At 45.3% G+C, this 72089-nt stretch overlaps 2 pseudogenes; one reads left to right on the plus strand and one right to left on the minus strand.

Moving 5' to 3' along the window:
- Positions 1-12105: 12105 nt before the first annotated feature.
- On the plus strand, positions 12106-12973 carry LOC123454052 (annotated as a pseudogene).
- Positions 12974-46166: 33193 nt separating this feature from the next.
- LOC101614898 lies at positions 46167-47027 on the minus strand (annotated as a pseudogene).
- Positions 47028-72089: the final 25062 nt, after the last annotated feature.

The following is a 72089-nucleotide window of genomic DNA, read 5'->3' on the forward strand; positions in this document are numbered from 1 at the left end:
ACAGTGATGCCATTCCCTGTGAGTAGACATGGCCTGGATGCTCCATAGAACAAGTGTGATGCCATACACTGTGAGGAGAAATAGCCTGGGTCCTCCCCAGAACCACTGTGAAACTATCCACTGTGAGGAGACACAGCTTGGGTCCTCACTAGTACAACTGTGATGACATCTACTGTGAGAAGACAAATCTTTGGCTTTACTGAAACCACTGATGCCATCTATTGTGAGGAACCATGGCCAGTGCATTCACAAGAGTCTCTGCAATGCCATGTAGTCTGAGGAGACAGGGTCTGGCCTCTCACTATAACCATGGTGATAGCAAGTTCTGTAAGGAGACAGGGAATGTGCTCCAACTAGAACCACTGTGATGCTGTCCATGGCAGGGAGATATGGCCTAGGGTCTCACTAGAACCACTGTGAACTTATGAACTCTGTGGAGAAAGTACCGGAATTGTCACTAGAACCACTATGATGCCATTCACTGTGAGCTTACAGAGCCAGGCGTGTCAGTAGAACCACTGTGATGCCATTCACTGTGAGGAGACATGGCCTGGGCTCTCGAAAGAACCATTATGATGTGCACTGTGAGGAGACAGGGCCAGGCTTGTCACTTGAACCACTGTGATGCCATGCACCTCAGAGGAGACACACCATGGGCTCTCACCAGACAGAGCTGGGCTTGTTACTGGGACCATTGTGATGTCATCTACTATGAGGACACATGGCCTGGGCTCTCACTAGAACCACTGTGATACCATGAACTGTAAGGAGACAGGGCTGGGCCTGACACTAGAAGAACTGTAATGTCATGCACTGAGAGGAGACACACTGTGGGCTCTCATTAGAAACAATGTGATACCATGCACTGTGGTATCAGTCCAACTGGAGCTGTAACTAGAACTGTTGTGAATGCTATCCATTGTGAGGAGACATGGCCTGGGTTCTCAATAAAGCCATTGTGATGTAATTCACTCTGAGAACGCATTGCCTGGGGCCTCTCTAGATCCACTGTCATGTCATCACTGTGAGGAGACCCTGACTGGGCTCTCACTAATACCACTTTGAAGCAATGCACTATGAGGAGACATGGCCCAGCCTCTCACTAGACCAACTGTAATGTCATCAACTGTGAGGAGACATGGCCTGGGCTCTCACTAGAGCCACTGTGATTCTATCCATAGTGAGGCTACACTGCCTGGACTCTCTCTAGAACCACTGTGATGCCATACACTGTGAGAAAAGATGGCCTGGGTTCTCACAAGAACCACTCTGCTGCTTTACGTTTTGTGGTGATACAGCCCATGTACTCACTGCAACCACTGCGATGTTATCCACTTTGTGGAGACATGGCCTTGGGATGGGCATGGGATCACAGTGGTTTTAGTTAGATCCCAGGCTGTGTCTCCTCCCAGTGAATGGCATCACAGCAGTTGTATTGACAGGCCTGGCCTTGTCTCCTAACAGTGCATGGCTTCATGGTATTTCTTTTGGGAGCCCAGGTTGTGTCTCCTCACAGTTGATGGCAACAGACTGGCTCTAGTACAGCCCAGGCTGTGTCTCCTCATACTGAATGTCATCACAGTGGTTCTTCTGACAGGCCTGGCCCTGTCTCCTTACAGTGGATAGTTTCACAGTGGTTCTAGAGAGAACACAGTCTGTGTCTCCTCACAGTGAATGGCATCACAGTGGTTGTAGTGACAGACCCAGTCCTTTCTCCTCACATTACATGGGATCACAGTGGTTCTAATAAAAGCCAAAGAAGTTTCTCCTCACACTAAATCACATGACAGTGGCACTAGTGAGGACACAGGCTGCGTCTCCTCACAGTGCATGGCACCACACTGGAACTAGTGAAAGTCCCGGTCATGTCTTCTCACAGTGAATGGCATCACAGTGGCTGCAGTGACAGGCCCATCCCTGTCTCCTCACAGTGCATGGCATCACAGTGGTTCTAGTTGGTACCCAGGTCCTGTCTACTTATACAAGTTGCTATCACATTGATTGTAGTGTGAGGCTAGCCCTGTCTCCTCAGAGTACATGGCATCACAGTGGCTCTTGTGAATGCTCAGGCCATGTCTTCTCACAACAGATGGTATCACAGTGGTCCTAGTGAAAGCCTAAGATGTGTCTCCTCACATTAGATCACATCACAGTGGTACTAGTGAGGACACAGGCTGTGTCTTCACAGTGGATAGTTTCACAGTGGTTCTATGGAGGACCAATGCTGTGTCTCCTTACAGTACATGGCATCATACTGGTTCTAGTGAGAGTCTAGGCCATGTCTCCTCATAGTGAATGGCATCACAGTGTTTCTAGTGAAGGACCAGGCCATGTCTGCACACAGTGCATGGCATCAGAGTGGTTTTTGTAACAGTCCCTGCTCTGTCTCCTCACAGTATATGGCATCACAGTGGTTCTAGTGAGAGCCCAAGATGTGCTCCTTAAATGGATGGCATCACAGTGGTACCAGTGAGACACAGTCTGGTTCTCTGCAAAGTGGATAGTTTCACAGTGGATCTATGGACAACCAAGATTATGAATACTCACAGTGGATGGTATCAGAGTGGTTTTAGTGAGAGCCCAGGCTGTGTGTCCTCACAGTAGATGGCATCACAGTGGTTTTAGTGAGAGCTCAGGCCATGTCTCCTCACAGTGGATAGCAACACTACTACTGTGAGCCTAGGCCATGTCTCCTCACCCTGGCTGACATCACAGTGGTTGAGTTGGGTGTGACCTGTATCTCCTCAATGTGGATCACATCAAGGTTGTTGTAGTGCAAGCCCAGGCCATGTCTCCTCACAGTGACTGGCACCACAGTGGTTCTTGTTGGGCCAAGGCCATGTCTCTTTATTGCAGATGCTATCACATAGTGGTTATAGTGAGAGGCCCAGATCTGTCTCCTGAGTGCATGGCATCACAGTGGCTCTAGTGAATGGCCTTTCATTGTCTCCTCTGAATATATGGCATCATAGGGGTCCTAGGGGGACCCCAATATGCATCTCTTTACAGCGGATATCATCACAGTGGTACTAGTGAGGACTCAGGCTGTGTGTTCTCACAGTGGATAGTTTCAGAGTGGTTCTATGGAGGACCCAGGCTCTGTCTCCTCCCAGAGAATGGCTACACAGTGTTTCTAGTGATAGACAGCCCATGTATCCTCACAGTGGATGGCATCACAGTGTTTCTAATGACAGGCCCAAACCTGATACCTCACAGTGCATGTCATCACAGTAGTTCTAGGGAGAGCCAAAATGTGCTTCCTCACAGTGGATAGCATCCCAGTGGTACTGGAGTGGTCCCAGCCTTTGTCACTTCACAGTGCATAGTTTACAGTGTTTCTAGGGAGTACCATGGCTGTGTCTCCTCACAGTGGATTGCATCAGAGTGGTTCTACTGAGAGAACAATTCTACTTCCTTGCAGTGAAAGGTATCACAGTGGTTCTTGTGAGAGCCCAGGCCGTGTCTTCTCACAGTGGATTTCATTACAATAGTTCTAGTGTGAGCCCAAGATGTCCCTCCTCACAGTGGATGGCATCACAGTGGTAATATAGAGGACTCCAGCTGTGGCTCCTCACAGCGGATAATATCACAGTGGTTCTAGGTAGGATTCAGGCTGTGTTTCCTCACAGTGCATGGCATCACACTGGTTCTAGTGAGAGCACAAGCCATGTCTGCTCACAGTGAATAGCATGACAGTGGTTCTACTGAAGATTTAGTCCATGCTTCCTCACTGTGGATGACATCACAGTGGTTGCAGTGAGAGCCAGGGCATTATCTCCTCAAAGTGGAACACATCACAGTGGTCCTACTAAGAACCCAGGCTGTGTCTCCTCACAGTGGATGACATCACAGTAGTTCTAGTGAGAGGCCAGGCCCTGTCTCCTCACAATAACTTGCTTCACAGTGGTATTAATGGGGGCCTAGTCTGTGTCTCCTCGCAGTGATGGTGTAAAACAGTGAATCTAGTGAAGACTAAGGCCATGTCTCCTCATAGTGGAGGACATCACTGGGGTTGCAGTGAGAACCCAGGCTGTATCTCTTCCAAGTAGAATGCATCACAGTGGTTCAAGTGAGAATCCAGGCCATGTCTCCTCACAGTGGACGACATCACAGTGCTTAGTGTCACAGCCCCAGCCCTGTCTCTTCATAGTGGATAGCATCAAAATAGTTCTACTTGCAGGACTGGCCTTGTTTCCTCACATTGCATGGAATCACAGTGGTTCTTTTGAGAGCACAGGCTGTGTTTCATCACAGTGGATGGCATAATAGTGGCTGTATTGAGAGCCAAGGTGTGTCTCCTCACAGTGAATGGCATCACAGTGCTTCTAGTGAGATCCCAGGCTGTGTCTCACACAGTGAATGGCATTTCAGTGCTTGTAGTGACCAGCTGGCCCTTTCATCTGACTGTACATGGGAACACAGTGAGTCTAGTGAAAGCCCAGGGCAAGTCTCCTCACAGTAGATGGCATCACAGTGGTTCTAGATGGAGCCCACACCCATTCTCCTTATAGCACTTGCTATCACATTGGTTATATTGAGAGGCCCGGCCCTGTCTCCTCAGAGTACATGGCATCACAGTGGCTCTCCTGAATGCCAAAGCCATGTCTCCTCACAATACATGGCATCACAGTTGTTCTAGTGAAGGCCAAAGTTGTGTCTCCTCACACTACATCACATTACAGTGGTAGTACTGAGGCCCCAGCCTGGGTTTCCTGAGAGTGGATAGTTTCAGAGTTGTTCTAGTGAAAGCTCAGGCTGTGTCTTTTCACAGTGGAAAGTTTCTCAGTGGCTCTATGGAGGATCCAGGCTGTGGCTCCTCACAGTGCATGGCATCACACTGGTTCTAGTGAGAGTCCAGACTATGTCTCCTCACAGTGAATGGCATCACAGTGGCTCTATTGAGATCCCAGGTCATGTCTCCTCACAGTGCATGGCATTGCAGTGGTTCTAGTGAGATTCCAGGCCATGTCTCCTAACAGAGAATGGCATCACAGTCGTTCTAGTGAGAGTTGAGGCTATGTCTCCTCACAGTGGTGACACACAGTAGTTCCAGTGAGAAGCCAGGCCTGGTCTCCTCACGGTGCATTGCTTTATAGAGGTATTAGTGAGGACCTACTCTGTCTCTTCACAGTGATGCAATGACAGTGGATCTATTCACAACTGAGGCCATGTCTCCTTACAGTGGATGACATCAAAGTGGTTGTAATGAGGGCCCAGGCTGTATCTCCTCCAAGTGGAACGCATCACAGTGGTTCTAGTGAAAACCCTGGCAGTGTCTCCTCAAAGTGGATGGCATCACAGTGCTGACAGTGACAGCCCTGGCCATGACTCCTCACAGTGCATGGTATCACAGTGGTTCTTTTGAGAGCCTAGGGTGTGTCTCAGCCCAGTGAGTGATGTCACAGTGGTTGCAGTGACAGGCCCAGCCCTGACTCCTCACAGTGCATGGGATCACAGTGGTTCTAGTCAGAGCCTGGGCCATGTCTCCTCATAGTGGATGGCATCAAGTGGCTCTACTGCAAGCCCAGGCCAGGTCTGCTCACAGTGGATGGTTCATCACATTGGTTCTAGTTGGAGTTCAGGCCCTGTCTCCTTATCGAAGTTGCTATCACATTGGTCATAATGCGAGGCTTGGCCCAGCCCCCTCAGAGTACATGGCATTCACTGGCTCTCGTAATTGCCCTGGCCATTTCTCCTCACAATAGATGGCATCACAGTATTTCTAATGAAAGCCCAAGATAGGTCTCCTCACACTACATCCCATCACAATGATACTAATGAAGACCCAGGCTGTGTCTCCTCACACTGGCATCACACTGATTCTCGTGAGAGTCCAGCCCATGTTTCTTCATACTGAATGGCATCATAGTGTTTCTAATGAGGAATCAGGCCACGTCTTCACACAGTGCATGGCATCACAGGGGTTCTAGTCACATGACTGGCCCTGTCTCCTCACAGTGCATGCATCACAGTGGTTCTAGTAAGAGCCCAGGCCATGCCTCCTCACAGTGCATGGCATCACAGTGGTTCTAGTGAATGTCCAGGCAATGTCTCCTCACAATGGATTTCATAACAGTGGTTCTAGAGGGGACGCAGGTTATGACTCCTCACAACAGGTGGCATCACAGTGGTTGTAGTGGAAGTCCAAGATGTGTCTCTTCACAGGGCATGTCATCACAGTGGTTCTACTGAGACCCTAGGCCTTGTCTCCTCACAGTGGATGGCATGACAGTGGTTCTACTGACATACCCCGCTCTTTCTCCTCACAGTGCATTGCATCAGAGTGGTACTACACACAACCCAATCCATTTCTCCTCACAGTGAATGGAATGACATTGGTTCTAGCGAACACCAAGGCTTTGTCTTCTCACAGTGGATGACATCAAAGTTGTTGCCATGAGAGCCCAGGCTGGATCTTCTCAAAATAAATCACATCATGGTGGTTCTAGTGAGAACCCAGGCCATGTCTTGTCACAGCGGATGACATTACAGGAGTTTTAGTGAGAGGCTGGGCCCTGTCTCCTCACAGTGCATTGTCTCACAGTGGTATTAGTCAGGGCCTAGTTAGTGTCTCCTCACAGTGATGACATGACAGTGGATCTAGTGAAGACTGAGGCCATGTCACTTCACAGTGGTGGACATCACAGTGGTTGCAGTGAGAGCCCAGGCTGTATCTCCTCCAAGAGGACTGTATCACAGTAGTTCTAGTGAGAACCCAGGCCATGTCTCCTCACAGTACATGGCATCACAGTGCTTATCAGGACAGGCCCTGTCCTGGCTCGTCACAGTGCATGGCATCACAGTGGTTCTTTTGAGAGCACAGGCCATGTCTCCTCACAGTGGATGGCATCACAGAGGCTCTAGTAAGAGGCCAGGCAGTGTCCCCACAAAGTGGATGACATTGCAACAATTCTAGTGCGAGATGGGGCCCTGTCCCATCACAGTGCATTGCTTCACAGTGGTATTAATGAGAGACCCAGTGTCTCCTCACAGTGATGGCATCACACTAGATCTACTGAGGATGCGGGCTATGTCCCTCAGAGTGCATGACATCACAATGGCTCTATTGAGAGCCCAGGCTATGTCTTCTTACAGTGGATGGCATCACAATGGTTCCACTGACAGGCTCGGCCCTGTCTCATCAGAGCACATGGCATTACAGTGTTTCTAGTGAGAGCCCAGGGTGTTTCTCCTCACAGTGAATGGCATCACATTGGTCCTAATCACATACCCATACTGTCTCCTCACAGTGCATGGCATCACAAGTTGTTCTCGTGATAGGCCTGGCCTTGTCTCCACTCAGTGAATGGCATCATAGTGTTACTAGTGAAAGCCAGGCTGTGTCTCCTCACAGCAAATGGGATCACAGTGGTTCTAGTGACAGGCCTGGCCCTGTCTCCTCACAGTGCATGGCATAGTAGTGGTTGTAGTGAGAGCCCATGATCTGCTCCATACAATGGATGGTATCACAGTGGTACATCTGAGGACCCAGGATGTTTCTCCTCTAAGTGGGTAGTTTCACAGCAGGTCTAGGGAGAACCAAGTTTATGTCTATCACAGTGGATGGCATGAGAGTGGTTCTAGTGAGAGCACAGGCCATGTCTACTCCCAGTGGATAGCATCACAGTTGTTATAGTTAGAACGTAGGCTATGTCTCCTAACAGTGAATAGCATCACTGTGGCTCTACTGTGAGCCCAGGCTTAGCCTCCTCACAGTGTTTAGCATCACTGTGTTTCCACTGAGAGGCCCAGCTCTGTCTCCTCACAGTGCATTGCATCACAGTGTTGCTAGAGATAACCCAATCCATGTCTCCTCACAGTGAATGGCATGACAGTGTATCTAGTGAGGAGAAGGCCATGTCTCCTCACAGTGTATGACATCACAGTGGTAGCAGTGGGAGCCCTGGCTGTTTCACCTGAAAGTGGAATGCATCACAGGGCTTCTTTTGAAAACCCAGGCCATTTCTCCTCACAATTAATGGCATCACAGTAGTTCTAGTGAGAGTCTAGGCAATGTCTCGTCAAAGTGGATGATATCACTGTAGTGTTGAGAGGCTGTGCCCTGTCTCCTCACAGTGCACTGCTTTATAGTGGTATTAGTTAGATCCCATTGTCTCCTCACAATGATGGCATTGGTCTAGTGATAACTCAGGTGATGTCTCCAAAGAATGCATGACATCACAGTGGTTCTTTTGAGAGCCCAGGACATCTATCCTCAGAGTGCATGGCATCACAGTGGCTCTAGTGAGATCCCAGATCATGTCTCCTCGCAGTGAATGGCATCAATGTGGTTCTAGTGAGGGCCCAGATGGTGTCTTCTCACAGTGCATGGCATCACAGAGGTTGTAGTGAAAGGCTTGGCCTGTCTCCTTCCCGTGGGTGGCATCCCAGTGGTTCTACTGTCAGCCCAGGCTGTATTCCTCACAGTGGATTGCATCACAGTGGTTCTAGTTGGAGCCCAGCCCCTGTCTCCTTATTGAAGTTACTATCACATTGGTTATAGTGTGAGGCCAGCCCTGTCTCCTCACAGTACATGGCATCACAATGTTTCTAGTGAAGGCCATGTGTCTCCGCACACAGAACTGCATGATGTGGGACTAGTGAGGACCCAGGCTGCATCTCCTAACAGTGGATAGTTACACAGTTGCTCTAGGGAAGACCAAGGCTGTGTCTCCTCACAATGAATGGCATCACAGTATTTCTAGTGAGGGAGCAGGCCATGTGTCCTCACAGTGCATGGCATCACAGTGATTCTAGTGACAGGCCCGGCCCTGTGTCCTCACAGTGTATGGCATCACAATGGCTCTAGTTAGAGCCCAGCCCATATCTCCTCACAATGGATGAAATCTCAGTAGTTCTAGTGAGGGGCAGAGCCTGTCTCATCATAGTGCATTGTTTCATAGTGGTATTAGTTAGGACCTACTCAGTGTCTCCTCACAGTGATGGCATGACAGTAGATCTAGTGAAGACTGAGGACATGTCTCCTCACAATGGAGGACATCACAGTGGTTGCAATGAGAGCCCAGGCTGTACCTCCTCAAAGTGGAAAGCATCACAGTGGTTCTCGTTAGCACCCACGCCTTGTCTTCTCATAGTGAATGCCATCACAGTGGTTCTGGTGAGAGCTCAGGCCATATCTCCTCACAGTAAATAATATGATAGTGGTTCTAATGAAGGCGAAAGCTATGTCTTATCACATTGGATGACATCACAGTGGTTGCAGTGAGTGCCTGGGCTTTATCTTCTCAAAGTGGAATGCATCACTCTTGTTTTAGTGAGAATGCAGGCCATTTCTCTTCACCAAGAATGGCATCACAGTAGCTTTAATGAGAGACTAGGACATGTCACCTCACAGTGGTGACATCACAGTAGTTCTAGTGACAGGCCTGGCCCTGTCTCCTCACAGTGCATAGGATCACACTGTTTCTTGTGAGAACTCAGGCTGTGTCTCCTGACAGTGGATGGCATCACAGTGGTTCTAGTTAGAGCCCACACCCTCTTATAGAACTTGCTATCACATTGGTTATAGAACTCAGGCCGTGTCTCCTCACAATAGATGGCATCACAGTGGTTCTAGTGAAAGCCCAAGATGTGTCTCCACTCACTACATAGCATCACAGTGGTAATAGTGAGGACCCACGCTGTGTTTCCTCACAGTCATAGTTTCAGAGTCGCTCTAGAGAAATCCCAATATTTGTCTCCTCACACTAGATCAAATCACAGTGGTACTACAGAGGACCCAGGCTGTCTCCTCACAATGGATAGTTTCTCAGTGGTTCTATGGAGGACACAGGCTGGTGCTCCTCATAGTCCATGGCTTCACAGTAGTTCTAGTAAGATTTCTGGCCAGGTCTCCTCACAGTGCATGGCATCACAGTGGTTCTTTTGAGAGCACAGGTTGGGTCTCCTCACAGTGAATGGCATCCCAGAGGTTCTAGTGAAAGGCCTGGCCCTGTACTCTCACAGTGCATGACATCACAATGGTTCTAGTGAGAGCCCACAATGTGCTTCATAACATGAATGGCATCATAGTGGTACTAATGAGGACGCAGTCTGTTTCTCCTCTAAGTGTGTAGTTTCACAGTGCTTCTAGGAAGAACCAAGGTTATGTCTACACAGTAGATGGCATGAGAGTGGTTCTAGTGAAGCCCAGGCTGGGCATCACACAGAAGATAGCATCACAGTGGTTTTAGCAGTCATGTCTCTTCACAGTGCATAGCATCACAGTGGTTCTAGTGAGAGCCCAGGTTGTATCTCCTTACATTGAATGGCATCACATGGTTCTAGCGACAGACCAGGCCCTGTCCTTACAGTGCATGTTATCACAGTGGTTCTAGTTGGATCCCAGGCCCAGTACCCTTATTAAAGTTGCTATCACAATGATTATAGTGTGAGGTTCAGCCCTGTCTTCTCAGAGTACATGGCATAACAGTGGCTTTAGTGAAAGCCAAAGATGTGCCTCCTTACACTAGATCACATCACAGTGGTATTAGAGAGGATCCGGGTTGTATCTCCTCACAGTAGATAGTTCCACAGTGGTTCTAGGGAGGACCAATGCTGTGTCTCCTCACAGTGCATGGAATTGTAGGAAAAAAAACCCGCAGGGGGCCCCCACGCTCTGCCCAGATAAGGCGACACCCCAAATCACTCACGAGAAGCGGTCTTGATGCAAACTGCAAGAGGATTTTATTCCAAGCGCGCTGGGGCCCACAGTCGTACACCGCACAGGGGTAGAGGACTACAGAGCCCCGAATGCAGGAACAGGACAGTTTTTATAGGGTTTCTAACAAAGCCTGTGCATTAGACCAATCATTTTCTAATATTAGGAGCCCCGCAGGGTGTTAGCCAGTCAGTTTGTGCCACCCCATAGTTTCTAAGCCAATTAGTTTATGACCTTGGTGGTCAGCATTTGCGTAGGTCCTTGGGTGGGAGTAACAGAGTGTGGTACCAGTCTCCTATGACCTTGGAGGTCAGCCTTTGCGCAATTCCTTAGGTGGGGGTAGCAGAGTATGGTATCAGCCTCCTATGACCTTGGTGGTCTGAGGCAGGCTGTTATAGCTTATGGTGCGAGCTACTAAGGCTAACAGTGTGGGCTATTAAGGCTTATAGTGTAAGGCTTATAGTGCAGGCTATTTACAGAAACCAAATAAGTGGTTCACTTCATTATTCATTTCCCATCCTTGAGGGCTATCTCATGCTCTTTTACCTAGTTTTATATTAGGAGCAGGCTCTGATATAATGAGAAGAGGGATTCTTTACTTGCTTCCAACAGAGAGTAAAGCCTGGAGTTTGAGGTATGCAGGGAGCCCGCTTAAGCTCCCCTTGGAATGTGATAGTATTTCTGAGCTTCTGAATTCTTGGGCCTTTTAGAATCACAGTGTTTCTATTTAAGGAGCAAACCATGTCTCCTTACAGTGCATGGCACATGCCAAGCACTGTGAGAAGACAAGAATGGAGCTATCACTAGAATCACTGTGATGCCATTCACTGTGAGGAGACACATCCTGGGCTCTCACTAGAAACACTCTGATGCCATGCACTGTGAGGAGACACGGACAGGTCTGTGAATAGAAGCACTGTGATCAAGGCACTGAGAGGAAATAGGGACAGCCCTGTCACTAGATCCACTGTGATGCCATTCCCTGTGAGGAGACAGGGCTGGGCCTGTCACTATAACCACTGTGAAGCCATCCACTTGGAGGAGACATGGCCTGGGTCCTCACTAGATGCACTGTAATGCCATTCTCTTTGCGGAAGCACAGACTGGGCTCTGACTAGAAACACTGTGATCCCATGCACTGTGAGGAGACAGGGCCAGGCCTCTCACTAAAAACACTGTGATGCATTGGGGCCTCCACTCTCTCACAAGCTGGGAGCCTGAGCTGCCGGCAGGAAGGCTACTTACTGTCTCCACCCTAGCCGTCCCTGCCACGGGCTATCTCTCCATGAACGCCTCCGGCCCCGCAGCCACTAGCCCATGCTCCAGCGCGGGGATTTAACCCTGAAGACTGGCTTCGCAGGGCGGAGGAAACAGGAAGAGGAGGAGGAAGGAGCCAAGGCCCCGGCCAATGGTCCCCGTCGCTCCCGCCGAGCTTGTGGCTTGCCATGACCTCGCTGACCCAGCGCAGCTCGGGCCTGGTACAGTGGCACATCGAGGCCTCACGCCACGCCACCTACAAGGAGGCAGCAGCGGGGGGGGGGGGGGGGGACGAGGCGCAGAGCCACTGCTACAAGCTGGAGGACGACAAGGGCGACCCCAAGGAGAGGCGGCTCACGCTCATGGAGTAAGTGCTGCTCCTGGGCCTCAAGGACAGAGAAGGTTATACATCATTTTGGAATGACTGTATATCATCTGGATTATGTGGCTGTATGCTAATTGAATTAGCATTGAGAGGAAGGTTACAAATAGAAGCTTGTGGAATGAGAGGGAAAAGTCTTTTAACAAGAAAGGTGATCTGTAAGTCAGATGCTCCAACTGGGGATATTCTACTTGAGGAAGCTCTAAAGCATGTTATTGACACTCAGCCTCCAGGTACAGTCCAGAACTGGATTGAGCTACTTAGTGGTGAGACATGGAATCCCCTAAAACTGCATTATCAATTACGAAATGTAAGGGGATGATTATCTAAGAACCTGGTAGAAAAGGGTGTACTGACAACGGAGAAACAGAACTTCCTTCTCTTTGACATGACGACACATGCTCTGCCCAATAACAACATTAAGCAGCGCCTCATCAAGAAGATGCAAGAAGCTGTTCTTGACAAATGGGTAAATGACCCCCACCACATGGACAAGCGCTTGCTGGCCCTCATTTACCTCGCCCATGCTTCAGATGTTCTGGAAAATGCTTTTGCTCCTCTTCTAGACGAGCAATATGATTTAGCTAGCCACCAAGAGAGTATAGCAACTTCTCGACTTAGACCCAGAAGCAGAGGGTCTGAAGGCCAACACCAATGATGTTCTGTCAGAATGAAATGTTTCCTTTCTCTCCTGTAAGCCAGTAGGTTTTCTTCTACTGACTCCTGGTTTTCTGCAGTTTGTACTTTCCCATACTCTAGTTTGCTTTTGTTTTATGCATGAAATGGTGGTTGACTCTTTTTTGTACGTATGCAGGATTCTGCTGGTACGAGAAGCCTTCCTGTTAGTTTTTAACCAATTGTACTGCCACATTGGCATTTCAATCCCTGTTGCCCTCCTCACTGTTAATCTGGTTTGGGTTTCTGGGATACTTGAACTTTCCGAGTAGCTCCAGTCACCTCACATGCACAGCTTTAAGATGACTCAGCTTGAGTTGCCCACATGTGCATACGTATCGTCTGGCATTCTGCCTGCAGTTTAGATAAGTCACAACAAGGCCTTCAACTCACCAAAGGTAAAAATATGTATCTATTAGGACATTTTATACATAGATCTCAGTTGAGATGTATACTTCGCAAAATTATTTTTAAATTGAAACAGCACATTAAATAATATAAAATGCCCCATGGATATTGCTTCAAATCTATTGTTTTATTACACTTGTTATAATTTTAACTGTTGAATCATAAGGTCCAATTGTTTCACAAAGCCAGTTTGGGATGGGCTGCATTCCAGTTACGTTGCATATAGTTTGAATTACATATAAATTGCCCTTTTCTGGCCCCTGTCTTTAGTATTTTTACAAAATTAGTTTGTACAGTTGGTGCCCCTCACTTGCTTAAGTCATTATTGTTAGATGGCCAAACCGACCTCTTGTCGCTGAAGGAGAGAAAGGGCTGTGTGTTATTGGTTAGTCCAGGTTTTTGAGCTGTGTCACTCACAGTACTTTGCCTTTGCATATCTTTGTGCAGTTTTTTTCCTTCCCGGTCTTAGCTGTTTTCATGATTTCTGTAGGGGAGAGGCTGTGACCAGTACTAATCTTGAGTATAGTTTATTCTTTTTCTATTTTCAGATTGTCTTTCTGAAATGTCATTTATCTTCTACTTCTCTGTTGGGGAAATAAAATCTCAGTCGCAGCAGATGCTGCATGTAAATGGTAGCGGATAATGACTGCAACACGTATGATAAAGACTTCCATGCCACAGAGCTCTGCTGGGCTTTAATTTTTATATACAATTATGATAATCAGCACATTGTAAGACTCCAAGCCTTTGCTTTCTATTTTTATAATTTATTGATGCTTATTGCACCTTTGGTTCCATAATGTAAATACTACACATTGAACAAATAAAATGTCAGATTTTTTATTGCCATAGTTCATGTTAATAGTGGGGCTTTCAGGTGTTTAGAAATATTTTTGGTTAACATTTGATAAAAAATACTAGATGGAGTTTTAACTGTAGAATTAAATTTTAAGGGATTCCCTAATATGTATTCTATCTTTTAATCTGAAGTAATAGATGAAATGATCTTGAAAGTGAAAAAAAACAAACACTGTGATGCCAAGCAGTGTAAGGAGACATAGCCTGGGATTGCACTGTAACCAGTGTGATGCCATGTGCTGTGAGGAAACATGGCCTGAGATCTCACTAGAGCCACTGTACTGTAATGTCATCCACTGTGAGGAGACATGGACTGGGCTCTCAAAAGAAATACTGTGATGCAATGCACTGTGAAGAGACTGGACAGGGCCTGTCACTATTTCCACTGTGACGCCATAAACTGTGAGGAGACAGCCCCAGGCTTCTCACTATAACCAATGTGATGCCATCTGCTATGGGGAGACGTGGCCTGGGTTCTCACTAGAACCATGGTGATGCCATCCACTGTGAAGAGACTCGGACTGGCCTTGCACTAAAAGTACTGAGATGGATCCACTGTTAGCAGACATGGTTTGGGTTCTCACTAGGACGACTGTGATACCATCCACTGTGAAGAGACAGAGCCTGGGTTTTCACTACAACCACTGTGATGCCATCCACTGTAGGAGACAGAGCCACAGCTCTCACTAGAGCCATTGTGATACCATGCACTGTAAGTAGACATGGTCTGTGTCCTCACTAGAACCATTGTAAAACTGTCTAATTTGAGGAGACACAACCTGGATCCTCACTAGTACCTCTGTGATGCCATTCACTGTGAGGAGGCACATCTTGGGCTCTCACTAGAACCACTGTAATGCCATGCACTGTGAGGATACAGGGCTGGACCTGTCACTAGAACCACTGTGATGCCATCCACTATGAGGAGGCATGGCCTGGACTCTCTCTAGAACCACTGTGGTGCCATGCACTGTGAGGAGACATGGCCTGGGCTCTCACTAGAACAACTGTGGCGCGCCATGCACTCTGAATTGACACACACCAGGTCTTCTCTAGAACAACTGTGAAACTATCCACTATGAGGAAACACAGACTGGGTCCTCCCTATAACCAATGTAAGAAGACATTGTCTGTGTCCTCACTAGTACCATATGATGCCATCCAGTGTGAGGAGACATGGGCTGGGTATTCACTAGAGCGTCTGTGATGCCATGCACTCTGAGGAAACAGGGCCATGCCTCTCACTATATCCAATGTGATGCCATCGGCTACGAGGAAACAGAATGGGCTCTCACTAGAACTGCAGTGATGACATTCGTTGTGAGGAGTCATGGCCTGGGCTCACACTAGAACCACTGTGATCCCATCCACTGTGAGCGGACAGGGTCAGGCTAAAGAATTTTTTTGACCACAAACCAGCTCTACAGAAAATACTTGAAGGACTTCTAAATGCCAAAAGTGAAAGCAGCACACACACAGGAGGAAATAGGAAAAAATAACCCATACTCAAATAACAGTTAAAACAAATGAATAAAGGGAAAAACAGGAAAGACTCCAAAATAAGAAGAATGGCAAATGAATGAATGCCTTTCAACAATAACTCTTAGTATCCTGCCATTAGGATTCTGCCATTGTTGCATCAGAAAACTCCTCTCTCAATGAAAGGTAGACACCATCTTAGGGTGAAAGGATGGAAAATGACATTTCAACCAAATTGGCCTCGGAAACAAGAAGGGGTTGCTACCATAACATCTGACAGGATACACTTCAAACCAACATTAATGAGGAATGATAAAGAAGGTCATTTTATACTGATTAAAGGAACACTCCAGGAGGACGAATGTACAACCTTAAACATACATGCACTTAACCTGGGGCTCCCAGTTTCATCAAACAAATATTATTAGACTGAAGGTCACAGATAACATCAAACACAATCATAGTGGGAGACTTCAATACTCCATTCTCATAAATTGACAGGTCATCCCGGCAATAAAAAGAATAGAGAGACAACTAACAGCTATCTACAGAACATTCCATTCAAATGCTGCAGAATATGCTTTTTTTTTTTTCAGCAGCACATGCAACATTCTCTAAAATATACCATATATTAGGACACAAAGCAAATCTCCACCAGTTTAAGAAAATTGAAATAATCTATTATCTGACCACAATGGGATAAGCAACAAGAAGTTACAGAGCATACAGAAATTCATGGAGACTAAACAGTGCACTATTTGAATGGTCAATGGGTCATTGAAGAAATCAAAAAGGAAATCAACTCATTTATAAAATCAAATGATAATGATAATACAACATACCCAAACCTTTGGGACATAATTATGGCTGTCCTAAGTGTAATTTATAGCTCTAAGTGCCTATATTAAGAAATTAGAATGTTTAAAAAAAATTTAATGCTCCTACTTATAGCGTTGGAAAAAGAAGAACAAGGCAAACCAAAAATCAGTAGACCAGTAGAAATCAGAAAGATAAGAGCAAAAATTAATGAAATAGAAACCAAAAAGGAAAAAAAAATCCAATGAATCAATGAAGCAAAAAGTTGGATCATTGAAAGGATAAACCAGATTGATAAACCCTTACCAAATTTGAGCAGAAGAAAGAGAGAAGAAACAAATATTAATAAAATTAGGAATAAAAGGTCACCATTACAATAGATGCCAAAGAAATTCAAACAATTATAAGTTCTTACTTTAAAAATACATATGCATCTAAGTTTGAAAACCTGAAAGAAATGGATGATTTTCTCCATTCATATGACCTACCAAATTAAATCAAAATTAGAGAAACCATTTAAACAGACCTGTATCAAGTACAGAGATCCAAGCAGTTATAAAAAGTTTCACAACTACAAAAAGCCCATTCCCAGGTGGATTCACTGGTGAATATTACCAGACCTTCATTCAAGTTTGCTTCTCAAACTTTTCAGTAAAATAGAAAAGGAAGGAATTGTACCATACTCCTTCTATGAAGCCAGCTTTACTCTCATACCAAAAACAGGCAAAGACAGAACAAGAAATAAAATTACAGACTAATCCCCCTTATGAACATGAATGCAACAATTCTGAACAAAATATTGTCAAACAGAATACAAGAATATAGCAAAAAGATTATTCACCCCAACCAAGTTGTCTTTATCCCATGGATGCAGGGATGGTTTAACATATGCAAATCAATACATATAATTCAGCATATAAATGGTCTGAAGGACAAAAGTCACATGATCATATCAATAGATACAGAAAAGGCATTGCACAAAATCCAACCTCCTTTCATGGTAAAAGCATTACAGAAACTAGGACTAGAAGGAAATATCTCCACATAATAAAAGCTATTTATGACAAACTTCCAGCCAACAAAATACTAAACAGTGAAAAACTAGGACCCTTACCACTAAATTCAGGAACAAAACAAGGGTGTCCACTGTCCCAACTTTTAGTTAATATTGTACTGATATCTTAGCTATAGCAATAAAGCAAGAGACACTCATAAAAGGGATACAAATTAGAAAGGAAGAGAACAAATTATCACTATATGCAGATGATATGATGAGTTGATACGTGGAATACCTTTTCTGTATAAAAGACCGTAAAACTCTGCCAGCAAATGGATAGAGCTGATAAACACATAATTTGGCCTCGATGTCCAATACCTCGCAATGCCTAGCAATACCCACACAAGACCTCATGATAGAAGAAAAAGATTTTCTACAGAGTTTTTTAGTTCATTAACTGTGTTCTTCATTGCTAGTAATTCTGACTGGTTTTTCTTTATTATTTCTATTTCCTTATTTATGTCTTGTATTGCCTTCTTTATTTCATGAAATTGGTGTCCTGCATCTTCTTTGATTCCTTTGATTTCCTCTTTAAGTTCCTCTTTGACTCCTTTTGTTTGTTCTCTGACTTCTTTGAACATATTTACAATCATTCTTTTAAAATCTTTCTCAGGCATTTCCTCTAACTCATTCTCACTGGAGGTCATTTCTGATGCATTAATACTTTTGGGTGGATTTATATCGTCTTGCTTTTTAGTGTTTCTTGTGTTATAATGTATATATTTTTGCATCTTGGATTAAGTTAATGCTTGGATTTTCTAGCTAGCTGGGTATTCTTAGCTGTATCAATTGGTTTGATGTTATATATTTTCGGGGTAGGAGCTTGAGGTGTTAGATGTGGCTCTTAAGACTCTGAGAGTATCTACAAAGGTGCTCCCAGGGGTTGAGTTTCCCTGCTATGGGGGTATTCAAGTAGGCTGAGTGGAATAAAATACAGGTAGATTCTAAAAGTTAACTAAATACTGTATCCATTCAGTCAAAAACAGCCCCAAGTTTGTATGCCAGAGTAGTTATTATAACAACCAGATCCTCTATCAACATAGAGGTTAAGATTTCTGGTCTGCTGAGGGATCCAAGTCAGCTTGTGACCAAGTGAGACCCTTCCCTGGTGCAAACCCAGTTACCTTGGATGAGTTTGGTCTCAGTCAAGTTGCTGCCTGGGTCGTCGGGCTGCTGTTGTGATTTCTGGAGCTGGGCACTGGCTTTTCCTGCAGGGCAAGCCAAGCCTGGCAACTGTGGCCCTGCAGATCAGCTCCCCCACTGGGTCTGTCAGCAGCTGAAGCTTCTGCTGCTGGTTCGGCTGTTGTTGCAGCTCCTGGGCTGCTGCTTGGGCCGCTGTTACCGGTGCCGGAGCCGCTGATGTTGCTGCCGAACTCTGTTCCTGCTTGGGTCCCACTGTCGGCTCAGGTTGGCATGGCCAGGTCCCAGGACTGCTGCTCTGTTTGCAGAGCTGGGCTCAGGCGGTGGGGGAGGGGAGGGAGCAGCAGCTGCTCCGGTTCTCTCGCTGCTCCATGTGTTCTTCTACCTCATGATCTGCTCCTCCGTTGCTCACTGCCGCTCTCCCTTCATGTTTCCTGAGTTGCGGAGAGCGCGGTGTGAGGGGAAGCTCCCACACCTGGCTTTTCTTGCGGCTGGAGCCAAGCCTGGTGGCTTTCTGGTGCGCCCCGCCGCTGCCGTGGTTGGCCGAGCTGCCAGAGCTGCTTTTGCCAGCCTGTGCGGACTCTGGATGCTCTGGATCTCTCCTACTTCTCCACTGCTGCTTCAATTTCCTATACACCTCACTTTTTAGTGAAAGTGTGTATTTAGCTGAGGTTTTTGGTCTTTTTTCGCATCCAGGCTGCTTTGGAGTGGTACCTATGCCGCCATCTTAACCGGAAGTCCCAAGAAAAAGATGACATCAAATTAAAAGAGAGCCTAATGCAGTGAGGGAGTGGATATGACAGCAGAGTTATGAAGGAGAAAGTTGTGGATGGAAGGGAATAGGAGAGAAATACCATGGCTAGTTGTCTGTAAGTATAGAAGTTGTGAATAAAAAAAAAATACATATATTTTTAAAAAAGCACAAAGCGTGCAACTGTGGGAATTAATACAAACAGTATACAGCCCAAATAACTAAGGTTGTCTTGTCCTACTCATTTAATCTTGTCAGCTGGGCTGTAGAGATTGGTGTTCTGAATTGGGATCTTTACTTCTGTTTTCTTAACTTTACAAGGAGGCTGATTAAATTGAAAAGGCCTCTTGTTTGGTCTCTGTGGCTGCTGCTGCTTGGTGCACTAGGCGGGGCATTGCCAAGCTGATGTATAGATCATGTTGATTGGGCAGTTTCTTCCTTTATAGTGGACCTTGGTCTCTCTGGTTTCTCTGCTGTGTAAAGAATAACATACTCATTTACTTTTCAGAAAAAGTGTATTTTGCTGGGGTTTTGCTTAAATCCCTCCATAGTCTGGTTCAGTGTGGCTCCTATGCTGCCATCCTACCCAGAAGTATAAAAAGTGAGGATTATTCTTTTTTAAAAAAGATATTTTTAAAACTTTATTTGCATGTGTATGTGTGGTGTGCATACATATGTGTTTGTGTATTTGTGTGTGTTGAAAGTGTACATGTGTATGTCTGTGTGGAGGCTAGAGGTCAATGTTGGATGTCTCAAAGTCTCAAAGAGGAATATTCTTGAGCCTGTACTTGCAGACTCCAATTTGCTAGAGGTGAGAGAAGGATATGGCTTCTCCTTCTCTTTATGCTCAAGGAGTTCCTTCTCTAGACTGTTTTTTCCTTAAACTCAACATGAGTCCAACCCCAGAAATGTGGGTCCTTTTCCTAGAATAGTTAACTTTCCTAGAAGAGTATTAAACTTGATCCCTTCTGAAGAAATCTGGCCATCACATACGTTCATGTCACTTCTCCCATCAAGAACTTAAAAAAAAAATCCTGTCTGGGTCTCTAGGTGGGATTTTCTATTTCTAGAAATACTCAACTGATGTCCAAAAGCTGGTTTCTTGATTTCCTCCCTCCCTCCCTCCCCCCTCTCTCTCTTTCCCTCCTTCCTATTTCTGTTTTCATTTGCAAAGTTAGGTTACATAATGACTGGTGAAGATGAAGTCTTATGACACAAGGAATATAACTTAATTTGTTTAGAAAGCCTTCTTTATGAACTAAGAAATTTAGAAAAAGAAATGTACCGTTGACTTTCTTGTAGGAGTTCGAATTACCATCTCTAGAAGACATAACCTCGTTGTGTAGTTGAGTGTAGAACGAGGAGATAGTACATGAGCAACTTTCATTTCAGGGTTAGGTCTCCAAGTTAGGTAACATACAAATGGAAGTTCTTTATATTGTATGAAACCACGATGGCAAGCTTCTTTGGTTAGAAATGCCCATTAAAACAATCTAAGCAAATGTATTACAAATGTACTAATTTCTTTCAAATTTATGGCCTTGAGTGTAATAAGTCAAAAATCAATCTTTATTTCTTTCTAACACTAGGAGTTACTCTAAGTTAGTTTCTTATATTTTATTTTATTTTTTTTGACAGAGAGAAAGAGGAAGAGGTGGTTGGCAGAGAGAGAGAATGGGTGCCCCAGGACTTCCAGCCACTGCAAATGAACTCCAGACACATGTGCCACCTTGTGCATATTATGTATTACGTGTGTCTTGGGCACATGGGTCCTTTGGCTTTGCAGGCAAGCATTTAACCACAGAGCCATATCCCTCCAGCCTTGTAAATTATTTTCATTTCTGTTTTAATTTGCTAAGTTAGGTCACATAATGTTTGAGAACACCATATTTTTCTTTGTATGAGAAAAAGAATGTAAGTTACTTTGTTTATAAAGCCCTCTACGAACTAATAGATTCAGAGAAAGAAGTGTACTATTGAGTTTTTTGTAGGAATTTGGATTGTCAACTCTAGAAAACATATTCTAGTTCAGTAAAGAACTAGGAGCTAGTCATAAGTAACTTTCATTCAGGGTTGGGTCTCCAAATTCACTAACTGCCAAAAAAAAAAAAAAAAACCCTGCCAAGGTTCTAAGCCATTTTGGTAAGAAATGCTCATATCACCAAATTTTGCAAACATATACCAAATGTGCTAGTTCTTTCAGAGTTAGAAATTTGAGTGTAACAGGTCTAAAAGTGATTCTTTAGATCTTTCTAACTTTAGGAATTAGGTTTTATGTTAAATTCATTTGTGTGTGTGTTAATTCAGCAAGTCAGGTAACATATTGATTGCCAAACACCATGTTCATTTTTAAAAAATATTACTATTAGTTATGTACGCAGTATGTATATAGCAATATTGGTACCATCATTAGACTCTTCCCTGTCCTCTTCCCTCCTCAAGGACCTTCCTGGAGAAGGGTTAGCCATAACTTATGCACAAAAAGCAAAGCCTCTGTGTGTAATGTCCCAACATGTGGTTTCTAAAATTCTTTTTATTTATTTATTTATTTTTAAATTTTTATTAGCATTTTCCATGAGTATAAAAAAATTCCGTGTTAATTCCCTCCCTCCACTCCCCCACTCTCTCCTTTGAAATTCCATTCTCCATCATATTACCTCCCCATAACAATCATTGTACTTACATATATACAATAGCAACCTTTTAAGTACCCTCTTCCTTTCCTTTCTCTTCCCTTTATGTCTCCTTTTGAACTTACTGGCCTCTGCTACTAAGTATTTTCATTCTCACACAGAAGCCCAGTCATCTGTAGCTAGGATCCACATATGAGAGAGAACATGTGGCGCTTGGCTTTCTGGGCCTGGGTTACCTCACTTAGTATAATCCTTTCCTGGTCCATCCATTTTTCTGCAAATTTCATAACTTCATTTTTCTTTACCGCTGAGTAGAACTCCATTGTGTAAATGTGCCACATCTTCATTATCCACTCATCAATTGAGGGACATCTAGGCTGGTTCCATTAACCAGCTATTATAAATTGAGCAGCAATAAACATGGTTGAGCACATACTTCTAAGGCAATGAGATGCTTTTTAGTGTTTCTTGTGTTATAATGTATATATTTTTGCATCTTGGATTAATTTAATGCTTGGATTTTCTAGCTAGCTGGGTATTCTTAGCTGTATCAATTGGTCTGATATCTTCAGGGTAAGAGCTCAAGGTGTTAGGTGTGGCTTTTAAGACTCTCAGAGTATCTACAAAGGTGTTCATAGGGTTGAGTTTCCCTGCTATGGGAGTATTCAAGTAGGCTGAGTGGAATAAAGTACAAGTAGACACTAAAAATATAACTAAACACTGTACATATTCAATCCAAAACAGCAACGAGTATTTATGTAAGAGTAGGTATTATAACAAGCAGATCCTCTATAAACAAAGAAGTTAAGATTTCTGGTTCGTTGAGGGATCCAAGCCAGCTTGTGACCAAGTGAAATCCTGGTGCAATCCCAGTTACCTTTTAGGATGAATTTAGTCTCAGTTAAGTTGCTGCCTGGGTCGTCCGGCTACTGTTCTGATTTCTGGAGCTGGGCACTGGCTTTTCCAGTGGGGCAAACCAAGCCTGGCAACTGTGACATGGCAGATCGGCACTTCTGCTGCTGAAACCACTACTGCTGCTGCTAAAGCTGCCATTGCTGGATCAATCGCTGCTGCTGCTGCTGTAGCTGCCACTGCAGGATCCACTGTTGCTGCCTCTGAAACTGCCGCTGCTGCTGAAGCTGCTGTTTGTGGCTGCTGTTGCCAGTTCTGGAGCCCCTGATTTTGCTGCCGGACTCTGCGTGGGTCCCATTGTCAGGTCAAGCTGGCGTAGCCGGGTCCTGGAGCTTCTGCTCTTCACTGGAGCTGGGCACAGGCTGTAGGTGAGGGGAGGGAGCCGATGCTGCTCTAGTTTTCTTTGTTCCATGTGTTATTCTACCTTGTGATCTGCTCCTCTGTTGTTCACTGCCGCTCTCCCTTCACATTTCTTGAGCTGCGGAGAGCACTGATGTGAGTGGAAGCTCCCCTCATCTGGCTTTTCTTGCGGCTTGAGCTGAGCCTGGCGGTTTTCTGGTGCATGACCACTGTGGTCAGCGGACCTGCTGGGGCCTCTTTTGCAGGCCTGTGCAGGCTCTGTGTGATCTAGATCTCTTTTACTTATCTGCTGCCGTTTCAGTTTAATATACACGTCAGTTTTTAGTAAAAGTGTGTATTTTGCTGAATTTTTTTGGTCTTTTCCCCCCAGGCTGCTTTGGCCTGTGCCACCATCTCAACCAGAAGTCAGATTTTGTAGAAATTAATTAATTAATGGCAGTGGTGGAGGATGATAAGAAGGATACCAAAGTCTCAATCCTCTGTAAATAGTGCACCATGGAACTTGGATGCTCTATTCCTCATTAAACCATATGTGATCTGTGTCCTTTGCCTAATGCCTCCACAATTGAGGGACAGGATGGAGTACAGTGGGACAGAAACAAGAACCCTCCCGACAATAAACAAGCCACACTAACATACTCCAAACTAGAATTGCTCTCCATGGTCTCCTTCTCTCCGTCCCTTCACCTCCCTATGACTCAGCCTTCTTCATCACCACCTGAAGATCGCAACTGCATCTAAAAGACCCCAGGACCAGGAATATAACAACCAGGGTAACCATAGTAAGAGCTCAGTGATTGAATCAATTGTCCTCAAGCCACCACCACCATCACAGGCGCAACAACACCCAGCGAGTCACTCAAGCTGAAACAGGCAACTCAGGGGGTGTGTGTGTATTTGTGTGTCCCACAAACTCCTGTCAGTGACCAAAACCACCGAAAGTCAGTTCTAGACAGGAGAAAAGATACAAGCTCCCCTCCAGTGAGAACCATCTTCACCAATCATGCTGACAAAAGTCCAAAGATGAGATATAAGTAATGGAACTTGGACCCAGCCTGACCCAACAGCACCTAAATGACCCTGGATGCCTCCTTGCCAGTAGGTATAAACTGATTAAGACAAAACCATAGCTGGATATTAATCCTGATATTCTTAACTCTCTGGCTTCATATATACCTCATACACATACTCAAAAGGCAACCCCACACAATCCTAACATGTATCAACAGTCCAGACATAACTTCCCCCACCTCTTTTTGACCGATTCCTTCTGAGTTCCTAAAGTGTTGAGAAGTACCCTATACATATGCTTTCCTTTGTGCGTGCTTGCATCTTTACGTGTGAATACATGAAAATTCCTTGGACAAATGGGAGAAATGTACCCTGTCCATCACAAACAAAATCCAGCTTTTAATTATTTTATTTTATTTTTTGTTTTTTTGGGGGTATATTTCATTTACTTATTTATTTGAGACAGAGAAAGAGGGGGAGAGAGAGAATAGGCATACCAGGGCCTCCAACCAGTGCAAATGAACACCAGATGCATGTGCCCCCTGTGCATCAGGCTTACATGGGTCCTGGAGAATTTAACTAGGATCCTTTGGCTTTGGAGGCAAATGCCTAACCACTAAGCAATCTCTCTAGTGCAAGATCCACTTTTATAAAATTGCTCTTTCATTTTGGTTAGAAAAGCTTGCAGAGCAACAAGAAGATTCACAGCAAATGCTAAAGGAAAAAAAAGTGTTATAATGCCAAGATGGTTCATGGGTTAGTTAACATTGTGTTTTTGCAAAATCATATCCCACTAGCCATGTAAAGCGATCCATGTGCCTGTATTTCATTTGTACTGGCATGAGGTCCTGGTGTTCTTTCTACTAGGTGTGAGTGGTTTCTAGGGCACTCTGGATGCAGAAATCATGGTGAAGTACTTGTTGATTTCTGCTGCAGAATCGAAACTGAAGTAGACACAGAAAAAAAAAATCACATGTACCCCATGTTCTCTGCCCTCTCCTTGGGAAGATGGGAAGAAGGGATGGTGATTGGAACAGACTCCTAAAGAAGTCCTTGCTCTCAGCTGCCCTCCTCTCTCTTGGAAAATAATGGATCCCACCAAGGGGGCAATGGTGGCGTGTTTAGGCAGGCTCATAACTGGCTTGGAGGAAAATACTCTCTCAAGTTACTCAAGTGTCAGGATGGGAGAGTTGGTGGATGGCACTATGTATTCCCACCCAATGAGAACATGGAAACCAAAACCATATATTTGGTGTGGGGGGATAGGTAGTGCAAAAATGTTTGACATTTTTACCAGGTGTCATGCTTGCAAGGATATGAAAGTTCAGAGATAAAAGAGACACTTGAAAGACATGAACAAAAAGAAAGAGAGATAGAAAATCTTGGGTGGAACAATCACTTGTTGATAGACAAGAAGTACTACAGAGTGTGAATTCCAACTTAGCATGGGCTATATTGAGATCCTTTGAAAAAAAATAAAATGTGTAGGTACAAAATATGTAACCTAATAAATATTTACCTTATTAGGTTTTTTTTTTATTATTTTTTCATTTTGTTTTTCCAAGGCAGGGTCACGCTTTAACCCAAGCTGACCTTGAATTCACTATGCATTCTCAGGCTGGGCTACAATTCTTAGAGTTTTTGTTACCTACACCTCCATCCAGAGAGTTGGGATATATTAAAGACATGAGCCACCATACCTGGCTGGGAAAATATTCTTTCTTATTTATTTTGTACTCAGTGAATACAGTCAAGTTGGTACCATTGTCAGCCTCCTTGCTGTCTTCCCTCCTTTCCTTGGGTCATGTATTATGGGGTTATCCCTCAGCTATGGTTTAGGAGGAAATGTCTCTGTGTATCATAACCCAATGTGAGACTCCAACATTCTTTCCGCCCCCTCTTCAATGAATTTCCCTGAGCCATGTTGGTTTCATTTTAGGTCTGTGTCAGTTATGAGGTCTTGGGAGCCTCTTTGTCTCTGACTATCTCATTTGGTAGAAGTGGATGGTTCTCTGTGTCAATCTCCTTCACACTTGTGCTGGTACTAGGTTCACCAAGAAAACAACACCCTAGCTTGTTTCACCAATTATTCTTAATTTCTGCCTTAGGCCCTTTTGAGGTATGATGGAGTGGTCCTCTCATTAGAATCTCTTTCTATCTGAAAAAGAGAATCAGATTGTCTGATTGAGAGTAAAGTTAGCACTAGATATATTGGTTAATCAATATTTTTTGAGAGAGGCTTTAATAGTTGTAGGCCCTCGTTTAGCTCACAATTGGTGGTAGTTTGATAATGGAGAGTGGGCTCTGTTTTTTATCTGGATCTTACTTGTTTCCATGCTCCAGCTGAATGGACCAGCTAGTCAAATCAAGAGCAGTTGGTTTCCCACCATGGCTGTGCACCACGATTGCCTTTGTGTGAGCATCACAAGAGGTTATTTGCTGCTAAGTTGGTTAGACCATGAGTTGCTTGGACAGATATTGGTCATTTTCTCCCAGTCTTTCATGTAGCACCTTCTGACACTAGACGCCCTGTTTGAGAACTGACTCTCTTCCAGCTTCTATCCATGTCACTCCATGTTACGTGTCAATCACATATGGCATCTTCAGCAGTAGGTTCTTACCACTAACCTTTGGTGGATCATCAAATACTCTGACAGAAATCTGCATTCTTTTACTAAACATTGTAAGTCTCTCTGATCAAAAGCTCATTGTGGATGATAGTCACCTTCTGTTACTGGGAGTTATAGGTCAGAGCACATGAAGAGAAGAAAAAAAGATAAGTAATGTAAAAGAGGTATAGAGAAGAGGGAGAGCGAGGGAGAGAGAAGCAATAGAAGACTAAGGTCAGTCTTCATCGCACTCTTTTCAGGGCCATGTGACTCAGTTGTTACCTCTAAGGACCTGGTATAGATTCAAACATTCTGACTTTGAAGACCTTCTCTGACCTGTAGCAAATTGGAGTCTGCAAGTACAGGCTCATGAATATTCCTCTTTGGGACTTTGAGACACCCAACATTGACCTCTAGCCTCCACACAGACATACACATGTACACCTCAGTACACACAAATACACAAACACATATGTATGCACATGACATATACACATGCAAATAGTTTTAAAAATATCTTTTTTAAAAAAGAATATTCCTCACTTTGGATACTTCTGGGTAAGATGGCAGCATACGAGCCACACCAAACCAGCCTAAGGAGGGATTTAAGCAAAACCCCGGAAAATACACTCTTTTTCTGAAAAGTAAATGAGTATATGTTATTCTTTACATAGTAGAGATCCAGAGAGACCAAGATCCACTATAAAGGAAGAAAATGGCCCAATCCACATGATCTGTGCATCAGTTTGGCAATGCCCCGCCAGGCGCATCAAGCAGCAGTAGCCACAGAGACCAAACAAGACGGTTTTTCAATTTCATCAGCCTCCTTGTAAAGTTAAGAAAACAGAAGTAAAGACAGGTGAGATCAACCAAAGAGCTATGGAAAGAGATATAGGTGGAACTGCATGAGCAACTGCAGAAGTCTGAACAGAGAACCTCCAGAATTCAGCCCCCAGTGGCAGCACAACACGGAGGGACTGAGGCCTGCACTCAGCATTGGTGAGTTTGGAAGCCACCTCATTAGGCCAACTGGCAGGAATAAAAAAAAGAAAATAAACAAGGAATACAGGCCTTGCATAGGATGTGGGTTATATGTTCTTGGTTGGCTTTACCATTTTCAAATAACGTATATTTGGAAATTGAATATTGTTACTTTTGAAGCTTTCAAATTTATAAGCCTTTTTCTTTCCTTTTGTCTTTATGGAGCGCAGGGTCTGATCCAGATATAGGTTGACCTAGATCCCAATTCAGAACACCAATCTCTACAACCCAGCTGACAAGATTAAGGGAGTAGGACAAGACACAACCTTAGTTGTTTGGGCTGTATACTGTTTGTTTTAATCCCACAGTTGCATGCTTTGTGCTGTTTTTTTAAATATATGAATTTTTTTTGACAATTTCTATACTTACAGACAACAAACCATGGTATTTCTCTCCTGTTCCCTTACATCCACAACTTTCTCCTTCATAACACTCTGCTCTCTGTCACATCCACTCCCTCACTCCATTAGGCTCTCTTTTAATTTGATGTCATCATCTTTTTCCTCTATTATTAGGGTTTTGTGTGGGTATTGCTAGGCATTGCGAGGTCTTGGACATCGAGGCCAAATTATGTCTGGACAGTTGTATGTGAGGAGTGGTAGCCTTCCTTTGGCTCTCACATTCTTTCCACCACCTCTTCTGCAATGGACCCTGAGCTTTGGTGTGTGTGAGATGTTTCATTGCTGGTCAGTCCTCCATCCCTTTTTCTCAGCATTATGTTGGGTCATCCAGTGGTCATCACCATCTTAAAGAGAAGATTCTCTATTAGAGTAGTATATGAGTATGAACATTAAGTGTAGTGCTTTCAGGGCAATTTGGTGAGAGTAATATATGCATTTATCCAGACAAGAGCAGGCTTTATACCTCTAATGCTCATGACCTCCCCTGTCCTAGGCTTTTGATTAGGTTTCCAGTACCAGGCATCTATTCCCTCCCATAGTATGGGCCTTCAGTCCAATTAGACAGCAGTTGGTTTTTCCCAAAGCAGACATGCCACTATTTCACTTGTTCAGACATTGGGCCTATCTGGCCAAACTTAAGGCTCACAGTGTCCACTGTTTTCACTGCTTATGAGTTTTGTCTCCCATAAGACTGCATGTGGTGTAGCTTTTGCCAGCTTTCAGTTGGCGGGTCTACAGGGAGCAGGTTTTCTTCTCAGTACCACCTTGATTTCTCAGTGACTTTGCCACTCAGGCATGTGACGTCTTCAATAATAAGGACTTACCATCTCTTTCTCACAGGGAACCAAGGACACTAGCCTGTAATATTTTGAAGGCAACATAGACCTCCCTTGGCAATAACTCACCAGGCGGTATCCCAACCCAGCCACTGAAATTTCTCTAATAACAATCAATAGCCATTATTTAAAAAACTAGATTTTCATATGTCTTATTCAGAATATCTTGAATTTTAATTGGCCACCCTCATTTTTCTTTTATACAATCTCTTTCTCTGACTGTGCTTAAGCTTTTCACTTCCTTGTAATCTGTTCTTCTTCTAACATATTTACAATAGCATCCTCTTAAGAACTTCCCTCTCCTCCCTCCCTTATAGACTTTTTCTAGCTTATGTGTCTATGCTACTGATTTTTAGATCTGGATCACACAGAAGTCTATACATTTTTAGCTAGGATCCACATATAAGTGAGAACATGTGACATTTGGCTTTTGGCCTGGGTTACCTCAATTAGTATAATCCTTTACCACTGAATAAAATTCCATTGTATAGATGTACCACATCTTTATTATCCATTCATCTATGGATGGACATGCAGGCTGGTTCCATTTCCAAAGTATTGTGTATAGAGCAGCAATAAACATGGTTGGGCAAGGATCTTTAAGGTAGTGGATCTATTTTCGTCTTTCTACCTATAGACATCCAGTTTTCACAGCACCATTTCTTGAAGATGCTGTCTTTTTTCTAATAAATACGTTTGGCATTTTTGTCAAAAATCATATGGCTGTAGGTGCCTGGATTAACATCTGGGTTCTCTATTCTGTTCCTTTGTAATATAGCTTAAAATTGGGTATGGTGATACCATCAGCCTTATTTTTTTGGCTCAAAATTGTTATGGAGATTTTATATAGATATATCTGCTTCCAAATGAAGTTTAGGATTTTTTTTCTATTCCTGTGAAGAATGCCATTGGAATTTTAATGGGGATTGCATTAAATGTGTATATTGATTTTGGTAAGAGTAACATTTTCATAGTATTGGTTCTTGCAATCCAAGATCATAGATTTTCTTTCCATTTCCTCATGTCTTCTGCAGTTTCTCGCTTGAGTGTTTTAAAGTGCTCATTGTAGAGGCTCATCACTTCCTTAGCTAAGTTTATTCCAAAGTATTTTATGTATGGATGGATGTATATTGAGGCAATTGTGATTGGGAGAGATTCCCTGATTCATTCTCCACACATTTGTTGTTAGTATATAGGAAAGCTACTGGTTTCTGTGTATTTATTTTTGTAAACTCCTATGCCACTAAAAGTGTTTATCAGCTCTATCCATTTACTGGTAGAGTTTTACAGTCTTTTATGCAGAAAAGGCATTCCAATTATCATCTCATCATGTCATCTGCACATAGTGATAATTTGGTCTCTTCCTTTCTAATTTGTATCCTTTTTATGAGTATCTCTTGCTTTATTGCTATAGCTAAGATATCCAGTACAATATTAACTAAAAGTTGGGACAATGGACACCCTTGTTTTGTTCCTGAATTTAGTGGAAAAGGTCCTAAGTTTTCACTGTTTAGTATTTTGTTGGCTGGAAGTTGGTCATAAACAGCTTTTATTATGTGGAGATATATTCTAGTCCTAGTTTCTGTAATGCTTTTACTATGAAAGGATGTTGGATTTTGTGGAATGCTTTTTCTGCATCTGAGATGATCATGTGACTTTTGTCCTTCAGACCATTTATATGATGTATTACATGTATTGATTTGCATATGTTGAACCATCTCTGCAACCCTGGGATAAAGAAACTTTGTTGGGGTGAATAATCTTTTTGCTATATTCTTATATTCTGTTTGACAATATTTTGTTCAAAATTGTTGCATCCATGTTCATGAGGGAGATTGGTCTGTAATTTTATTTCTTGTTCTGTCTTTGCCTGTTTTTGGTATGAGGGTAAAGCTGGCTTCATAGAAGGATTATGGTACAATTCCTTCCTTTTCTATTTTATTGAAAAGTTTGAGAAGCATTGGTGTTATCTCTTGAATGAAGGTCTGGTAACATTCACCAGTGACTCTACCTGAGCATGGGCTTTTTGTGGTTGGGAGACTTTTTATAACTGATTGGATCTCTACTTGTTATAGGTCTATTTAAATGGTTTCTGTCATTTTTTATTTAATTTGGTAGGTCATATGAGTGGAGGAAATCATCCATTTCTTTCAGATTTTCAAACTTAGAGGTATATGCATTCTTAAAGTATGAACTTATAATTGTTTGAATTTCTTTGGCATCTATTGTAATGGTGAGGTTTTATTAATTTATTAATTTTATTAATATTTGTCTCTTCTTTCTTTCTTCTGGTCAAATTTGGTAAAGGTTTATTAATCTTGTTGATCTTTTCAATGATCCAACTCTTTGTTTCATTGATTCGTTGGACTTTTTTTTCTTTTTGGTTCCTATTTCATTAATTTCTGCTCTAATCTTTCTGATTTCTTCTGGTCTACTGATTTTTGGTTGGCCTTGTTCTTCTTTTTCCAATGCTATAAGAAGGAGCATTAAATTTTTTTTAACATTCTAATTTCTTAATATAGGCACTTAGAGCTATAAATTACCCTTAGGACAGCCATAATTGTGTCCCAAAGGTTTGGGTATGTTGTATTATCGTTATCATTTGATTTTATAAATGTATTGATTTCCTTTTTGATTTCTTCAATGACCCATTGATCATTCAGATAGTGCACTGTTTAGTCTCCATGAATTTCTGTATGTTCTGGAACTTTTCTTGTTGCTAATTCACAGTTTAATCCCATTGTGTGCAGATAGAGAACAATGGATTATTTCAATTTTCTTAAACTTTTGGAGATTTGCTTTGTGTCCTAATATATGATATATTTTAGAGAATGTTCCATGTGCTGCTGAGAAAAAAAGCATATTCTGCAGCATTTGAATGGAATGTTCTGTAGATATCTGTTAGGTGTCTGTCTGTTTTTTTATTGCCGGAATGACCTGTCAATTATGAGAATGTGGTATTGAAGTCTCCCACTATGATTGTGTTTGATGTTATCTGTGACCTTAAGTCTAATAAAGTTTGTTTGATGGAACTGGGAGCCCCAGGTTAAGTGCATGTATGTTTAATCTCGTACTGTCTTTCTCCTGGTGTGTTCCTTTAATCAGTATAAAATGACCTTCTTGACTGCTAAGCCATCTCTCCAGCCCTAAAATGACCTTCTTTATCTTTCTTTACTAATGTTGGTTTGAAATCTATTTTGCCAGATACTTAGGTAGAAACCTCTGCTTATTTCCTAGGCCAATTTTGTTGAAATACCATTTTCCATCCTTTCACCCTAAGGTGGTGTCTATCTTTTATTGAGAGATGAGTTTCCTGGGGGCAACAAATGGCAAGATCCTGCCTTTTAATCCATTCGTCAAGTTTATGTCTTTTGTATGGTACAGGAAGACCACTGATATTAAGACTTATTATTTAATGGTATGCATTTATTCTCGCCATTCTTATTATGTAATGTTTCCTGTTTTCCTTTTACTCATTTGCTTTAACTGTTATTTGAGTGTGGTTTATTTTCTCCTATTTCCTCCTGTGTGGGTGTTGCATTCTCTTTCGGCATTAAGAATTCCTTCTAGTGTATTCTGTAAAGCTTGTTTAGTTGTCATAAATTCCTTTAGTCTGTTTTTGTTGTGCAATGTCCTTATTTCTTCATCAATTTGGATAGATAGCTTTGCAGGATAATGTAATCTTGGTTGATAGTTGGTATTTTTCAGAACTTGGAGTACATCATTCTAAGCCCTTCTCGCTTTCAGAGTTAGTGTTGAGTATTCTGTAGTTCTTCTGATGGCTTGCCATTGTAGGTGACTTACTTCTTTTCTCTAACTGCATTCAATATATTTTCTTTGGTTTGTGTGTTTAGTAGTTTAATTATTACATGGTGAGGAGAGGTTCTTTCCAGATTTTGCCTTTTTGGTGTTCTAAAAGCTGCTTGTATCTGCACTGCATTTCTTTCCCTATTTGAGGAAATATTTCTTCTATGATTTTGTTCAAAACAACTACTAAGCCTCTGGATTGGAATTCTTCTCCTTCTGTTATACCCTGAAGTTTATGTTGGATCTTTTCATAGTGTCTTGGATTCTTGAAATTCCTATTCATACCTTGATGTTAGCTTGTCTTTCTCATTTTGAACTATCAGGTGGTCTTCTAATTTAGATATTCTGTTCTCTTCTCCATCCATTTTACTGGTGAGACAGTCCACAGAGTATTTTTTTTTTTAATTTCATTGACTGTTTTCTTCAGATCCAAGATGTTACCCTGCTTTTGTTTCAGTATTTCTATTTCATGTCTTGTAATGACCTATTAATTTCATTAAGCTGGCTTCCTGTGTTCTCTTTCAGAAGTTTGTTTTCTTCTTTGATTCCCCTCATTTCTTCCCTGATTTTCTTCTCTTCTTCTTTTTGTTTGTTTCTTTTTTTAAAAAATACTTTTGTTCATTTTTATTTATTTATTTTAGAGTAACAGAGAAAGAGGTAGAGAAAGAGAGAGAGAGAGAGAGAGAATGGGCACACCAGGGCTTTCAGCCTCTGCAAACAAACTCCAGAGGCGTGCGCCCCCTTGTGCATCTGGTTAACGTGGGTCCTGGAGAATCAAGCCTCGAACCAGGGTCCTCAGGCTTCACCTGAAGGCAAGCACTTAACCACAAAGCCATCTCTCCAGCCCTTTTTTGTTTGTTTCTCAAGGTAGGGTTTTACTTTATCCCATGCTCACCTGGTATTCACTATTTAGTCTCAGGGTGGCCTTTCAGCAATCCTCCTACCTCGGCCTCCCAAGTGCTGGGATTAAAGGTGTGCACCACCATGCTTGGCTTTTATCTGATTTCTTTGAGCATAGATGCCATAATTTTCTTGAAATCTTTTTCAGGACTATCATCTAAAGTAGTCTCATTGGTGATCATTTCTGATGAATGTGTAGTTTTTGGTGGGATTGTATTGTCTTGATTCTTTGAGTTTCTTGTATTGTATTGTAGTGACTTATGCATCCTGAATCGATTTGGTGCTTGGATTTTCTGTTTATCTGCAGTGTTCCCAGACATGGCAATCCACCTCTATATACTCTCAGGATATGAGTTCAAGGTGCCAGTTGTAGCTCTTGTCCATCAATGAAGCCACAGATGCAATAGTAGGTATCTAGTTTTGTTGCTAAGCAAGTATTCTAGTGGACTGAGTGGAATAGTTTACTGGCAGATTCTAAACTTCAACCAAGTAATATACACAATCAATTAAAAACCAGCACAAATTATGCAATTGTGGGATTAAAACAAACAGATAGTCATATAAAGCCAAAATCCCTAAGGGTGTGTGTTGCCTATACCCTTTATCTAGTCAGCTGGGAGGTAGAGATTTCTGTTCTGAATTGAGTCCCAAGTCAACCTGGATCTTCATCAGACCCTGTCCCCAATAACAGAAGCAAACAACAAAGGCCCTATATATATGAAAGCACCAAAGGCAATAAAATTCCACCCCCCACCCCAAAAAAGCCAACCAAAAAATGTACCCTATAACGTGCCAAGAGAAGGAAAGAGAGATTAGCTCTTGCAGGACTCTGTACCTGTTTGTTTTGTTTTGTTTTGTTTTGTTTTGTTTTCCAGTCAGTCTTGTTACCTTTTGGGATGGCTCCCAATCTCACCAATTCTGAGTGTCTGCCTGGATCCCTCCATGCTGTGCTGTGCAGCTGTACCACTGATCAGCTCTGCTGGCTGTGCTGCCACTGGGGGCTGACTGCTGGAGGCCTGCTGTTCTGATGGTGAAGGATGGAGAACTTAGACTTCTGGGTTTGCTCAAACTTTCTGTTGCTCTTTAATTGATCTCAGCTGTCTTTCCTTCAGATTTCTTAGCTTTGCAAGAAGGCTGATGGAGTTAAAACATCCATTGTATACTCTCTGCTGCTGTTGCCTCCTGGTGGGCCTGGCATTGCACTGTGGGTCTCGCCATTTTCCTCCTTTCTGGTGGGTCTTCATCTCTCCGGCTTCTCTGCTGTGTCTAAGAATAACCTATATTCCTTCACTTTTCAGAAGAGGAGTGTATTTTGCTGGGGTTTTGCTTAAATTCCCCCCTAGGCTGGTTTGGTGTGGCTTCTAAGCCACCATATTACCCAAAAGTCCTGCCTTGATTTGCAGCTTAATCCCACTAAGGTCAGATAGAGTACAAGAGATTATTTCAATTTTTCTGTATTGAGATTTGCTTTGTGTCCTAATATGTGGTCTATTTTAGAGATGTTCCACATGCGGTTGAGAAAAATGTGTATTTTTTAGCATTTGGATGAAATGTTCTGTAGATATCTGTTAGATCCATTTGTTCCATGACATCATTTAATTCAGATGTATTTCTGTCCTTTTTTTTTTTTTTTTTTTTTGGCCAGGATGGCCTGTCAATTGATGAGAGTGGGGTTTTGAAGTCTCCCACTACAGTTGTGTTCAATGTTATCTGTGACATTAAGTCTAATAGTGTTTGATGAAACTGAGAGCCTCCATTTTAGTTGCATATATGTTTAGCATTGTAATGTCCTCCTGCTGCTTTAATCAGTATAAAATGACCTTCTTTATCATTCCTCATTAATGTTGGTTTGAAGTCTATCCTGTCAGATGTTATGATAGCAACCCCTTCTTGTTTCCTAGGCCAATTTGGTTGATATGCCATTTTCCATCCTTTCACCCTAAGGTGGCGTCTACCCTTCATTGAGAGAGGTGTTTACAAATGGCAGGATCCTAATGGCAGGATACTAAGAGTTATTGTTGAAAGGCATTCATTCATTTTTGCCATTCTTCTTATTTTGGAGTCTTTCCTGTTTTTCCCTTTATTCATTTGTTTTAACTGTTATTTGAGTATGTTTTTTTTTCTATTTCCTCCTGTGTGTGTGTGTGTGTGTGTGTGTGTGTGTGTGTGTGCTGCTTTCACTTTTGGCATTTAGAAGTCTTTCAAGTATTTTCTGTACAGCTGGTTTGTGGTCATAAATTTCTTTAGCCTGACCCTGTCTCCTCACAGTGGATGGCATCACAATGGTTCTAGTGAAAGACCAAACCCTGTCTCCTCACAGTGCATGGCATCGGAGTTGTTCTAGTGAGAACCGAGGCCATGTCTCCTCAGAGTGCATGGCATCAGAGAGACTCTATTGAATACCCAGGTCATGTCTCCTCACAACAGAGGGTATCACATTGGTTCTGGTAGGAACCAAAGATGGGTCTCCTCAGACTAGATCACATCACAGTGGTACTAGTGAGGACCCAGGCTGCGTCTCCTCACAGTGGATCGTTTCACAATGGTTATAGAGAGGACTCAGGCTGTGGCTCCTCACAGCACATGGCATCACACTGGTTATAGTGAGATTCCAGGCCATGTCTCCTCATGGTGCTTGTCATCACAGTGTTTTTGTTTTTTCACTTTCAAGATTATGTTCATCTATTACATCAGATTAAAAGATAGGATACATATTAGGGAATCCCTTAAAATTTAATTCTACAGTTATAACTCCATTTAGTATTTTTTTCATCAAATGTTAACCAAAAATATTTCTAAACACCCGAAAGCCCCACTATTAACATGCACTATGGGAATAAAAAAAATCTGACATTTTATTTGTTCCATGTGTAGTATTTACATTATGGAACCAAAGGTGGAATAAGCAGTAATAAAGGGTAAAAATAAAAAGCAAAGGCTTGGAGTCTTACAATGTGCTGATTATCATAATTGTACATAAAACTTAAAGCCCAGCAGAGCTCTCTATCATGGAAGTCTTCATCATCTGTGTTGCAGTCATTATCCGCTACCATTTACATGCAGCATCTGCTACAACTGAGATTTTATTTCCCCAACAAAGAAGTAGAAGATAAATGACATTTCAGAAAGACAATCTGAAAATAGAAAAAGAATAAACTGTACTCAAGATTAGTACTGGTCACAGCTTCTCCCCTATAGAAATCATGAAAACAGTTAAGACCGGGAAGGAAAAAAACTGCACAAGGATATGCAAAGGCAAAGTACTGTGAGTGACACAGCTCAAAAACCTGGACTAACCAATAACACACAGCCCTTTCTCTCCTTCAGCAACAAGAGGTCAGTTTGGCCGTCTAACAATAATGTCTTAAGCAAGTGAGGGGCACCAACTGTACAAACTAGTTTTGTAAAAATACTAAAGACAGGGGCCAGAAAAGGGCAATTTATATGTATTTCAAACTATATGCAACGTAACTGGAATGCAGCCCATCCCAAACTGGCTTTGTGAAACAATTGGACCTTATGATTCAACAGTTAAAATTATAACAAGTGTAATAAAACAATAGATTTGAAGCAATATCCATGGGGCATTTTATATTATTTAATGTGCTGTTTCAATTTAAAAATAATTTTGCGAAGTATACATCTCAACTGAGATCTATGTATAAAATGTCCTAATAGATACATATTTTTACCTTTGGTGAGTTGAAGGCCTTGTTGTGACTTATCTAAACTGCAGGCAGAATGCCAGACGATACGTATGCACATGTGGGCAACTCAAGCTGAGTCATCTTAAAGCTGTGCGAGTGAGGTGACTGGAGCTACTCGGAAAGTTCAAGTATCCCAGAAACCCAAACCAGATTAACAGTGAGGAGGGCAACAGGGATTGAAATGCCAATGTGGCAGTACAATTGGTTAAAAACTAACAGGATTCCGGTCAAGATGGCGACCGCCTAGCTGCACTACAAACAACGAGGGAAAAAAAGGCAAGTATTCAAGGGAAATTAGGAACTTTCTGAAGAGGGAGGGCACAGATTGGGATAAAAGAGGGAAGCACACACCCCCGCGACCCACGCCCCGCCACCCCGCCCGCCGCGAATAACTGCATCGGGCGCGGCCCCACGCCCAGCGGCCCGGCGCCCCATGCACACCAAGCCCCACGCGCCCCGGCGGCCCAGCGCACCCCACAACCCCCGTGCCCCACACCCGCCGCACCCCCCGCACCCCCCCCAGCACGCCCCTCCCCCCCAGCACGCCCCTCCCCCCCAGCGCGCCCCACGCTCCCTATCCACACACGGCAGACGCGGCCCAAGCGAACCAAGGCTTCCCGCGCCCCGGGCACCCAGGCCTGCCCCGCGCCCCTGCGCGCCCAAGACCCCTGCGCCCCACCCCCGCGTGCCTCGAGACCACCCCACGCCCGCCCCACCCTCCCGCGCACCCCACCCCCCGCACGTTCCGTGCCCTCTATCCACACACAGCAGGCACGCCCCAAGCGCCCTGCGCCCCCGGCGCCCAGGCGTGCCCCGCACCCCCGCGCCCCCTGCGCGCCCTGAGACCCCCACGCCCCACCCCCACGCGCCTCGAGCTCCCCCCGCGCGCCCCGCCCCCCCTCCTCCCCCAGCGCGCCCAACGCTCCCTACCCACACGCGACAGGGGCGCTCAAAGCGCCCCGCAGCGTCCAGCGCCCGGGCGCCCAGGTGTGCCCCGATCCCCCCGCGTGCCCCGAGACTCCCCACGCCCCACCCCCGCGCTCCTCGAGCCCCCCCCGTGCACCCCACCCCCGCCGCGCGTCCAAACTGCCCCACAGCGTCCCACAGCATCCAGCACTCCATCTTACCTCAGCGTGCTCCACGCCCCCTGCGCTACCCGCGACCCCCTGGACCCCCTCAGCCCCCTCCCCCGTGCGATCCGCCCCCTCCCCCCCTGCGAGTCCAGAGCACCCCACGGTATCCCACAGCGCCCCACGCTCCTAGCTGCCCCCCCTCCCCTCACGCCCTGCTGTTCTCACATCACTTGCCGCCGGTCAGTTTCTGCTGTGTCCTGATTCCGTACCCACATCATCTGCCTCTGCACTACAATTGCACTTGCAGTGGGCCCAGTCCCACAGCAAGAGCCACATAAGTCCACACTGAGTCACTAGCGCCAGCGCAGGTGCCATCCCCTACCTGTACATCGCCACCCATCCCCCACTCCCCTGAGACGGAAGAGCACAGACTGTTTACAGACCCCAGTGTACCCAGCCAGAATCTAGGCACCTTCAAGGCTTGCTACCTCAGTCCCTTTTCAAGCTCAAAGGCAGGCAGCTTAGGTGCATTACTGGGTGAGAATTCAGGCAACTTTGGTGCCCCTGTCAGGCTATAGGTAGGCGGCTTTGGCAAGAGTGAGCAAAAACCCAGGCTGCTTACAACTGCCCCAGGCTGCCTTGGATTTGCATTAAGCTAGATCCCAGGCTGCTCCACCCACCTACCTGCCCATACACTGACATGGGTAGACCACAGCGCAAAAGAAATAACACGAAAAATAAAATGGAAGAAAATCCAGACAGATCACCCAGTCCAACAAGGATCACAACAAACCAAAACATAGAAGAGTGTTTAGGATCAGAACATCAAGTGGAAGCAATGAACAATGCAACCCTGACCAAACTACTGCTAGATCTGACAGGAAAGCTACAAAGGATAGATAATCGTATGGATGCTACCATCACTAAGCTAGAGCAATATGATAAGACACTGGAAGGAATTCAAAGAGAGCTAAGAGAGTTGAGGGAGAATGAAAAAAAAGAGGACCTTAAAAATCAGCTGGCCACACTAAATGAAAACATAAAGAAATGCAAGGATGATTTCCAAGAATCATCAAGAAAATCAGAAAATGAGACAAAAAGGGAGCTGGACAAAGCGATGGAAGTGATACATAGGAAAGTAGTAGAAAATGCAAACTTAATTGAACAAGTCCAAAACTCACTAGAGGCTCTCTAGAATAGAGTCAGCGAAGTGGAAGATAGAAATTCTGATCTGGAAGACAGGATGGAAGAAACAGTCCGAGAGTCCAAAAATTTCAGTAAGTTCAAAAGTTCCTGTGAACAGAACATGAGAGAATTGTGGGATACACTTAAACGTCTTAATATCAGAATCATTGGAATACCAGAAGGAGAAGAATTTCAGACCAAAGGCATGGAGAACTTATTTAACACAATAATTGAAGAAAACTTCCCCCGTCTCTTAAAAGAAAGGCCCATCAAGATTCAAGAAGCAAACAGAACTCCTAACCGACTAGACCAAAGGAGAAACTCCCCAAGGCACATTATCATTAAGACTCTAAACATTGACACCAAGGAAAAAATCCTAAAAGCAGCTAGGGAAAAACAGCACACCACTTTTAAAGGAAACCCCATCAGAATTACTTCAGACTTCTCAATGGAAACCCTGAAAGCTAGAAGGGCCTGGAATGATACTCTCCAAACACTAAGAAACTATGGCTTCCAACCTAAACTACTCTACCCAGCAAAAGTCTCCCTTATAATAGATGGTGAAAGGAAAACTTTCCATGATAAAACTCAGCTTTACAATTATGTGAACACAAAACCAAACCTACAGAAAGTACTCCAGGAAATTCTCCACAGAGAGGAAACAAATAACCAAACACAAATGCCTACAAGAAGAAGATCACAGCAATCAAACCCAGAGTACATACAAAAAAAAAAAAAAAAAAATTCCATGGAAATGCCAACACACCTCTACCACCACAAAATGACAGGGATCAAATCAAATCTCACAGTCATCACCCTAAACATTAATGGCCTTAATTCACCCATCAAGAGACACAGGCTAACAGGGTGGCTCAAAAAATTAGACCCCTCAATCTGCTGCCTTCAAGAAACCCACCTTACCACTAAAGACAGAAACCTCCTCAGGGTGAAAGGGTGGAAAACAATATTCCAAGCAAATGGGAATAAGAAACAAGCAGGTGTAGCTATATTAATATCAGATAAAGTTGACTTCAAACCAAAAACAATCAAAAAAGACAAAGAAGGCTACTTCCTACTTGTAAAGGGAACAATCCATCAAGAGGATATTACAATCATGAATCTGTATGCACCAAACACAGGGGCACCGCAGTTCATAAAACATAACCTACTTGACAATAAAACAGAAATAACCACCAACACCATCATAGCTGGGGACTTTAACACACCATTATCAGTAATAGACAGATCATCCAAACAGAAGCTCAACAGGGAAGTAAGAGAGCTCAACAAAACCATAGAGCACTTAGACCTAACAGACATCTACAGAACTTTCCACCCCAAATCCACAGACTACACATTCTTCTCAGCAGCCCATGGAACATTCTCTAAAATAGACCATATACTGGGTCACAAAGATAGACTCCACATACTTAGGAAAATCGACATAATTCCCTGCATGATATCAGATCATAATGCTATATTCCTAGAAATCAACAACAAAAAAACCAACAAGAGCCCCAACGGCAACTGGAAACTGAATAGCACACTCTTAAACAATAAATGGATAGTGGATGAAATAAAAAATGAAATTGCAAAATTCCTGGAATTGAATGACAATGAGAACACATCATACCAAAACTTGTGGGACACAATGAAGGCAGTCCTCAGGGGAAAATTCATAGCACTCAATGCCTTCATAAAAAAGACAGAAAAATCCCAAATCAATAGCTTAACCATCCACCTAAAGGCATTGGAAAAACAAGAAAAATCCAACCCAAAGAGCTCCAGAAGGAAGGAAATAATTAAAATCAGAGCAGAAATTAATGAATTGGAAACCAAGGAAACAATTAAGGCAATTGACAAAACAAAGAGCTGGTTCTTTGAAAAAATAAACAAGATTGACAAACCTCTGGCCAATTTGATCAAGCAAAAAAAGGAGAGACTCCAAATTAACAAAATTCAAAATGAAAAAGGAGAGATTACAACAGACATCAGTGAAATCGGCAGAATCATCAGGACTTATTTCAAAAACCTCTACTCCACAAAACTGGAAAATGTGGAGGAGATGGATAAATTCCTGGATGCATATCATCTACCAAAGCTAAACTCAGAGCAGATCAACCACCTCAATGAACCCATCACGCTCATGGAGATTGAAAAAGTAATAAAAAACCTCCCAAAAAAGAAGAGTCCAGGACCAGATGGATTCCCAGCCGAATTTTATCAAACCTTCATGGAAGAACTCAAACCAATCTTCCTAAAACTGTGCCACACAATTGAAGAACAGGGAAAACTACCCAACTCCTTCTATGAAGCTAGTATCACCCTAATCCCAAAACCAGGCAGAGACGCCACAAGAAAAGAAAACTATCGGCCTATTTCCCTAATGAACATAGACGCAAAGATCCTCAACAAAATTCTCACAAACCAAATCCAACAACACATCAAAAGCAGTATCCACCTTGACCAAGTGGGATTTATCCCAGGAACACAAGGGTGGTTCAACATACGAAAATCTGTCAATGTAATACACCACATAAACAAGCTTCAACATAAAAATCACATGATCATTTCGATAGATGCAGAGAAGGCCTTTGACAAGATACAACATCACTTCATGATCAAAACATTGGAGAGAATCGGCATGGCCGGTTCACATCTTAATATAATAAAGGCAATATACAAAGCTCCAAAGGCCCAAATAATTCTTAATGGAGAGAGACTTGAGGAATTCCCATTGAGATCAGGAACAAGACAGGGATGTCCTCTCTCACCTCTGCTTTTCAATATAGTTCTGGAAGTCCTAGCCCAAGCAATAAGGCAGGAGAAGGAAATAAAAGGGATACAATTTGGAAAGGAAGAAGTTAAGTTAGCTCTATTCACTGATGACATGATTGTATATGTAAGAGACCTGAGAGACTCCATCCCAAAACTCCTGAAGGTGATTAACTCCTATAGCAAAGTAGCAGGATACCAAATCAACGCACAAAAATCGGAAGCATTTCTGTATGCAAATGACAAAGACACAGAAAAAGAAATAAAGGACATAGTCCCATTTTCAATAGCAAAAAATAAAATAAAATACCTTGGAATAACGTTAACCAAGGAAGTAAAAGATCTATACAACGAAAATATAAAAACTCTCAAAAAAAGAAATTGAGGAGGACTTGAAACGATGGAAAGACCTCCCATACTCCTGGATAGGCAGAATTAACATTGTGAAGATGACAATCCTACCAAAGGCAATATATAGATTTAACGCAATTCCAATTAAAATCCCTACAATGTTCTTCACAGACATAGAAAAAATTATCTCAAATTTCATATGGAAAGGCAGAAGGCCTCGCATATCCAAACATATCCTCAGCAAAAGAAATACCTCTGGTGGCATCACCATACCCGATATAAAGTTATACTACAAAGCCATAGTAATAAAAACAGCATGGTACTGGCATAAAAACAGGAGTATAGACCAATGGAATAGACTTGAGGACCCGGATTTTGGGCCAAGCAACTATAGCTACTTGATATTCGACAAAGGCCCAAACAATATAGACTGGAAAAAAGATAGCATCTTCAACAAATGGTGCTGGACAAACTGGATAACCACATGCAAGAAACTAAAACTTGATCCACACATTTCACCATGCACAACACTCAAATCCAAATGGATCAAGACCTCAACATAAGACCAGAAACTCGAAAACTACTGGAAGAAAATTTAGGAAGTACTTTCCATGATATAGGAATGGAAAAAGACTTCCTGAATAAAACCCCAGTGGCTCAAGTTCTTAAACAGTCACTCAACCATTGGGATCATATGAAGCTGAAGAGTTTCTTTACAGATAAGCATATAATAAACAAAGCCAATAGAATACCCACAGAGTGGGAGAAAATATTTGCAGGTTATCCAACTGATAGAGGCCTTATCTCTAGAATTTACAAAGAACTCAAAAGTCTAAACAATAAGAAGACAAATACCCCACTCACAAAATGGGGCACAGAGTTAAACAGGCAATTCACAGAGGAAGAGATACAAATGGCAAACACACACCTAAGAAAATGTTCATCATCCCTAATCATCAGAGAAATGCAAATTAAAACAACTATGAGATTCCACCTTACCCCAATAAGGATAGCCAACATCAAAAGGTCAAATGAAAATAAATGCTGGCGAGGATGTGGAGAAGCAGGGACACTCATTCGCTGTTGGTGGGAATGCAGGATGGTACAACCACTTTGGAAAGCAATATGGAGACTCCTGAAAAAGCTGACTATAGAAATACCAACAGACCCAGTTATACCATTACTGGGCAAACCTTCAAACCAAAAGCCAGAGAGATTTGCTCAACCATGTTTGTAGCAGCTCAATTTGTAATAGCTAAAAGCTGGAATCAACCCAGATGTCCATCATTAGAAGAATGGATAACAAAGATGTGGTATATCTACACAATGGAATTCTATACAGCAGTAAGAAAAAACGACATAAAGAAATTTGAGGAAAAATGGTTGAACCTGGAACAGCTCATTCTCAGCGAACTTACCCAATCACAGAAAAAAAATCGACACATAGTCTCACTCATCTGCAACACCTAACCTGAATTTGCCCAAGATGCCTTACAAACCCAGCAAGTACCTCATGGACTAGACAATAAGATGGATGGGAGGGCGGGGAGGGAATCAAAGGGTGGAAAACAGTAATCCGGACCCAAATGGCAATGGTACCATAAAATTCTACTTCCTAAAAGACAGACCAAATGACTGAACCTTCACTAGTCCCTTACAGGAAACACCTGAACCACAAGACACTGGAGAGGGTAGGATAAAGACTGACCTAAATCTCCTACATCTTCCCTCCCTCCCTCTCCCCCTCTCCCCTCTATCTCTCTCCTCTCTAACTCTTGTATATTAGTTATCTTTTTCCTCAATTTCTTAGTGGACACTGACCTGTAACCCCCACTTCCAGCTTGGGCCTACAATCCACAATGAGCTTTTGATCAGAGAAACCTACAAGGTTTCCCAAAACAATGACAGACTTCTGTCAGAGTAATTGATGACCCACCAAAGGCCAGTGGTAAGACCCTGTTGCTGAAGACTCCATACGCAGCTGACACGTAAAATGGAATGACATGGCTGGAAGCCAGGAGAGAGTCAGTCCCCAGACAGTCAGCGTGTCTAGTGCCAGAAGGCACTACATAGGCGACTGGGGGAAGTGACCAAGATCTGTCCAAGCAACACATTGTTTAACCTAAGTAGCACCAATTAACCGGATGTGATACCCACACAAGTGCAATAGTGGTACACAGCCATGGTGAGGAATCAATTGCTCTTGATTTGGCTAACTGATCCACTCAGTGGTACTAGACCCTTAGCTGGAGCTGGGAAACAAGTCAGAACCATACTCAAACACAAGCCCACTCTACAATATCAAGCTACCATCAATCACGGGGTATAAGAGGGCCTACACCTATCAAACTGTCTATCAAAAAAGTAAGTGTTATCTCAATTTTCTGGGTGCTAACATACTCTCCGTTGGAGAATCTGCTTCTCTTTTCCAGATAGATGCAGATCCTAAGAAGAGAGCTGCCCCAACATACCTCAGAAGGGGCCCAACTGAAACTAAGGACAACTGGCGAAATAAGCAAGGGTGATGTTTTCCTGTGAACTGGATACCAGCACAAAGGGGAAGGAGATCAATGCAGAGAAAAATCAACTCCTACCAAATCAGAGAGCCAGAGCCTCAGAGGCCCCCAACACCTCAGCACTGAAGCAGACCAAAAATGAACCCAACATGGCTCAGGGAAATCTTGCGGAAGAGGGGGCGGAAAGAATGTCAGAGTTACATGTTGGGTCATGATTTTCAGAGACATTTATCATACTAATAACTGGGGGCTAACTCCACAATGCACGACCCATTTTCAATAATAAGGAGGGTCTAATGGGAGGGGGTAGATCACAGATGAGCCTAAATAATGGTACCAAACTGCCTGTATTTACTGAAAAGAAAACTAATAAATTAAATTTAAAAAAAAAAAAACTAACAGGAAGGCTTCTCGTACCAGCAGAATCCTGCATACATACAAAAAAGAGTCAACCACCATTTCATGCATAAAACAAAAGCAAACTAGAGTATTGAAAGTACAAACTGCAGAAAACCAGGAGTCAGTAGAAGAAAACCTACTGGCTTACAGGAGAGAAAGGAAACATTTCATTCTGACAGAATATCATTGGTGTTGGCCTTCAGACCCTCTGCTTCTGGGTCTAAGTCGAGAAGTTGCTATACTCTCTTGGTGGCTAGCTAAATCATATTGCTCGTCTAGAAGAGGAGCAAAAGCATTTTCCAGAACATCTGAAGCATGGGCGAGGTAAATGAGGGCCAGCAAGCGTTTGTCCATGCAGTGGGGGTCATTTACCCATTTGTCAAGAACAGCTTCTTGCATCTTCTTGATGAGGCGCTGCTTAATGTTGTTATTGGGCAGAGCATGTGTCGTCATGTCAAAGAGAAGGAAGTTCTGTTTCTCCGTTGTCAGTACACCCTTTTCTACCAGGTTCTTAGATAATCATCCCCTTACATTTCGTAATTGATAATGCAGTTTTAGGGGATTCCATGTCTCACCACTAAGTAGCTCAATCCAGTTCTGGACTGTACCTGGAGGCTGAGTGTCCTTAACATGCTTTAGAGCTTCGTCAAGTAGAATATCCCCAGTTGGAGCATCCGTCTTACAGATCACCTTCCTTGTTAAAATTCTTTTCCCTCTCATTCCACAAGCTGCTAGTTGTAACCTTCCTCTCAATGCTAATTCAATTAACATACAGCCACGTAATCCAGATGATATACAGTCATTCCAAAATGATGTATAACCTTCTCTGTCCTTGAGGCCCAGGAGCAGCACTTACTCCATGAGCGTGAGCCGCCTCTCCTTGGAGTTACCCTTGTCGTCATCCAGCTCGTAGCAGCGGCTCTGCGCCTCGTCCTCCCCGCCACTGCCACCTCCTTGTAGGTGGCGTGGCGTGAGGCCTCGATGCGCCACTACACCAGGCCCAAGCTGCGCTGGGTCAGCGAGGTCATGGCAAGTCGCGAGCCCGGCGGGAGCGACGGGGACCGGACGGGGCATGATGGTCGGGCCTCGGCTCCTTCTTCCTCCCCTTCTTGCTTCCTCCACCCTGCGAAGCCAGTCTTCAGGGATAAATTCCCACGCTGGAGCATCAGCTGGTGGCTGGACGTTGGCAGGGACAGCTAGGGTGGAGACAGTAAGTAGCCTTCCTGCCGGCAGCCCAGTCCCCCAGCTTGTGAGAGAGTGGAGGCCCCAATGCATCACAGTGCTTTTAGTGAGAGGCCTGGCCCTGTCTCCTCACAGTGCATGGGATCACAGTGTTTCTAGTCAGAGCCCAGTCTGTGCTTCCGCAAAGAGAATGGCATTACAGTGCATCTAGTGAGGACCCAGGCCATGTCTCCTCCAAGTGGATGGCTTCACAGTGGTTATAGTGACAGGCCCAGCCCTGTCTCCTCACAGGGAATGGCATCATAGTGGATCTAGTGACAGGGCTGTCCCTATTTCCTCTCAGTGTCTTGATCACAGTGGTTCTATTCACAGACCTGTCCGTGTCTCCTCACAGTGCATGGCATCAGAGTGTTTCTAGTGAGAGCCCAGGATGTGTCTCCTCACAGTGAATGGCATCACAGTGATTCTAGTGATAGCTCCATCCTTGTCTTCTCACAGTGCTTGGCATGTGCCATGCACTGTAAGGAGACATGGTTTGTTCCTTAAATAGAAACACTGTGATGCCATGCACTGTGAGGAGACACAGCATTGGTCCTCCCTAGAACCACTGTGGAACTATCTACTGTGAGGAGATACAACCCGGATCGTCTCTAATACCACTGTGATGTGATCTAGTGTGAGGAGACACATCTTTGGCTTCCATTAAAGCCACTGTTATGCCATGTACTCTGAGAAGACAGGGCCAAACCTCACACTATAATCAATGTGATAGCAACTTTAATAAGGATACTGGGCCTGGGATCCAATTAGAACCACTATGATAACATGCCCTGTAAGGTCAGGGCCTGGTCTGTCGCTAGAACCATGTGATGCCATTCAATGTAAGGAGATACAACCTGGGCTCTCACTAGTACCACTGTGCTGCTATGCACTGTGAAGAGACATGGCTGGGCCTGTCACTAAAACCGCTGTGATGCCATCTTCTGCGTGATGCCCGGCCTGGGCTTCACTAGAATGACATAACCTTGGCTCTCCCTAGAAGCACTGTGAAACTACACACTTAGAGGAGAAACAGACTGCGTCCTCATTAGTACCACTATGATGCTATCCATGTGATGAAGCACATGTGGGCTCTCACTAGAACCACTGTGATGTCATACACTGTGAAGGTACAGGGCCAGGCCTTTCACTAGAACCTCTGGGATGCCGTTCACTGTGAGGAGACCCAGCCTGTGCTCTCAAAAGAACCACTGGGATGCCATGCACTGTGAGGAGTCAGGGCCAGGCCTGTCACAGGAACCACTGTGAACACATGCATTGTCAGGAGACATGGCCTATTTCCTCATTAGAAACACTGTGATACCATGCGCTGTGAAGAGACAGGTTGGGCATGTCTCTAGGACCATTATGATGCCATTCACTGTGAGAAGACATGCCATGGGCTTTCACTGGAACTACTGTGATGTGTTCCACTTGGAGGAGATGCAGCCCAGGCACTGACCACAACCACTGTGATGACAATCCACTGTGAGGAGACATGGCCTCAGCCTTCTCTACAACCACTGTCATTCCATCACTGTGAAGAGACACAGTCTAGGTCCTCACTAATACCACTGTGAAGCAATGCACTGTGAGGAGACAGGGCCTTCCCTCTCACTAGAACTACTGTGATGTCACCACTGTGAGGTGACATGTCCTAGTCTCTCATTAGAAGTACTGAGATGCCATTCTTGGTGAAGAGAAATGGCCAGCATTCTCTCTAAAACAAGAGTGATGCATTCCACTTTGAGAAGATAAAGCCGAGGCACTCACTGCAACCACTGTGATGTCATCCAATGTGATAAGACATAGCTTTCGCCTTCATTAGAACCACTGTCAAGTTATTTACTATGGCATGAGCTCTCACCAGAACCACTGTGATGGCATTCACTATGAGAAGACATGGCATGGGTGCTGACGAGAACCACTGTGATGCTTTCCACTTTGAGGAGATACAGCCTAGGCTCTCATTGCAACAACTGTGATGTCCTCCATTGTGAGGAGACATGGCCTCAGTCTTCACTAGATCTACTGTCATGCCATCACTGTGAGGAGACACTGAGTAGGTCCTAATACCACTGTGAAACAATGCACTATGATGAGACAGAGCTCTGCCCCTCACTAGAACTACTGAGATGTCATCCACTGTGAGGAGATATGGGCTGGGCTCTAACTAGAGCCACTGTGATGCCATCCACTGTGAGGACACAGGGCCAGGCCTGTCACTAGAACCACTGTGATGCCATGCATTGTGAGGACAGATGGCCTGATCCTTCACTAGAAATACTGTGATGCCATTCATTGTGAGGAGACACAGTCTTGGTCTTCCTTAGAACAACTGTGTAACTATCCACTGTTAGGAGATGCAACCTGGGTCCTCACTAGTCCCACTGTCATTCAGTCCTGTGTGTGGAGACACAAGATGGCCTTCACTAGAAACATTGTGATGCCATGTACTGTGAGGAGACAGGGCTGGCCTCACACTATAACCAATGTGATAGTAACTTCAATAAGGAGACAGGGCCTGGGCTCCAACTAGAACCACTGTGATGCCATCCACTGTGAGGAGATCCAGCCTGGGCTGACACTAGAACCACTGGGATGCCACCCACTGGAAGGAGACAGGCAGGCCTTTCACTACAACCACTGTGATGCCATGCACTGTGAGAAGACACCATCTGGGCCCTCACTAGAACCACATTGATGCCATTCACTGTGAGGAGACATGATCTGGGATCTCTCTACAGCCACTGTGATGCCATGCACTGTGAGGATAGATGTCCTGGGCTCTCAAAAGAACCACTGAGATGTCATGCACTGGGGGAGACAGTGCCTGCCCTGTAACTAGAACCACTGTGATGCCATCCACTGTGAGGACACATGGTCTGGGCTCTCAATAGAGACACTGTGATGTCATGCATTCTTTGGAGACATCACCTGAGTTATCGCTAGACCAATGCCATCATTGTGAGGAGACAATGGGATCTAACTAATATCACTACAAAGCAGTGCACTGTGAGGAGACAGGGCACAGCCTCTCAACACTACAATGATGTCATCCACTTTGACGAGACATTGCCTAGACTCTCACTAGAACTACTGTGATGCCATTAATTGTGAGGAGAAATGGCCTGGGTTTTCAAAAGAAGCCCTGTGATGCATTACACTTTCAGGTGAAACAGCCAGGGCTCCCACTGCTACCACTGTGATGTCATCTACTCTGAGGAGACATGGCCTTGCTCCTCACTAGATACACTGTCATGCCATTCTGGGTTATCTCTAGCAACACTGTGATGCAATGCACTGTGAGGAGACAGGGCTGGGCCTCTCAGTGGAAACACAGTGATGCTAAACACTGTGAGGAGGCTAAGCCTGGGCTCACAGTAGAGCCACAGTGATGCTATTCACTGTTAGGAGACATAGCCTAGGTTCTAACTATAACAACTGTGATGCTATCCACTGGGAGTAGACATGGCCTGTGCTCTCACTAGAACCACTCTCATGCCATCCACTGTGAGTAGACATAAACTTGGTTCTCCCTAGACCTGCTGTGAAACTACCCACTTAGAGGAGAAACATCCTGGGTCCTCAGATGTACCACTGTGATGCCATCCATTGTATGGAGCAGATCATGGGCTCTCACTACAACCACTACTATGCCATGCACTGTGAGGAGACAGGACCAGGTCTATCCCTAGAACCACTGTGATGCCATCCATTGTGAGGAGACATGGCCAGTGCTCTCAAAAATCCACTAGGATTCTATACACTGTGAGAAGACAGGGCCAGGCCTGTCACTAGAACTACTGTGATGCCATTTGCTGTGAGGAGACACAGCCTGGCTCTCACTAGAAACACTGTGATGCCATTCACTGAGTGGAGGCAGGGCCAGGCCTATCACGAGAACAACTCGTGAGGCTATGCACTGTGAGTAGACAGAGCGGGCATGTGACTAGGACCAATGTAATGCCATTCACTGTGAGGAGAAACACCCTGGGCTCTCACTAGAAACACAGTAATGCCATGCACTCTGATGAGACAGGGCCAAGCCTGTCAGTGGAACCATTGTGATACCATCCACTGTAAGAAAACATAGCCTGGGCTCTCAATAGAGCCATTGTGATGTCATGCACTCTGAGGGACATAGCCTGCATCCTCAGTAGATCTAGTGTAATGCCATCACTGTGAGGAGACACTGGGTCTCTCACTAATACCACTGTGAAGCAATGCACTGTGAGGGGACAGGGCCCCATCTCTCACTAGAACTGCTGCAATGTCATCCACTTTGTGGGGACACTGCCTGGCCTCTTACTAGAGCCTCTATGATGTCATCCACTGTGAGGAGACATGGCCTGTGCGCTCAAAAGAACCACTGTGATGCCATGCACTGTGACGAGTCAGTGCAGGGCCTGTCCTGATAAGCACTGTGATGCCATGTACTGTGAGGAGACATGGCCTGGGATCTCACTAGAACTACTGTGATACAGTCCACTTGGAGGAGATACAGCCTGGGCTCTCACTGCAACCACTGTGATGTCCACCACTGTGAAGTGACATGGCCTCAGTCTTCACTAGATCCACTGTCATGTCATCACTGTGAGGAGACACTAACTAGGCCCTCACTAATACCACTGTGAGACAATGCACTGTGAGGAGACAGGGCCCAGCCTCTCACTAAAACTCCTGTAATGTCATCCGCTGTGACAAGACATGGCCTGGGTTCTCACTAGAACCACCATGATGTGATTTATTTTGAGAAGATCCAGCCTGGGATCTCATGGCAACAACTTTGATGTCATCCACTGTGAGAAGACACAGCCTTGGTGTTCACTAGAACCACTGTCATTGCATTCACTGTGAGGAGAAATGGATTGGGTTGTGTGTAGTACCACTCTGATGCAATGCACTGTAAGGAGAAAGAGCTGGGTATGTCAGTAGAACCACTGTCATGCCATCCACTGTGAGGAGACAAGGCCTAGGGTCTCAGTAGAACCACTGTGATGACATGCCCTGTGAAGAGACACATCTTGGACTTCCACTACAACCACTGTTATGCCACTTGTTGTAAGGAGTCATAGCCTGGGTCCCCTCTAGAACCACTGTTATGAAATCCATTGTGAGGAGACATTGCCTGGCCATTCACTAGAACCACTGTGATGCTATGCACTGTGAGGAGACAGGGCCGGTCATGTGACTAGAACCCCTGTGATGCCATGCACTGTGTGGAGACATGGCCTGATCCCTCATTGGAAACACTATGATGCCATTCAGTATGAAGAAACATGGGCTGGACTCTCATGAGAACCTGTGTATTGCCACTGTGAGGAGACAGGCTGGGTCCTCATTACTATCATTGTGATGGGATGTAGTGTGAGGAGACATATCTTGGGCTTTCACTAGAAATACTGTGATGTCATCTATTGTGAGGAGAAATGGCCAGGGCAATTACGAGAACCAGTGTTATACCATGTACTCTGAGGAGGCAGGGCTGAGCCTCACATTATAACCAATGTGATAGCAACTTCGATAAGGAGACAGGGCCTGAACTCCAACTAGAACCAATGTGATGCCATCCACTGTGAGGAGACCTGGCCTGGGCTTGCAGTAGAGCCACTTGATGCCATCCACTATGAGAAGACATGGCCCAGGCTCTGACTAGAACCACTGTGATCCCATGCACTGTGAGGAGTCAGGGCTGGGCCTGTCACTGCAACCACTGTGATGTCACTCACTGGGCTGAGACACACCCTGGGCTCTCAAAAGAACAACTGTGATACCATGCACTGTGAGGAGTCATGGCCAGGGCTGTCACTGTCAGCACTGTGATGCCATCCACTTTGAGGAGACACTGCCAGGGTTTTCACTAGAACCACTGTGATGGAGGAGATACAGCCTGGGCTCTCATTACAACCACTTTGATGTCATCCACTGTAAGGAGACATGGCCTCAGTTGTGAATAGATCCACTGTCATTGCATCACTGTGAGGAGACACAGAGTAGGTCCTCACTAATACCTCTATAAAGCAATGCACCATGAGGAGAACAGGCCTTGTTTCTCACTGGAACTACTGTGTGTCACCTCTGTGAGGAGACATAGCCTCAACTCTCACTAGAATGATTGTGATGCCATTCTCTGTTAGGAGACATGGCCTGGAATCTCACTAGAACCACTGCAATGCCATGCACTGTGAGAAGACATGGCCTGGGATCTCAATAGAACCACTGTGATGCCATCCACTGTGAGGAAACACAGTCTCAGTTCTCAAAAGAAGCACTGTGATGCCATGCACTGTGAGGACTCAAGGCTAGGCCTGTCACTACAACCACTGTGATGCCATTCACTGTGAGGAGACATGGACTGGGTTATCTCTAGTACCACTGTGATGTAATGCACTATGAGGAGACAGTACTGGGCCTGTCAATAGAACCACGGTGATGCCATCCACTGTGAGAAGACAGGCCTAGCTCACAGTAGAGCCACTGTGATGCCACCCACTGTTGGGAGACATAGTCTGGACCCTCACTAGAACCACTGCGATGCCATCCACTATGAGGATGCATTACCTGGGCTCTCAATAAAACCAATCTCATAACCTTGGTTCTCCCTAGAACCACTGTGAAACTATCCACTTAGAGAAGAAACAGCCTGGATCCTCACAAGTACCACAGTGATACCATCCATGGTATGGAGCACATCATGGGCTCTCACCACAAACACTGTTATGCCATGCACTGTGAGGAGCCACAGCCTGGGTCCTCCATAGAGCCACTGAGAAACTTTCCACTGTGAAGAGACACAGCCTGGGCTTTCACTAGAACAACTCTGAAACTATCCACTCTCAGGAAACACAGACTGGGGCCTCAGTAGTACCACTGTGATGTGATGTAGTGTGAGGAGACACAACTTTGGTCTTCACTAGAACCATTGTGATGCCATGTGTTGTGAGGAGACATGGCTTTGGCATTCAGGAGAGCCACTGTGATGCCATGTACTCTGAGGAGACAGGGCCGGGACTCTCAACATAACCAATGTGATGGCGAGTGCTATAAAGAGAAGGGGTGTGGGCTCCATCTAGAACCACTTTGATATCGTCTACTGTGAGGAGACTTTCCCTGGGCTAGACTCACTGTGATCCCAAGTACAGTGAGATGAAAGGGCCAGCTGGTCACTACAAGCACTGAAATGCCATTCACTGTGTGAGACACAGCCTGGGATCTCACTAGAAGCACTGTGATGCCATTCACTGTGAGGAGATACACCTTGGCTCTCAATACAGCCACTATGATGCCACCCACTGTGATGAAACACAGCCTGTGCTCTCAAAAGAACCACTGTGATTCCATGCAATGTGAGGAAACAAGGCAAGTACTGTAAGTAGAACTATTTTGATGCTATCCACTGTGAAGAGACAGGGCTGGGGCTGTGACAATAAGCACTGTGATGTCGTCCACTGTGAGGAGACATGGCCTGGATTCTCACTTGAACCACTGTGATGCATTCCACTTGGAAGAGATACAGCCTGGGCTCTCACTGCAACCACGGTGATGTCCTCCACTATGAGGAGACATGGCCTTAGTCTTCACTAGATCCACTGTTACACCATCACTGCGAGGAGACACAGACTAGGCCCCCATTAATACCACTGTGAAGCAAGGTATTGTGAGGAGACAGGGCCTGGCCTCTCACTAGAACTACTGTGATTTCATCCACTGTGAGGAGACACGTCCTAGTCTCTCACTAGAACTACTGTGATGCCATTCACTGTGAGGAGACACAGCCTGGGTTCTTAGTAGGACCACTATGATGTGTTCCATGTTGAGGAGATACAGCCCTGGCTCTCACTGAAACCACTGTGATGTCAGCCACAGTGAGGAAGCATGGACTAAGTCTTCACTAGAACCACTGTCATGCTATTCACTGTGAGGAGACATGGCTTGGGCTCTCACTAGAACCACTGTGATTACATTAACTGTGAGGAGAAATGGCCTGGACTCTCACTAGAACCAGTGTGATGCCATGCACTGTGAGGAAACACAGCCTGAATCCTACGTAGAACCACTATGATACTATCCACTGTGAGGAACCACAGCTGGAGTCCTCTATATTACCACTGTGATGCCATCCACTGTGAGGAGGGACATCTTGGGCTTACACTAGAACTATTGTAATGAAATTCACTGTGAGAAGACACGGCCTGGGCTCTCACAAGAACCACTGTGATACCTTTCACTGCAAGGAGGCAGAATTGGTCTCTCAGTAGAACAACTCACTAGAAACACTGTAAACTATGCACTATGAAGAAGCACAGGCTGGGACCACTCCAGTGCCACTGGGATGCTATCCACTGTGAGGAAGCACATTTTGGCTCTCCCTAGAACCACTGTGATGACATGCACTGTGAGGTATCAGGTTTGGGCCTGTCATTAGAAACACTGTGATGCCATCCACTGCGAGGAGACATGGGCTGTCTATCACTAGAAACACTATGTAGCCATTCTCTGGGAGGAGACAGAGCCTGGGTCCTCCATAGAACCACTCTGAAACTATCCACTGTGAGAACACACAGCCTGAGTCCTCACTAGTACCACTGTGATGATATCCGCTGTAAAGAGACGCATATTGGGGTCCCCCTAGGACCCCTATGATGCCATATATTCAGGGGAGACAATGCAAGGCCATTCACTAGAGCCACTGTGATGCTATGCACTCAGGAGACAGATCTGGGCCTCTCACTATAACCACTATGTGATAGCATCTGCAATAAAGAGACATGGCCTTGGCCCAACAAGAACCACTGTGGTGCCAGTCACTGTGAGGAGACATGACCTGGGCTTGCACTACAACAACCTTGATGTGATCCACATTGAGGAGATACAGGTCACACCCAACTCAACCACTGTGATGTCAGCCAGGGTGAGGAGACATGGCCTAGGCTCACAGTAGTAGTGTTGTAATCCACTGTGAGGAGACATGGCCTGAGCTCTCACTAAAACCACTGTGATGCCATGTACTGTGAGGACACACAGCCTAGGCTCTCACTAAAACCACTCTGATGCCATCCACTGTGGGTATACATAACCTTGGTTGTCCATAGATCCACTGTGAAACTATCCACTTTGCAGAGAACCAGACTGTGTCTCACTGGTACCACTGTGATGCCATCCATTTAAGGAGCACATCTTGGGCTCTCACTAGAACCACTGTGATGCCATATACTGTGAGGAGACAGAGCTGGGAGTATTACAAAAACCACTCTGATGCCATGCACTGTGTGCAGACATGGCCTGGTCCTTCACTAGAAACACTGTGATGCCATTCACTATGAGGAGACATGGCCTAGACTCTCACTAGAACCAGTATGATGCCATGTACTGTAAGGAGACACAGCATTGGTTCTCCATAGAATCACTGTGAAACCACCCACTGTGAAGACATAGCCTGTGTCCTCACTAGTACCACTGTGATGCGATCTAATTTGAGGAGACAAATCTTGGGTTTTCACTAGGACCACTGTGATACCATCTATTGTGAGGAGACATGGCCTGAACGTTCACGAGAGCCACTGTGATGCCATGTACTCTGAGGAGACAGGGCCAGCCTCACACCGTAACCAATGTGATAGCAACTTGTATAAGTAGACAGGGCCTGGGTACCAACTAGAACCACTGTGATGCCATCCACTGTGAGGAGACATGGCCTGGATTTTCACTAGAACCACTGTGATGCCATGCACTGTGAGGAGACAGGGACCTGTCACTGCAACCACTGTGATGCCATTCACTGTGAGGAGACATGGCCTGGACTTTCACTAGATCCAGTGTGGTGCCATGCACTGTGAGGAGACGCAGCCTGTGTCCTCACTAGTGCCACTATCATGTGATTTAGTGTGAGTAGGAACTTCTTTGGCTTTCACTAGAACCACTGTGATCCCATGCAATGTGAGGAGAAAGGACTGGGTCTGTCACTACAACCGCTGTGATGTCATTCACTGTGAGGAGATACAGACTGTGTTCTCACTAGAACCACTGTGAAACTCTCCACTGTATGGAGACAGGGCCAGGCCTGTCAGTAGAACCACTGTGATGACATTCAGTATGTGGAGACACAGCCTGGGCTCTCACTACAGCCAGTCTGATGCCATCAACTGTGAGGAGACACAAACTGGGCTCCCAAAAGAAATACTGTGAAGCCGTGCACTGTTAGGAGACAAGACCAGGCCTGTCAATACAACTGCTGTGATGCCATTCACTGGGAGGAGACATTGCATGGGATCTAACTAGAACCACTGTGATCCCATGCCCATCCCAAGGCCATGTCTCCACAAAGTGGATGACATCGCAGTGGTTGCAGTGAGTACATGGGCTGTATCACCACAAAACGTAAAGCAGCAGAGTGGTTCTTGTGAGAACCCAGGCCATCTTTTCTCACAGTGTATGGCATCACAGTGGTTCTAGAGAGAGTCCAGGCAGTGTAGCCTCACTATGGATAGAATCACAGTGGCTCTAGTGAGAGCCCAGGCCATGTCTCCTCACAGTTGATGACATTACAGTTGGTCTAGTGAGAGGCTGGGCCATGTCTCCTCATAGTGCATTGCTTCACAGTGGTATTAGTGAGAGCCCAGTCAGGGTCTCCTCACAGTGATGACATGACAGTGGATCTAGAGAGGCCCCAGGCAATGCGTTCTCAGAGTGAATTACATCACAATGGCTTTATTGAGAACCCAGGCCATGTCTCCTCACAGTGGATAGCATTCACAATAGTTCTAGTTACAGCCCCAGTTGGACTGATACCACAGTGCATGGTATCACATTGTTTCTAGTGAGATCCCACAGTATGTCTCCTCTCAGTGCATGACATTACAGTCATTCTAGTGTCAGGCCCGGCCCTGTCTCCTTACAGTTCATGGTATCACAGTGGTTCTAGTGAGAGCCCAGGCCATGTGTCCTCATAGTAGATGGCATCACAATGGTCCCAGTAACAAGCCCAGCTCTGTCTAGTGAGAGCCCATGGTGTGTCTCCTCTGAGGTGCATGGCATCACAGTGGTTCAAGTGACAGGCCTGGCCCTGTCTCCTCACAGTACATGTCATTAAAGCGATTCTTTCAAGAGCCCAGGCCATGTCTCCTCACAGTGAATGATATTACAGTGGTTCTACTGATATGCATGGCCTTATAAGCTCAGAGTGAATGGCATCACATTGGTTCTACTGACACGCATGGCTCTGTAAGCTCACAGTGAATGGCATCACAGTGGTTCTAGTGACAATTCCAGTACTTTCTCCACAGAGTGCATAAGTTCACAGTGGTTCTAGTGAGACCCTAGGCTGTATCTCCCTGCCATGGACAGCATCACAGTGTTTCTAGTTGGAGCACAGTCCCTGTCTCCTTACAGAAGTTGCTATCACCATGGTTATAGTGAGAAGCCAGACCCTGTCTCCTCAGACTACATGGCATTGCAGAGACTCTTGTGAATGCACTGGCCATGGTTCCTCACAATAGATGGCATCAGTGGTTTCAGTAAAGCCAAAGATTTGTCTTCTCACAGTAGATGTCATCACAGTTGTACTAGTGAGGACCCAGGCTGTGTCTCCTCACAGTGGATAGTTTCACAGTGATTCTAGGGAGTACCCAGGCTATTTCTCCTCACAGTGTATGGCATCACACTTGTTCTATGGAGCCTCCAGGCCATGTCTACTCACAGGGAATGGCATCACTGTGTAACTAGTAAGAAACCAGTCCATGTCTCCTCACCATGCATGGATTCACAGTGGTTCTAATGACAGGCCTGGCCCTATCTCCTGGCCGTACATGGCATCACAGTGGTTCTAGTGAGAGCTCAGGATATACTCAATACAATGCATGGCATCACAGCAGTAATAGTGAGGACTCACCTTGTTTCTCCTCTAAGTGCATAGTTTCACAGAAGTTCTGGGGAGAAGCATGGTTATGTCTACTCACATTGCATGGCATCAGGTTGGTTATAGTTAGAGCCAAGTCCATGTCTCCTCACAGTGGAAGGCATCAAAGTGGTTATATTGAGAGCCCAGGCCATGTCTCCTAGCGATGAATGGCATCACAGTGGTTGTACTGACAGGCCCGGCCCTGTCTCCTCACATTGCATTGCATCACATTATTTCTTTTGATAGCCTACGCCATGTCTTTTCACAGTGGCTGGCATCAGAGTGGCTCTCGTGAGATCCCAGGCCATGTCTCCTCACAGTGAATGGCATCACAGTGGTTATATTGATAGGTCTGGCCCTGTCTCCTCAGTGCATGACTCACAGCGGTTGTAGTGACAGCCTAGGCCATGTCCCATCACTGTGAGTACTAGCACAGTGGTTGTAGAGACAGGCCCGGCAGTGTCTCTACACAGTGTATGGGATCACAGTGGTTCTAGTGAGAGCCCAGACCATGACTCCTCACATGAACAGCATTGTAGTTCTAGTGAGATGCTATGCCATTTCTCCTCCCATTTGATGAAATCACAGTAGTTCTAGTGAGTGGCCAGTCCCTGTCTTCTCACAGTAAACTGCATTACAGTGGTATTAGTGAGAGCCCATTCAGTGTCTCCTCACAATGATGGGATGACAGTGGAAGTAGTGAGAAAACAGGCGATGTCCCCTCAGATTGTATGACATCGTAGAGGCACTATTGAGAACCCAGGCCGTGTTTCCTCACAGTGGGTAGCATCAAATTGGTTGCAGTGACAGGGCCCATTGTCTCCTCACAGGGCATGGCATGACAGTGTTTCTGGTGAGAGCACAGACAGTGTCTCATAGTGAATGGCATCACAATGGTCCCAGTGACAGGCCCGGCCCCATTTCCTCACAGTGCATGGCATCACATTGGTCCTAGTGAGAGCCCAGACTGTGTCTCCTCACAACCACAGTGGTTGCAGTGACAGCCCAGTTTGTATCTCCTCCAAGTGGAACACATCACAGTGGTTCTAGTGAGAACCCAGGCCGTGTCTTCTGACAGTAGACGGGAACACAGTCGTTCTAGTGAGAGCCCTGGCCATGTCTCCTCTCAGTGGATAGCATCACAGAGCTTATAGAAACTGGCCCATCCCTGTCTCCTCACAGTGCATGGCATCACTGTGGTTCTAGTGAGAGCCCACTCCATGTCTACTCACAATGAATGGCATGATAGTGGATCTAGAGAGCACCCAGACCATGTCTCATCCTCCTATTTCAAATCATTACAATGGCTCTATTGAAGGCCCAGGTCATGTCTCTTCACACTGGATGGCAGCACAGTGGTTCTAGTGAGTGTCCTGATGTGTCTCTGAACACTGGATAGCATCACAGTGTTTCTACTGAGAACCTAGGCCATGTCTCCTCAAAGTGGTTGACATCACAGTGACTGTTTTGAGTACCAGGGCTGTATCTCCTCAAAGTAGATGGCATTACGGTGATTCCAGTGAGAATCCAGGCCATGTTTACTCACTATGAATGGCATCACAGTTGTTTAAGGAGAGACTAGTCCATGTCACCTCACAGTGCATGGCATCACAGTGGTTCTAGTGAGAGCCCATTCTGTGCCTCTGCACACAGAATGGCTTGAGAGAGAGTGTATCTAGTGAGGACCCAGACAATGTCCCCTCACAGTGCAGAGCATCACAGTGGATTTAGTGACAGGCATGGCCATGTCTCCTCACAGTGCATGGCATCACAGTTGTTCTAAGGAGAGCCCAGACCATGTCTCCTCACAGTGGATGGCATCACAATGGCTCTAGTTGGAGCCCAGGCCTTGTCCTTCACAGCATTTGCTATCACATAGGTAATAGTGAGAGGACTGACCCTGTCTCATCAGAGTCCATGGCTTCAAAGAAGCTCTAGTAAATGCCCAGGCCATGTCTCCTCACAGTCGATGGCATCACAGTGGTACTAGTGAGGACCCAGGCTGTGTTTCCTCACAGTGGATAGTTTCACAATGGTTCTAGGAAGGACCCAGGCTGTGTCTAATCACAGTGCAGAACATCACAGTGGTTCTAGTGAAAGTCCTGGCCATGTCTTCCTACAGTGTATGGCATAACAGTGCTTCTAGTGACATGCCTAGACCTATCTCCACACAGTGCATGGTATCATAGTGGGCCTGCAGAGAGCCCTAGATGTGCCAATTCACAATGAATGGCATCACAGTGGTATTAGTGAGGACGCAGGCTCTGTCTTCTCATAGTAGATTGCTTCACAGTGGTTCTATGGAGAACCCAGGCTGTGTCTTCTCACAGTGGATGGCATCAGAGTGGTTCTATTGAGAGTCCAGGCCATGTCTCCTCACAGTGAATGGCACCACTGTGGTTCTAATGAGAGCCCAGGTTGTGTCTCCTCACTGTGGATGACATCACAATATTTCTAGTGAGAGGCCAGTGCAATTCTTTACAGTGGTATTTGGATAGCCCAGTCAGGGTCTCCTCACAGGGATGGCATAACAGTGGATCTACTTGGGACCCCAGCGATTTCTCCACAGAGTGCATGACATCGCAATGGCTCTATTGACACTTCAGGCTACATATCCTCACAGTGGAGGGCATCACAATCATTCTAGTGACAGGCCCGACCCTGTCTCCTAGATCCCAAGCCATGTCTCCTCAAAGTACATGGCATCACTATGGTTCTAGTGACAGGCCCAGCTCTGTCTCCTCACAGTGCATGGCATCACAGTGGTTGTATTGAGAGTGCAGACCATGTCTTTTCATAGTCGAAAGCATGACAGTGGCTCTAGTGTAAGCCCAGTCCATGTCCCCTCACAGTGAATAGCATCACAGGGGTTCTAGTTGGAACCCAGGCCCTGTCTCCTCACGGCATTTGCTATCACATTGGTTATACTGAGAATCCCGGACCTGTTTCCTCACAGTGCATAGGAACACAGCGATTCTAGTGAGAGCCCATGACAATTGATGGCATTAAAGTGGTACTAGTGAGGAACCAGATGTGTCTTCTCACAGTGGATAATTTCACAGTTTTTCCAATCAGGACCCAGGCGGTGTCTCCTCACAGTGAATGGCATCAGAGTGGTTGTAGTGAAAGCCCAGGCCATGTATCCTCATCGTGGATCGCATCACTGTGTTTCTTGTGAGAGCCCAGGACATGTCACTACACACTAGATGGCATCACAGTGGTACCAGGGAGGACACAGGCTGTGTCTCCTCACAGTGAATAATTTCACAGAGGTTCTAATGAGGACACACGCTGTGTTTCCTTACACTGCATCCCATCACACTGGTTCTAGTGACAGCGCCGGCCATGTCTCTTCACAGTGAATGGCATCACAGTGTTTCTAGCGTAAGAGCACACCATATCCCTTCACAGGGGATGGCATCACATTGATCTAGTGACTGGCCAGACCCTGTCTCATCACAGTATGTGGGATCATGGTGGTTCTTGTGAGTGTCCAAGATGTGCCTCCTCATAGTGGATGGCATCACCATGGTACCAAAGCAGGCCCAGGCTGTGTCTTCTCACAGTGGATGGTATCAGATTGGTTGTAGTGAGAGCCCAGGTCGTGTCTCCCTAAAGTGGATGGCATCACAGTGGTTCTAGTGAGAGCCCAGTCAGGGTCTCTTCAGAGTGATGGTGTGACAGTGAGTTTAGTGAGGACCCAGGCAATGTCTCCTCAGAATGCATGGTCTATTGAGAACACAGACCGTGTCTCCTCACAGTGAATGACATCACAGTGTTTCTAGTGAGAGCCCAGGGTGTCTCCTTACAGTACATGACATCACAGTGGTTCTAGTGAGTGGCCTGGCCCTGCCTCCTCACAACAATGGCATTACTATGGTCTAGAGACATGACTGGCCCTATCTCCTCACAGTGCCTGGGATCACAGTGGTTCTTTTGAGAGCCCTGTCCATGTCTCCTCACAGTGGTTGGCATCAAAGTGGTGCTTGTGAGAGCCCTGTCCATGTCTCCTCAAAGTGGATGGCATAAGAGTGGTTCTAGTTGGAGCCCAGGCCCTGTCTCCTTATAGCAACTGCTATCACATTAGTTATAGTGAGAGGCCTGGCACTGTCTCCTCAGAGTACATGGTATCACAGTGGATTTTGTGAATGCCCAGGCCATGTGTCCTCACAATAGATGGCATCACAGTGATTCTAGTGAAACCCCAAGATGTGTCTCCTCACAGTAGATCATGTCACAGTGTTACTAGTGAGGACCCAGGCTGTGTCTCCTCACAGTGGATTGTTTCACAGTGGTTCTATGGGGGACCAAAGCTGTGTCTTCTCACAGTGCATGGCATCACACTGGTTCAAGTGAGAATCCAGGCCATGTCTCCTCACAGTGAATGGTATCACAGTGTTTGTATTGAGGAACTAGGCCCTGTCTCCATTTAGTGCATGACTTCACAGTCATTCTAGTGACAGGCCCGGCCCTGTCTCCACACAGTGCATGGCATCACAGTAGTTCTAATGAGAGCTCAAGATGAGCTCTATGCAATGGATGGCATCACAGTGGTACTGGGGAGGACCCAGCCTGTTTCTGCTCAAAGTGGATAGTTTCACCATAATCCTAGGGAGAAACAAGGTTATGTCTACTCACAGTGGATGGCATTGGAGTGGTACTAGTGAGAGTCCAGGCCTGTCTCCTCACAGTTGAGGGCAGCACAGTGGTCATATTCAGAGCCTTGGCTGTGTCTCCTAACAGTGGATAGCATCACAGCGGTTCGAGTGTTAGCATAGGCCATGTCTCCTCACAGTCGATGGCATCACAGTGGTTCTATTGACAGACCCGACCCAGTGTCCACACATTGCATCACAATGGTACTAGAGATAATCCAGTCCATGTCTCCTCACAGTGAATGGCATGTTAGTGGTTTGACTGAGGACTGATGCCATGTCTCCTCACATTAGATGATATCACAGTTGTTGCAGTGAGAACCAGGGCTGTATGTCCTCCAAGTGGATGGCTCCTCCATGGTTATAGTGAGAATGCAGGTCATGTCTCTGCATAGTGAATGACATCACAGTGGTTCTACTGAGAGACTAGGACGTGTCTCCTCACAGTGATGGCATGATAGTGGATCTAGTGAGAACACAGGTGATATCTCCTCAGAGTATATGACATCTCAATGGCTCTGTTGAGAGCCCAGGCCATGTGTCCTCACAGTGTACTGCATCACAATGGTTCTAGAAAACGACTAGGCATGTCTCTTCACAGTGAATAACATCACAGTTGTTCTTGTGAGTGTCCAGGCCTTGCCGCATCACAGTGTGTTGCTTCATATTGGTATTAATGAAGGCCTAGTCTGCATCTTCTCACAGTGATGGCATGGATCTAGTGAAGATTTAGGCTATGTCTCCTCACATGGATGACATTAAGTTGGTTGCAGTGAGAGCCCAGGCTATATCTCTTCAAAGTGGAACAAATCACAGTGGTTCTAGTGAGAACCCAGGCTGTGTCTCCTCACAGTGCATGGCACCACAGTGGTCCTTTGAGAACCCAGGCAATATCTGCTCACAGTAAATAGCATCACCGTGGCTCTAGTGAAAACCCAGACCATGTCTCCTTACAGTGGAACATCACAGAAGGTCTAGTGATAGGCCAGGACCTGTCTCTTCACAGCACATTGCTTCACAGTGGTTCTTTTGAGAGCCCAGGTTGTGTCTCCTCACAGTACATGGCATCACATTGGTTTTAATGACAGGCCTGGTTCTTTCTCTTCACAGTGGTTGGGATCCCAGTGATTCTAATGAGAGCCTACACCATGTCTCCTCACAGTGGATGGCTTCACAGTGCTTCTAGTTGGAGCCCAGGCCCTGTCTCCTTTTAGCACTTGCTGTCACATTGATTATAGTGAGAGGCCTGGCACTGTCTCCTCAGAGTACATGGCATGACAGTGGCTCTCATAAATTCCTAGGCCGCGTGTCCTCACAATAGATGGCATCACAGTGATTCTAGTGAAACCCCAAGATGTGTCTCCTCACATAAGATTGCATCACAGTGGTACTAGTGAGGACCCAGGCTGTGTCTCTTCACAGTGGATCATTTCACAGTGGTTCTAGGGAGGACCAAGGCTATATCTTCTCACAGGGCATGGCATCACACTGGTTCAAGTGAGAGTCCAGGCCATGTCTCCTCACAGTGAGTGGCATCACAGAGTTTGTACTGAGGGACCAGGCTATGTCTCCTCTCAATGCATGGCTTCACAGTCATTCTAGTGACAGGCCCAACCCTGTCTCCACAAAGTGCATGGCATCACAGTGGTCCTAGTGAAGACCCAGTCTGTTTCTGCTCAAAGTGGATAGTTTCACAGTGGTTCTAAGGAGAACCAAGATTATATATACTAATAGTGTTTGGTTTCAGAGTGGTACTAGTGAAATCCCAGGCTATACCTCCTCAAAGTGAACTGGGTTCTCAAAGGACCACTGTGATGCCATGCACTGTGAGGAGACAGGATGGGCCTAAAAGTATAAGCACTGTGAAGTCACACAGCCTGGGCTCTCACTAGAACTGCTGTGATGCTGTGCACTGTGAGGAGACACAGCCTGGGTTCTCACTAGAACCATTGTGATTTGTTCCACTTTGTGGAACAGTTGATGGCATCATTGTAGTCATATTGAGTGCCTTGGTTGTGTCTCCTAATAGTGGATTGCATCACAGTGGTTCTACTGTGAGCATAGTTCATGTTTCCTTGCATTGCATGGCATCACAGTGGTTCTATTGACAGGCCTGGCCCAGTCTCCTCACAGTGCATTGCATCACATTGGTCCATGTACCCTCACAGTGAGTGGCATCACAGCATTTGCTACCACATTGTAGTGAGAAGCCCAGACCTGTCTCCTCATAGTGCATGGGATCACAGTGATTCTAGTGAGAATCCATGATGTGCCTCCTCGCAAGTGATGGCATTACAAGGGTACTAGTGAGGAACCAGATGTGTCTTCTCACAGTGGATAGTTTTACAGTTGTTCCAGTCAGGACCCAGCCTGTGTCTCCTTACGGTGATGGCATCAGTAGTGAGAGCCCAGGTCGTGTCTCCTTACAGTGAATCTCATAATATGGTTCTAGAGACAGGCCCAACCCTGTCTCCTCAATGGGCATGGCATCACAGTGGTTATAGTGACAACCCAGCCCTGTATCCTCACAGTGCAAGACATCACATTTCTAGTAAGAGCCAAGGCCATGTCTCCTCACAGTGGAATGCATCACAATGCTTCTAGGGACAGGTTCGACCCTGTCTCCTCAGGGTGCATGGCATCACAGTGGATCCATCTAGGGCCCAGATTGCATCTCCTCACAGTGCATTGCATCACAATGGTACTTGCTAGTCCATATCTACTCACAGCGAATGGCATGCCAGTGGTTTTAGTGAGATCCGAGGCCATGTCTCCTCACATTAGATGATATCACAGTGGTTGCAGTGAGAGCCCGAGCTGTATCCCTTCTAAGTGGTTTGCATCACAGTTGTTCTAGTGAGAACCCAGGCTGTGTCTCCTCACAGTGGATGACACACAGTAGTTCAGGTGAGAGGCTGGGCCCAGTCTCCCCATAGTGCATTGCTTCACAGTGGTATTAGTAAGAGCATAGTCAGTGTCTCCTTACAGTGAATCACATAACAATAGTTCTTGTGACAGGCCCAGCCCTGACTCCTCACAGTGCATGGCATCACAATGTTTCTAGTAAGAGCCAGGGCCATGTCTCCACACAGAAGAATGCATCACAATGGTTCTAGTGACAGGCCCGACCCCATTCCGCAGGGTGTATGGCATCATAGTGCTTCTCTCTAGAGCTCAGGCCGCATCTCCTCACAGTGAATGACACCACAGTGTTTCTAGTGACAGGCCCGGCTCTGTCTCCTCACAGTGCATGGCATCACAATGTTTCTACTGAGAGCCCAGGCCATGTCCCTCACAGTGAATGACACCACAATGGTATTAGTGACAGGCCCAGCCCTGTCTCCTCACAGTTCACAGAATCACAGTTTTTTGTTTATGTTTTTTTTATTTTTTTATTGTATTTTATTTTATTTTTAATTTTTATTAACATTTTCCATGATTATAAAATATATCCCATGGTAATTCCCTCCCTCCCCACCCCCACACTTTCCCATTTGAAATTCCATTCTCCATCATATTACCTCCCCATTACAATCATTGTAATTACATATATACAATATCAACCTATTAAGTATCCTCCTCCCTTCCTTTCTCTACCCTTTATGTCTCTTTTTTACCTTACTGGCCTCTGCTACTAAGTATTTTCATTCTCACTCAGAAGCCCAATCATCTGTAGCTAGGATCCACATATGGGATAGAACATGTGGCGCTTGGCTTTGTTTCTTTCTTTCTTCTTCTTTTTTTTTTTTTTTAGAGCACTGCAAATGTCTCCTTCACAGTGAATGGCATCACACTGATTTAGTGACATCCTGACTCTGTCTCCTCTCAGTGCATGGCATCAGAGTGGTTCTAGTGAGAGTCCAGGCTGTGTCTTCTCACAGTGAATGGCACCACAGTGGTTCTAGTGAGAGTCCCGGCCATGTTTTCTCAATGTAGATGGCATCACAATGGTACCAGTGACAGGCCAGGCCCTGTCTCCTCACAGTGCATGGCATCACAGTGGGTCTAGTGAGAGTTCCGGCCATCTTTTCTCAACATAGATGGCATCACAATGGTACCAGTGACAGGCCAGGCACTGTGTCCTCACAGTGCTTGGCATCACAGTGGTTCTAGTGAGAGTCCAGGCTGCATCTTCTCAAGGGATTGGCAACACCATGGTTAGAATGACAGGCCTGGCCCTGTCTCCTCCCAGTGCATGGTATCACAGTTTTTCTAGTGAAAGCCCAGGACATGTGTCCTCACAGTAGATGGCATCAGAGTGGTTCTAGTGAGAGTCCAGGCCATGTCTCCTCAAAGTGAATGGCATTACACTGGTTCTAGTGACAGGCCTGGCTCTGTCTCCTCTCTTTGCATGGCATCAGAGCTGTTCTAGTGAGAATCCAGGCCATGTCTTTTCACACTGAATTGCATCACAGTGGTTGTATTGACAGGCACGACCCTGTCCCCTCACAGTGCATGGCATCTTAGTGACTCTAGTGAATGTCCAGGCCGTGAATCCTCATAGTAAATGTCATAACATTTACTAGGAGGATCCTGACTCTGTCTCCTCAAAATAGGTAGCATCACTGTGGTTCTAGTGAGAGACCAAGATGTGTCTCCCCAAAGTGAATGGCATCAGAGTAATATGAGTGCGGACCCAGTCTGTGTCTCTTCATAGTGGATAGTTTCACAGTGGGTCTAGGGAAAGCCCAGCCTTAGAGTGTGTCCTTAGAGTAGATGTCATCACAGTGGTTTCACTGAAACCCCAGGCTGTTTCTCCTCACTGTGAATGGCATGACAGTGGATCTTCTGACAGGCCTGGCTCTGTCTCCTCACTGTGCTTTGCATCAGCGTGCTACTAGAGATAATCCAGTCCATGTCTCCTCACAGTGAATGGCATGACAATGTATCTAGTGAGACCAAGGAAGTGTCTCCTCATAGTGGATGACATCACAGTGGTCACACTGAGAGCCCAAACTGTATCTCCTCAATGTGGAACACATCACAGTTGTTCTAGTGAGAACCCAGGCCATGTCTTCTCACAGTGAATGATATCACAGTAGTTCTATTAAGAGATGAGCCCGTGTCTCCTAACAGTGGATAGCATCCCAATGTTTCTACTGAGAACCTAGGCCATGTTTCTTCACAGTGGATAACATCACAGTGGTTGCCTTGGGTGCCAGGGCTGTATCTCCTCAAAGTGGAAGGCATTACAATGATTCTAGTGAGAATCCAAGCCATGTCTACTCTCTGTGAATGGCATCACAGTAGTTCTAGTGAGAGCCCACTCCATGCCTCTGCACAGAGAATATCATGACAGTGTATCTAGTGAGGACCAAGACTATGTCCCTTCACACTGCATGGCATCACAACAGATTTTGTGAAAGGCATAGCCATGTCTCCTTACAGTGCATGCGTCACAGTCATTCTAATGAGAGTACTGGCCATGTCTCACATCGCATCACAGTGGCTCTAATGCAAGCCCAAGCCATGTGTCCTCACTGTGGATGCCATCATATTAGTTCTAGTTAGATCCCAGGCCCTGTCCCTCACAACATTTGCTATCACATAGGTAATAGTGAGAGGACTGGCCCTGTCTCCTCAGAATGCATGGCATCACAGAGCTCTAGTGAATGCCCAGGCCATGTCTCCTCACAATCAATGTCATCACAGTGGTACTAGTGAGGACCTAGGCTGTGTTTACTCACAGTGGATAGTTTCACAGTGGCTCTAGGGAGGACCTGGGCTGTGTCTAATTACAGTGCATCTCATTGCACTGGTTCTAGTGAGAGTCCAGGCCATGTTTCCTCATATTGAATGACATAACTGTGTTCCTAGTGAGAGAGCAGGCCATGTCTCCTCACAGTGGATGGCATAACAGCATTCTGGTGACAGGCCTGGCTCTACCTCCACACAGTGCATCGCATCACAGTGGTTCTACTGAGAGCCCTAGATATGCCTCTTCAGAATGGAGGGTATCACAGTGGTACTGGTGAGGACCCAGGCTCTGTCTTCTCACAATGGATAACTTCTCACAGTGGGTCTATGGAGGACCTAGGCTGTGTCTCTTCACAGCAGATGGCATCAGAGTGGTTCTATTGAAACCCCAGGCCATGTCTCCTCACAGTGAATGGCATCACTGTGGTTGCAGTGAGAGACCAGTCTGTATCTTCTCAAAGTGGATGGCACCACTGTGGCTTTAGTGAGAGCCCAGGTCATGTCTCCTCACAGTGGATGACATCACAGTATTTCTAGTCAGAGTCTGGGCCCTAAATCCTCATAGGCAAAGCTTCACAGTGGTATGGAGAGCTCAGTCAGTGATGTCACAGTGATGGCATGACAGTGGAACTGAGGAGCCAGGTGATGTCTCCCCAGAGTGCATAAAATCACAATGGCTCTATTGAGACTTCAGGACATGTCTCCTCACATTGCATGGCATCACAATGGTTCTATTCAGATCCCAAGCCATGTCTCATCACAGTGAATGGCATCAGAGTGGTTCTAGTGACAGGCTCGGCTCTGTCTCCTCACAGTGCATGGCATCACAGTGGTGATATTGAGAGCCCAGACCATGTCTTCTCATAGTCGATGGCATCATAGTGTCTCTATTGTGAGCCCAGGCCATGTCCCCTCACAGTGAATGGCATCACAGTTGTTCTTTTTGGAGCCCAGGCCTTGTCTACTCATAGCACTTGCTATCACATTGGTTATAGTGAGAGACTTGGTCTGGTCTGCTCACAGTGCATGGGATCACAGTGACACTAATGAGAGCCCATGAAATGCCTCCTCACAATTCATGGCATTAAAGTGTTACTAGTGAGGAACCATATGTGATTTCTCACAGTGGATAGCATAAAAATGTTTCTAGTGAGAGCCTCAGCCATGTCTTCTAACAGAGGATAGCATCACAGTGGACCTACTGACAGCCTATGCCATGTCTCTTCACAGTGGATGATATCTCAGTGGTTGGCTTGGGTGCCTGGTCTGTATCTCCTCACACTGGATGGCATCACAGTGATTCTAGTGAGAACCCAGGCCATATCTCCTCCCAGTGAATAGCATCACAGTTGTTTTACTGAGAGACTAGGCCGTGTCTCCTCACAGTGCATGGCATCACAGTGGTTCTCGTGAGATCCCAATCCATGCCTCTGCACAGAGAATGGCATAACAGTGAATCTAGAGAAGACTCAGGCCATGTCTCCTCATAGTGAATGGCATCACAATGGCTCTACTGAGTGCCCTGGCCATGTCACTGCACAGTGGATGGCATCAGGGTTGCTCAAGTGAGAGCCGAAGTTGTGTCTTCTCATGGTGGATGGCATCACAGTAGTTCTAGTGAGAACCCAGGCTGTGTCTTATCACAGTAGATAGCATCACAGTGGTACTACTGAAAGTCTAGGCCTTGTCTTATCACAGTGGATGACATCACAGAGTTTGCCTTGGTTGCTCAGGCTGTATCTCCTCAAAGTAGATGGCATCACAGTGGTAATAGTGACAATCCAGGCCATGCCTCCTCACAGTAAATGGTACCACTGTGATTCAAGTGAGAGCTCAGGCCATGTCACTTCACAGAGGATGATATCACTGTGAAAGCAAAGTAGATAGCATCACTGTGGTCCTAGTGAGAGCCCAGACTGTATCTCCTCACAGTGGGTGACATCACACTGTTTGTACTGACAGGCTGAGCCCTGTCTCCTCACAGTGCATGGTATCACAGTGGCTCTAGTGCAAGCCCAGGCCATGTCCCCTTACAGTGGATGTCATGACAGTGGTTCTATTTGGAGACCAGGCCCTGTAACCTCATAGCAATTGAAAACACAATGGTTATAGTGAGAGGCCTGGCCCTGTCTCCCCAGAGTGTATGGCATCACAGAGGCTCTAGTGAATGCGCAGGCCATATCTCCTCACAATAGATGGCCTCACAGTGGTTTGAGTGGGAGCCCAAAGGGTCTCTTCACACTAGATCATATCACAGTGATACTAGTGAGGACCCAGGCTCTGTCTCCTCACAGTGAATAGTTTCACAGTGATTCTAGGGAGGACCCAGGATGTGTCTCCTCACAGTGCATTCTAGTGAGAGCCTAGGCCATGTTTCCTCACAGTGGGTGACATCACAGTGTTTGTCTTGACAGGCTGAGTCCTGTCTCCCCATGGGATCACAGTGATTCTATGACATCACAGTAGTTGCCTTGGGTTCCCAGGCTGTATCTCTTCAAAGTGGATGGTATTACAGTGATTCTAGTGAGAACCCAGGCCATGTCTCCTCACAGTGGATGTCATCACAGTCATTTTAGTGACAGGCCAGGCCCTGTCTCCTCACAGTACATGGCATCACA

The sequence above is a fragment of the Jaculus jaculus genome, chromosome 13 (genome assembly GCF_020740685.1).
Source record: "Jaculus jaculus isolate mJacJac1 chromosome 13, mJacJac1.mat.Y.cur, whole genome shotgun sequence".
Taxonomy (NCBI): domain Eukaryota; kingdom Metazoa; phylum Chordata; class Mammalia; order Rodentia; family Dipodidae; genus Jaculus; species Jaculus jaculus.